Genomic DNA, 72089 nt, shown 5'->3' with positions numbered 1-72089 from the left:
CATGCCTTTTGATGTCAAACATTACCGAAACGGCGTCACCGAAGCGGAGATAGAAGCGAGGTTGATCCGGGGCGATTGTGGCGCTAAAATTCTTGAAGAAAACTCAACAAAGCTTGCTGGAAATTGTTAGAGAAGGGGGCGGCTGCTATGGGGACAAGAACCCTAAAATTTCTTCTCTCCAAAAATATAAAACTTGAATGGATTGTTTGTGTGTGTGTTGTGCGATTATAGTTGTGTGTAGAAGTGTGTAAAGCATGTAGTGTGTGTGTGTGGCGTGAGTTTAGTAATTAGGGAAATTGATTTTTTGCTTAATCAATCAATTTAGGATTAAAGAGTGGTTTAATTAAATTATTAGGTATAAGAATAATACTAATCCCCTTACTTTAACTCCAAATAATTTTCAATAAAATAATCATTTTAGAAACTTAAAATTCCTCACTACTTAAATTTAAAATAAACTCCTCAATTAAAGTAACACACCCAAAATGCTAATTTTAAAAGTTTTAAACTCTTAAAATTACTAACTAATTGATTTAGGCTTAAAACGCTGAAACTTAATAAATTATTTTAAAACGCCCCAAACTCAACTTAAAAATAAAATACCACATTTTAAATTGCCAAAATCGTCACCGGTCTTTTCGTCAATCCCGCCTCGAATGATCACCTGAAACATGAAACTCGAAAGACATTTTAACGTGCATCACAATAAACATGACTAATTTAAAATAATACATTTAAATAAATTATGCATGGCTAAGAAAATCATTTTAAATTAAATAACTGATTTAAAAAATAAAAAAAATGCATGGGTTTTACGTGTACGAATTTGGGCTCTACAGTTCCTCCCCCACTTATAAAAATTTCGTCCTCGAAATTAAGTCTTACCGAACAACTCCGGGTAGCGAAGTCTCATATCTGCCTCTGACTCCTAAGTGGCCTCTTCCACTGATTAGTTTAGCCACCGAACTTTGACTAGCTTAGTCACTTTGTTCCGGAGCCTACGCTCTTGTCTGTCTAGAATTTGGACTGGTTTTTCCTCATAAGACAAGTCTGGAGCCAGCTGCAACGGCTCATAACTCAGAATGTGCGTAGGATTAGCCAGATATTTCCTCAGCATCGAGACATGGAACACATTGTGTACCCCGGCCAGATTTGGCGGAAGGGCAACACGATAGGCTAGTGTCCCAGCTCTGTCCAGAATCTCGAACGGCCCAGTGAACCTCGGACTCAACTTGCCTCTTTTTCCGAATCTCATCACCCCCTTCATGGGTGCTATCTTGACAAAAACGTGATCACCAACGGCAAATTCGAGATCTCTCCTCCTCTTATCAGCATAACTCTTCTGACGACTCTGGGCTGTCTTCATTCTATCACGAATCTTGACCACCACGTCTGCAGTCTGCTGAACTATTTCTGGTCCAAGTTCCGCTCTTTCTCCGACCTCGTCCCAATGAACTGGTGATCTGCATTTTCTTCCATATAAGGCCTCGTAAGGAACCATACCTATTGATGATTGGAAGCTGTTGTTGTAAGTAAATTCCACTAGAGGTATCTTAGACTCCCAAGTTTCCTGAAAATCAATCATACACGCTCGCAACAAGTCATCTAAAATCTGAATCACTCGCTCAGAATGGCCATCTGTCTGCGGGTGAAAAACTGTATTGAAAAGCAACTTTGTCCCCATGGCTGCATGTAAGCTCTTCCAGAAGGACGATGTGAATCTCGGGTCCCTGTCGGACACAATTGAAACTGGGAATCCATGCAGACGGACTATCTCCCTGATATAAAGCTCCGCATACTGCGTCATGGAGAAAGTCATCTTCACTGGCAAGAAATGCGCTGACTTGGTGAGTCGGTCTACTATAACCCAAATAGCATTAAAACCTCTGAATGATCTAGGCAACCCAACCACAAAATCCATAGTAATATTCTCCCATTTCCACTCTGGGATCGAGAGTGGCTTAAGCATCCATGCTGGCCTCTGATGCTCTGCCTTCACCTGCTGACAAGTGAGGCATTCCGACACAAATCGACGGATGTCTCTCTTCATCCCTGGCCACCAATACAAAATCTGGAGATCCTTATACATCTCGGTACCTCTTGGATGGATAGAATACGGAGATGCGTGTGCCTCTGTCAAAATATCCTGTCTGATCGATTCACCACTAGGCACCCACATTCTACCTCTGTATCTCACAATCCCATCTGACACTGTATAAAGAACATTTCCCTTGGCCTCATCTTTCAGTCTCCATTTCTGTAGCTGCTCATCTGAAGACTGTCCTGCCCGGATACGGTCTAGCAAATCAGATTTGACTATCAGATTAGACAGCCTAGGAGCTCTGCCCTCACGATAAATCTCTAGACCAAACTTCTGAATCTCAGACTGAAGAGATCTCTGCACTGACAACTGCGCTACAACTGCCACCTTCCTGCTCAATGCGTCTGCGACAACATTAGCCTTTCCCGGATGGTAGCTAATTTCGCAGTCGTAATCCTTCACCAGCTCTAACCACCGTCTCTGTCTCATATTCAGCTCTTTCTGCGTGAAAAAATATTTGAGACTCTTATGATCGGTGAAAATCTGACATTTCTCGCCGTATAGGTAGTGTCTCCAAATTTTCAGTGCGAAGACAACGGCGGCTAACTCAAGATCATGCGTCGGGTAGTTCTTCTCGTGCACTTTCAACTGTCTGGAAGCATAAGCTATGACCCGACCCTGCTGATCAATACTGCGCCTAACCCGAGCTTAGATGCATCGGTATATAATACGAAATCTCCTTGCCCTGATGGCATGGCTAGCACCGGCGCAGAAATAAGAGCTTGCTTCAACGTATCGAAGCTCTTCTGACATTCATCACTCCACAGAAATTTGGCATTTTTCTTGGTTAGTGAAGTGAGTGGAACTGCTATGGACGAAAATCCCCGAATGAACTTACGGTAGTAACCGGCTAAACCCAAAAAGCTGCGGATTTCTGATGCATTCTTCGGTTCAACCCAATCCTTAACGGCTGCTACTTTTGCTGGATCCACTTCAATGCCACTGCTAGACACTATATGCCCCAAAAATGCTACTTTCTGCAACCAAAACTCGCACTTACTGAACTTCGCAAATAACTTGCGACTCTACAAAATCTGTAAAACTGTCCTCAAGTGCTGGCTGTGCTTCTCATGGCTCTTCGAGTATATAAGGATGTCGTCAATGAATACTATGACGAATTGATCGAGGAACGGCTGAAATACTCGGTTCATGAGATCCATGAAAATTGCTAGAGCATTTGTCAATCCAAATGGCATCACCAAGAACTCGTAATGCCCATATCTGGTCCTGAAAGCTGTCTTGTGGACATCTGCATCCTTCACTTTCAGCTGATGATACCCTGATCGAAGATCTATCTTGGAGAACACGGTAGCTCCCTGCAACTGATCAAACAAGTCTTCGATTCTAGGCAACGGGTACTTATTCTTGATCGTTACTTTGTTTAGCTCACGGTAATCGATGCACAGTCTCATGCTTCCGTCTTTCTTTTTCACAAAGAGCACTGTTGCGCCCCACGGTGAGAAACTAGGGCGGATAAACTCCTTGTCTAAGAGCTCCTGAATCTGCTGCTTAAGTTCTAACATCTCTGCTGGAGCTAATCTGTACGATGCCTTAGAGATTGGCACTGTGCCTGGCATGAGATCGATTGCAAACTCCACCTCTGTATCTAGTGGAAGGCCTGCGACGTCGTCTGGAAAGACGTCTGGGAAATCTCTGACTACTGGCACCCCTGATACAAAAGGAGTGGGCACGTCCGGTGCTGAGATAATGCTGGCCATGAAGGCCTGACACCCCTTCGAAATGAGTCTCCGTGCCTGCATGCAAGAGATCACGCGCGGGAAACTCCTCCATCTGGCTGGCTCAAAAAGAAACTGCTCTATGCCCAATGGTCTGACTAACACTGATCTCTTCTGAAAGTCGATAAGAACTCTGTTCTTAGTCAGCCAGTCCATTCCCAATATGATGTCGAATTCTGGCATCGGCAATAGGATTAAATCTGCATATACTAGGTGGCCATGCAGTTCTAGATCGATATCTCTGACCACACTGGTAGCTAACAGCTCTTCCCTTGATGGGACTGTCACTGAAAAGTTCACGTCTAGGCCAATGGACTTGAGGTCCAAATGATTAGAAAAAGTCTCCGATATGAAGGAGTGAGTGGCTCCTGAGTCTATCAGTGCAGTTGTGGATAATCTCTTAATAAAAATGTTTCCTGAGATGCGTTAGCACAGCACAAAACTTATATCCCCAACATAGAAACAGTAACCTAAAGCATAATAGAACTCAATATCCCAATTCACACAAAATATTACTAGCACACTAATAATCCCAAGCAAAATTTCCACATGCATGGCAAAATAATACTGAGTTTAGGTAGAAAAGTTTACCAGTCAGTAAAGTGGTGTCTAGATCCGCCTCCTGTGCGTGCATGGCGAATACCCTGCCCTGGGTTGGCTGCTTCCACTGCGGACACTCCTTCACAATGTGGTCACTGGATCCGCATTTGAAGCATTTGCCTGATCCGTACAAACACTGGCCCCTATGCTGACGATTGCACTTTGGGCACACGGGATATTCTGGCTTCTGAGGAACTCCCTGCTGCTGGATTGGACCCTTGCCCTGCGGCGGTCCATGATACTGCTTCTTCCCTGGCGGCCCCTGGGAGGAGGCCTCCTATGCTGGGGTCGCTGATGCTGCTGCTGCTGGTACTGCGGAGCCTGATAGGGCCTCTTGCCCTGCCTGTCAGCCTCAATATCTCGCTGGTCTTTCTCTGCCGCCAGCGCTCTAGATATGGCGACTGCATAAGTAGTAGGGCCAGCTACCCTCACATCACGGCGCAAGATCGGCCGCAGTCCATCCATGAAATGCCTCAGCTTTGCTTGGGCATCATTCGCAATGAGGGGTACGAAGTAACACCCCCTCTCAAACTTTCTGACAAAATCTGCCACGCTACTGTCTCCCTGTCTCAGTGTCATAAATTCTCTGGTCAGACGAGAGCGTACCTCTTCAGTGAAGTACTTGGCGTAGAACACCTCTTTGAATCCGTTCCACGACAGAGTCTGCAAGTTTACTGCCACTGATGCACTCTCCCACCATAATCTAGCATCCCCTGACAGCAAGAATATAGCACATCTGACCCTGTAAGCATCAGTCAGCTCCATAAAGTCAAATATTACCTCGATGGACTTGATCCATCCCTCAGCTACCATCGGGTCAGTAGTACCCAAAAACTCCTTCGGACTCATCCTCCTGAACCTCTCATACACCGCTTCTGGCCTAGGCCTCTCCCCCGTGCCAACTGCAGCCTGATTCCTCGCAAACTGTGCGAAGAACTGAGTCATTCCTGCCAGCATCTGCGCTTGCATATCTGGCGGTGGAGGTGGAGGATTGGCTCTCTCCTCATTTCGGGTCTCCCGATCCTCTACCCTTGCTTCTCGGTCAACCACACGTCTAGGAGGCATTCTGTCCCATCAATTACCCAACACGTAAACCCACTATGCATGAACATGATATCAATGACATAGGATGCACGAAGTCTAAACTCACAACATGGATATGCTGAATTCATGATTCAATGCTTACTACATACATAATGCAAAAATTAAAACTTACAGACTTGAGGTGTGACTTTGTGAGCTTCTTGCGGCTGGCGGTAGGCGTAACCCTTTACAAGAACACCGCTCTGATACCAACTGTAGCGTACCGTACTTTTATCGTTCAAAATTTGCGGAAAAATTTAAAATTTTCTTAAACATAACATAACATTCAAAGTTTGCCATAAAATATCTCAACCAAGTCCCCCATAAGACATGGTTGCTCAAAATAACTTCAATAAAATTTGCTCACAAAAGGTTTGCTCAAAGTGTTTCTCTCAAAACATGAAATCAGAGTAAATTAACATTTGCATAAAAACATAAACATTGCGGTCCTCGGGTTAGCCTCCCGCTCAGTCCAAGCCTGCCCCTTGGTCGCCACCTCCTGTCTCCTCACCAACATACTCACCTGCATCGATCAAGTCTAGTGAGTCTAAAGACTCAACACGTATAAACTGGGAAATAGCGAGTACTACATAATAAAACCGCATGCAACTTTAAAAATAGAACATACATACTTGAACTTGAATTTAACATGCTTGAAACTTGGACATCGTGAGCTTAACTTAGACGTGCCATCAACATGAGCTTTTCTTAAACATTCTAGTAACATAAACTTGAGCGTATAAAGCATAATTTTGCGTAGAGGCATGTTTCAAAGTAAGTGACCCATAACATAATAAGGCCTGATTAGACACACCACAATACTGGGCTGACAGGGACGTATCCGCTGCCCGATACATAAGATCCCCGTTCATAAGTTTAACGGGTGGATTGGTCCCTGTTCATAAGTTTAACGCTTTCCAATCCCGATCTGAACCCGTTCATAAGTTTAACGGGGCGGAGAGGTCCTCGGCCACGTTCACCGACTTCCGAACCCATGCATACATTTGGTCACAAAGCAATTAGCATACCTCAAAACTTTAAAATGTTTTCTTTTGCACGTCAACACACTTACTTGGCGTTGAGGGATTCGTTGGATCTCGTTTGGGGCCGTTGCTGCAACATGCTAACATGAGCTCAAAAGTTTAACTTGCGTGACTTAGACGTAATCATCATGCCTATACCTAAGCTCAATCGCTTACTCAGGACATGCTAAAATTCCCATGACTCGACCATGTAAATCAGTGCACTAAACCAAGACATCAAATCTCAAAGCATACATCAATATTTTTCCCAAAATAAGCAGTACACGGACCCCGTGCCTGTGTCCGTGTAGGTTCGGTAAAATGTGTGCGAAGGAAAAAGGGAAGGCACGGACCCCGTGCCTGGGTCCGTGTAAAGGTCCGTATACATATTGTAAAATGTGTCGTGAAGAAAAAAGAAGGGCACGGACCCCGGGTCCGGGTCCGGGTCCGTGTCAAGGTCCGTGTACTCTCGGTTTCTTGGCACTAAGGAGGAAACAAAGGCACGGACCCCGTGTCATGGTCCGTGTGCAGGTCCGTGTGTCCTCGATTTTTCTGCACCTGCGAGAAAACTTATGCAATGTCTATTCACCCAATTTGACACTTAAAGGATGTGATTCAACACGTTAAGACTCTTCCTAGGACACCATAACATTGCACCAAAACTCGTACAAACGCCTCAAAACACGACGTCCACTCTACTACCCAATGCAACACAAAATACGGCAATTGACATCAAATCGATTTCCTACGACTTCCCACTAGTTCAAGTGCCTAACGACATGAAACGTAACCTCAAAAATACTCCAAACATCATTACCAATATATCTATACGCAGCAACAATCACCCGTCGATCTCCAACGAAGCCTGCAACACAAAAACTTCAAGAACACATCAATATCATAAAATTTCTGAAAACGCAGTTTGAGCAGTCCCACGAAAAATGCCATAACTCACTCGATTTTCATCCAAAAATCTAGAATTTTATATCAAATCGAAGGCATCGAAAAGTTCTACATTTTTTGTGTTGAAAGTTTTCTCAAAATCTCGACTGAAAATTCGCAGTTTTTAACCAGAACAGTAAAAACGGGATTTAGATCTAAAAATTTTTCTTCAAAGTCGATCCAATCAATTAACCGCTCAAACTACGAACATCATACATGAATTTTTACGCATAAAAACAACGCAACGCATAATATGACATGATCGACGCAGCAAATGAGAGATTATACATGCCTTTTGATGTCAAACATTACCGAAACGGCGTCACCGAAGTGGAGATAGAAGCGAGGTTGATCCGGGGCGATTGTGGCGCTAAAATTCTTGAAGAAAACTCAACAAAACTTGCTGGAAATTGTTAGAGAAGGGGGCGGATGCTATGGGGAGAAGAACCCTAAAATTTCTTCTCTCAAAAAATATAAAATTTGAATGGATTGTTTGTGTGTGTGTTGTGCGATTATAGGTGTGTGTAGAAGTGTGTAAAGCATGTAGTGTGTGTGTGTGGCGTGAGTTTAGTACTTAGGGAAATAGATTTTTTGCTTAATCAATCAATTTAGGATTAAAGAGTGGTTTAATTAAATTATTAGGTATAAGAATAATACTAATCCCCTTACTTTAACTCAAAATAATTTTCAATAAAATAATCATTTTAGAAACTTAAAATTCCTCACTACTTAAACTTAAAATAAACTCCTCAATTAAAGTAACACACCCAAAATGCTAATTTTAAAAGTTTTAAACTCTTAAAATTACTAACTAATTGATTTAGGCTTAAAACGCTGAAACTTAATAAATTATTTTAAAACGTCCCAAACTCAACTTAAAAATAAAATACCACATTTTAAATTGCCAAAATCGTCGCCGGTCTTTTCGTCAATCCCGCCTCGAATGATCGCTTGAAACATGAAACTCGAAAGACATTTTAACGTGCATCACAATAAACATGACTAATTTAAAATAATACATTTAAATAAATTATGCATGGTTAAGAAAATCATTTTAAATTAAATAACTGATTTAACAAATAAAAAAAATGCATGGGTTTTACGTGTACGAATTTGGGCTCTACAACTAATGCTCGGGTTTATGCAATAACCCAAGAAGAAGCGGATAACACTAACGAAGTTGTGGCAGGTACCATTTTACTCAATAAATTGCCTGCATATGCTTTGTTTGATTGTGGTGCCACACATTCATTTGTGTCTAGAAGATTTGCTAAGAAGCTTAAACTTGAACATGATATTCTTAGTGAACCGTTAAGAGTAGCAACACCTGCCAGCAAAACAATTGAAACCCACAAAGTGTATCGAAACTGTAAAATTTGTATCAGCAAACAAACTTTTGAAGTGGAATTGATCCAACTCAATATGGTTGAGTTTGACGTCATTCTTGGAATGGACTGGTTAGCTAAAAACCATGCCATAGTAGACTGTCAAAAGAAAGATATTAGACTTCAGACCCCGACTAAAGAAGAAGTCATATATCACGGAAAATCCAAAGAAAGAAAAACTCTGTTATCTGCCTCACAAGTCTGGAAGGCCATAAAAGAAGGAGAAGAAATTTATCTGGCAGTAATCAATGAGGTCAAAAAGGAAGAAATCCCAAAGTTGGAAGATATTCCAATTGTTCAAGAATTTCCAGATGTTTTTCCTGAGGAATTACCAGGCGAGATACCTGATAGGGAAGTAGAATTTGAAATCAATTTGGTCCATGGTGCTGCACCCATATCAAAGGCACCATACCGAATGGCTCCAGCAGAATTGAAGGAGTTAAAGGAACAACTTCAAGAATTACTAGACAAGAAACAGGTCTGCCCTAGTGCATCCCCGTGGGGAGCCCCAGTGCTTTTTGTAAAGAAAAAGGACGGAAGCATGAGGCTATGTATTGACTACCGGGAATTGAACAAGATCACCATAAAGAATAAGTACCCACTCCCAAGAATAGATGATCTTTTCGATCAGTTAAAGGGAGCCAAGGTCTTCTCAAAACTAGATCTGAGATCTGGTTACCATCAGTTGAAGGTCAAACCTGAAGATATCCCTAAAACTGCGTTCAGGACGAGATAAGGACATTATGAATTCACAGTAATGCCTTTTGGCCTCACAAATGCTCCTGCAGCATTCCCCTAAAACTGCGTTCAGGACGAGATATGGACATTACGAATTCACAGTAATGCCTTTTGGCCTCACAAATGCTCCTGCAGCATTCATGGACATGATGAATCGGGTATTCAAACCATACCTCGACAAGTTTGTGGTTGTCTTCATAGATAATATCCTTGTGTACTCACCAAGTGAAGAAGAACACAGAGAACATCTGCGTCTCACTTTGCAGACACTACGGGAAAAGGAACTATATGCCAAATTCAAGAAGTGTGAATTTTGGTTGAAAAGTGTGGCGTTCCTAGGTCATATAATTTCTGAATATGGGGTGTCAGTAGACCCTAAGAAGGTGGAGGCAATCAAGGATTGGCCACAACCAAAGACAGTGACTGAAGTAAGGAGTTTTCTGGGTTTAGCTGGCTACAATAGAAAATTTGTGGAAGGATTTTCTTCGATAGCCATTCCACTCACCAAACTTACTCAGAAAAATTCGAAATTTATTTGGGATGAAGCGTGTGAAAGAAGTTTTGAAACTCTGAAGATGAAACTCGCATCCACACCAGTACTAGTTCTTCCCGAGGATGGTAAGAATTTCACTATATACAGCGACGCTTCAAAGGGAGGATTAGGGTGTGTGCTTATGCAAGAGGGTCAGGTAATCGCTTATGCCTCACGGCAACTAAAACCATATGAGCAGAATTACCCCACTCATGACTTGGAGTTAGCCGCAGTAGTATTTGCGCTTAAAATCTGGAGGCACTACCTTTATGGAGTAAAATGCGAAGTTTTTACTGATCACCAGAGCCTCAAGTACATTTTCACCCAAAAGAAATTAAACATGAGGCAAAGAAGGTGGATGGAACTTCTCAAGGACTATGATTTGTCAATCAATTACCATCCGGGTAAGGCAAATAAAGTGGCAGATGCGTCAAGCCGGAGGAACCCTGGGAAGGTTAACTTATCTTCACTATCAGTACAACCAGGTCTCCGAGAGACCATCAAATTGAAGCAGAGTCAAGACACCTCCATCCTTAAAATTAAGGAACAAATCCAAGAAGGAAAAGTTCCAGAATTTCAAATTGATGAAAATGGGATACTCTAGATGAAAGGACGATTGTTTTGCCAAACGTCGATGGAATTCGAGAAGAGGTAATGGCTGAGGCACATAAATCGAGATTTTCGATACATCCAGGAAGTAATAAAATGTACAGAGACTTAAAAAATAATTACTAGTGGAACGTAATGAAGAAAGACGTGGCTGTCTTTGTTTCCAAGTGCCTAACCTGTCAACAAGTCAAGGCAGAGCATCAACGGCCTGGAGGACTTTTACAGCCATTGGAAATACCAACATGGAAATGGGATAATATCTCCATGGACTTTGTAGTCGGGCTACCAAAATCAAGACAAGGTCATGATGAAATCTGGGTAATCGTTGACAGATTGACTAAGTCGGCACATTTCTTACCGGTGCGGACGACTTACAACCTGGATAAGCTCGTTACCCTGTATATGGACAACATAGTGAGGCTACACGGAGTCCCGACAAGTATACTGTCTGACAGAGATCCAAGATTTGTATCAAGATTTTGGAAAAGTTTCCAAAAGGCTATGGGGACTAAAGTTACTCTCAGCACGGCCTATCATCCTCAAACTGATGGCCAAACCGAAAGGACAATTCAAACCCTCGAGGATATGCTGAGGGCATGTGCACAGGATTTTTCTGGAAATTGGAGTGAACAGTTACCCCTGATAGAATTCGCCTATAACAACAACTATCACAGTAGCATCGAGATGACTCCGTATGAAGCTTTGTATGGTAGAAAGTGTAGGTCGCCTCTATATTGGGACGAAGTCGGAGAAAAAGCTGTTACCGGACCAGAACTTGTTCAAATAACCGTTGACAAATTAGCTGTAATCAAAGAAAGACTCAAGGCAGCCCAAGATAGACAAAAGAGCTGGGCAGATATGAGAAGAAGACCGTTAGAATTAGAGGTTGGTGAAAAAGCTTGCGTCAAAGTCTCTCCCATGAAAGGAGTGGTTCGGTTCAGTAAATCCGGAAATTTGAATCCGAGATATGTGGGACCGTTCGAGATACTGGAAAAGGTAGGAAACTTAGCCTACCGATTAGCGTTACCACCAGACATGGCCAGAATACATAACGTTTTCCACATCTCACAGCTGAGGAAGTATGTCCCAAAGCCGAGTCATGTACTCAAGGTTACACCACTGATGATTGAAGGAAAACTCAACGAAGAACTTAAATACGAAGAAGTCCCTACCCGAATAGTGGACTCAAAAGACCAAGTGTTGAGAAACCGGACAATACCTTATGTCAAGGTACAATGGTCAAATCACACTGAAAGGGAGGCAACTTGGGAACTCGAGGAGAAAATGCGATCACAATACCCTCGTCTATTCGAAAGATCAAGCTAATGCAAGTTTCGAGGACGAAACTTTCAATAAGGAGGGAGGGATGTGAGAACCCGAGATTTTACGATCCAAGGCGAATCAAGTAAGTAATACGAACTTGAAGTTTAACTCAAACTAAGCTCTAAAATTTTCGTTCCAACTAGAAAACTTGAATATTAACTTAGATTTCAGCTAACTTAACTCGAAGAAATAGCTTCAAAGCTCGGAGATTAACTCAACAGGAGGCCAAGCTACAAGTAATCGCATCCATCAAAGTATTGTCACGGGAGGAGTAAAACCCCAGCTCAAGGACTCGATCTTTCAGCTCAAAGAAGCTCAACCAAGCTTGTCCTAACAAGACTAAAAAGGAAGCTAAAAGATGAGCCAAGGAATTGGACAAACTTATTATGCAAGAACCAACATTTGAGAAAACCAAGGTAGAAGCTAAGGGATGAGCTAAGGGTTAGGACAAATTCATGGTGTAAGAAATAACCCTTAAAATGTTCAAGGTGACTCTTGAAGAATGCATGGGATTTTGGACTATAATTATGACTAGTCTTGGATTTGAGGAATGCATGGGATTGTGGGACTACAATTATGACTAACCTTGGACCCTAAGTTTCGGCCATGGGGTATTCAAAAGGCTGAAATTTCTCTATAAATAGCACTTAAGGGTTGAATGGAAAACACTTCAAAAACACCTCTCAAATTTCGGTTTTCCCTTCTCCTCACTCTCCCAAATTTTCGGCCAAGTAAGCAAGGAAGAAAGGAGGAAAATTCGTACGGCCCGGTGCTGAAACTTTGCGTCAAAATGCTGTCGGATCGAAGACCTCTTTTGTCAAAATTAAGTCGAGGTGCTGTCAAACTTTCGAGAGTCAAGTGCTTGCCAAAGTCTGAATTTTCGAATCTACTACAAAAATCTGTAAGTGGGCTTTTGTTAAATATTTGGTTGTATTTTTAAACTTTGATATAAATAACGCGACATACATGAAGGTGTGTCCCTTTTTCAAAATTATTGGTATGTTCTGTTTAAAATTTCGATCGATTATGTGTTTCTTCTATGCTTCGAAATCTTTGGTTCCGCTGTGTCTGTATGAAAACTCTGAAATCTGAAAAGTTCTTTCTGTTACTTCTGAATTCTGTTGCATTGTTACGATTCGATTTGAAATGGGACGAGAATTGTAGTTCTGTTCTGGCCCCCATTGGTGGGTATAAAACCATGTTCTGTTCTGGCCCCCATTGGTGGGTATAAAACCATGTTCTGTTCTGGCCCCCATTGGTGGGTATAAAACCATGTTCTGGCCTCACCCCTTAGAGGACTAACATATTGGGGACAATTTGACCATGGAAATGAGATGAGTAACAGTGTTGTGTCTGTTTGATTGATCTGTTTCTGAATTGCTCTGAATCATCTGATAAATTCTGTCATTTGTTCGATTCGCTTCTGTCATGATAAGTTAAGAACATTAAGTTTTGAAAGTCTGTTAAAAGGACGTTTTAAGAAAACTAAGTTCTATATGTATCTTTGGAATCGATCGACCCCCACTTGCTGAGTATTTCCCAAAACACTCACCCCTTACAAATTTCAGATAAAAACGAGGAGCAACTGAATGAGGAAGAGAAAGATGCTTTCTAGGGTTGGTGAATCGAAGATCAAGATCAAAACTCAAGAATTTTGCTTTCCTTTCGTTTCCGCTATTTGAAACTCTGATGTATTTTTAAATTCTATTGTCAATGTAAAGACAATGTTTAATTTATGAAAAAGACTGGTTTTTGGCATTTCGATACGAGGCTTAATTGTTAAACAATGCCGGATGTCACCGACGCTTCGGACTCGGGGCGTGACACGACACTTCCTTGATGGGTTGAGGCCCACGATCCGGCGTGATGTGATGCTCATTGATCCTGCTGATTATACTACTGCCGTTGCAAAAGCTTTTAGAGCCGAGCAGTCACTCAAGGATATTGATTGAGAGATGCTGCATAAAAGGAATCGTGCCCAGAAAACTAATCAGCAGTCGAGTCAGCAGAGTAAGAATACTTCCGTTACACTTAAAACATATCTATGATTAACAAAAGACATAACAAGACTCCATATGAGATATGAAAGGACATAAAACCAGACATTTCGTATTTCAAGATATTTGGCTGCAAATGTTTTATTCACAATAATGGTAAAAATTACTTAACGTCTCTCGATGCTAAAGCTAATGAAGGATTTATTATTAGTTACTCATCAGTCAATAACTCTTACATAGTATTTAACAACAAGTCTCTGATCGTTGAAGAAACCGTTCATATTGTCTTTGATGAATCTATTGTATGTGAAGCTCAGGAACAAGTAAACACTAATGAGATGTCAAATATTGGAGAACATCTATCTACTATATGAAAGTGACAGTTAGATCAAGCTGATGAGACACAATGAAGAAACTCCTAAAAATGGTCCTGTAATTGTTGAGGACAAAATCTACCGGATCAAATCAAGGGCTTGAGGAATCGATCATGGAGAATGATCAAACAAGAGAAGATGAAAATTTTATCATTGAAGAGGAAGATCAACTTCATTTGGGTCCACAACATCTCAGACCAAGCTTGTAAGGCTCGAGATTTATTAGTCTTCATTGATGTGATATTCGGAAGATATGAGTATGCATGATATGTAATGAGAAGCACTAAATGAGATTATGAAGTGGTGCATGAAATATAGACCGCACCCGCGGTAAGGAAAGGACCGCACCCGCGGTTGAGCTCATGAATTGTGGAAGAATTACAGTAGCATGAGCGCACCCGCGCTGCGAACAAGACCGCACCCGCGGTTGATGGACAGAGAGTTGGAGATTATTTACAGAAGTGACACCGCACCCGCGGTGAAGAAGTGCCGCACCCGCGGTGCATGGCCAGTAGGGTAGGAAATTTGGTCAGAAGCAAGACCGCACCCGCGGCCAAGGAGGGACCACACCCGTGGTCGTCGAATTTCAGAAAATGAAAGGCATGCCGTGGGCACAGCGCACCCGCGATGCTGCATGCGAGAAATCCACCTTTGTTCCTTGTTGTGACACATGGCATATATATATATATATATAGATATTGGACTGATTTAGTCTCTCATTTCAGAACATAGAATCGAGAGTTATTCCAAAGAGGTGAAAGGCTTCCTTCATTTTAGAATTGAGCTTGTACAAGATTTAGCCATCCAAACTTTAATCCAAGTTGAGATTCTTGTTCCTCTTGACAAGGGCTTCAAAAGGGTATACTTTCTATATCTTTTCAGCATGTTTTGAAGTTAACATGTGGAGGAAATTCAGATATGTTTGTGATTATATGTTCTTGAGATCATAGATGTCGTAGAATCGTAAACGGGTCGATTATCGGATGTCATATACAATTGTTATGAAATTCCAGCATATATGTGCATGTGATTATGCAGATTTTCAGAGTTTGAAATGTTTATGGTATTGACTATGAGTTGAGGATGTATATGTTGAGATTTGAATTGATCGGTATCGAGAAACTATGCCATTATACCGTTGAATTGTGTCAAGATTTGATATTGAACCGTACTAGTATTAGTTTGAGTTGTGATTTGATATTGTGCATCTCAACATTGTCATTATCAGATTTGGATATGGACAGATTGGAATACAAGACTTCGTCTTCATCAGACCAAGAAGAGAAAGGTATAAATGGATGTTAATTGGGAGATCGACTTGAGTTAGATTTAACTCGAGTTTTCCTAAACCACATACTTGTATGGTATTGTTTTTATACCTTTGTGTTTTAATGAGTATGTTTATTCGATTGAATTAGAAGTAGGAAGCAGAGAGCTATTAAGTAAGAGTCACTGACAGAGGGGTTAGATTTTGACAGACTTGTCACTGACCCATTGCACATTGTCAGAATAGGCTAGTTTTGGTAGATACGCCAAGGCACTGGACGTTTGGTGTATCGATGTGCTTAAGATACAGATATTGTTCTTATTGTAGATTATTTGATACAGCTAGACCAAAGTCCAGAAATAAGAACGTACCGCCACTGCGACTGGTAGTAGTAGGTGGGAGACTTGTTACGTTCTTATTCACCGGGATCCCTAGACTAGATTAGAATGTGAGATGAGTCGAGTCTTTGATATTGAGACTAGAATTTGATTTACAGATCCGTATTGATTTATGTTTCGTAGATTACGATCCATGTTTTAATTACAGACTGGTATTGATACATGTTGTTCGATTATGCTGCATGTGATAAGATATAATTCATGCTTTTGTGTTAATTCAGTTAACTGCATGTATACATTATTTATACTGGGATTATTTCTCACCGGAGTATCCGGCTGTTGTCTTGTTTGTATGTGTGCATGACAACAGGTGGGACAAGATCGGGGTCAAGAAGATGATGAGAGATCGAGATTAGAGTGGTGATTCCGGACTTGGATGTAGACTTGGTTTAATACTTGAAATTTAGTAGTTAAACCTTAGACTAGTTTGAACTAGAAGCATGTTGTACAAGATTTGTATTATTATACTGGTTTGTATAATAGATTGATTCCATTACCTTCCGCATTTTAAAGAAAAATTTTTAGACCCTGTTTATCTTAATTGATAATTAAATCCCAACGATGATTAAGAAGATGATTAGCGTCCGGTCCCCACAACAGGTGGTATCAGAGCGATAGATCCTTTAGACTGAGATAGAAGAGAATGAGTGGGGTAGAGTGAGTTTTCTTTCCTTGCATGTGATTGCTAGCATGAGATTTATTTTAATGTTGACTTACATTGTGTGTGCTAGCATGACATTATGTTTTACTGCTTTGAAATACATGTTTACCTGATTATCTGATTTGAGTTGGTATTATGTATTATTGTGTATGAATCAGATCTGATTCATGATCAGCAGTAAGATGATCATAGAAAGATTGGAACAAATTTGTAGTATTTGAGTACTAATGTTTTGATAAGCAGATATACCTCCACGGAGAATTCCAGAAAGGGGTAGTACTTCGACTGAACAGATAGATGTATCAGAAACTCAGATGGAAATACAGTTGGAAGAGTTTCAGTTATTTCAGCCGCCGATTCTGAGTGGTGTCGAGACATCTGAAGAGTGTGAGAACTGGTTTGATGACATAGAAATACTGTTTGATTTACTTGATTATTCAGATGAGCAGAGAATTAAACTGATATTCCACCAGTTACGAGAGACTGCCAGAAGTTGGTGGATTACAAGTAAAAGAATGCTAGAACAGAAAGGTACAGTGATTTCGTGGGAAATATTCAGAACTGAATTTTATCGAAGATTTTTCTCAGTTTCGTACCGGGAGGACAAGAAAGCAGAGTTTGAGAATTTAAGACAAGGTCAACTGGATATTGAAGAATATGTTGCTAAATTCTCTACTCTACTGCGTTTTGCTCCTCATGTAATTGGGAATGATGAAGCTGTAGCGGATCAGTTAATCAGAGGATTGAACTCGGAGATAGTTGCATTGATGAATATGCAGCGACCTTATCATTTTGCTGATGCCTTGAGTAAAGCGAAGAGAGCGGAGGCAAGTCTGATTAGACAACTAAAAAGGGTGTGTGCGATGCAACCCCAGACACAGCAATCCCTCTCCGATTTGATCGCGGCAGTACGAGTGGAAAGCAAGATTTGCTGAAAGCTCGAAAGAAGCCATTCAAGAAGTTAGGGAGCGGACTGAGTGGTTCGTCTAGCTCCAGTGGTTCCAGCCCAAGTTATACTGGAGTGTATTGCAGAACTTGCGGAGGGAGACATTCCACATAGCAATGCCAGGGAGTGACTGGTAGTTGCCATATTTGTAGACAGTCGGGACACTTTGCTAGAGTTTGTCCTCAGAGAAATTCCTGAAGATTTTAGGGAGCAGAAGGCCGAGGAACAGACATAGGACACACCTGATGATATAGTGGCAGGTACTGTTCTTTTATGATTATATTGCATAGGTATCGATATATACTAATGCATTCCCTACGATTATCTTTGACTGAGTTGCATTGAGATATGTTGTATCTGTTGAGTCTGATTGTACTGTAGTATTGATTCCCTTACTTGTTGGGAAAGAAAGATTGATATCAGAGATTTCTGTGAAATATTGTATACTACAGTAAGATGAGAATGAGGTCGAGTTAGATTATGATGTACTTGTATTTCTGATTTGACCGCATTATTGATATTAGTATGCTGAACAAGTACAGAACTATTGTAGATTCCTGCCAGAAAAATATAAGATTCAGACCAGATAGGAATGATGAGAAGGAATTCCTCGGTAAGGATTCTAGATCTAGAATTCCTTTGATATCTGTATTGTTTATGACTCGATTAATACAGAAAGGAGCAGATGGTATACTTATGTATTCAGTAGACGTACTGAAATCGAGCCTAACATTGGCAGATTTGCCAGTGATGTACGAGTTGGCTGATAATTGCCAGATAAGATTTCAGATTTGCTTTATATCAGAAAGATAGATTCCAGAATTGAATTAAGATCAGGTACTGTTTGTGCTTTAGAATTTAGTAAAGAATGATATTAAATGTACAGAATGACACTGAATGAATTGAAAGAATTGAAAGATCAATAGAAGAGTACCGACCAGGAGTTACATCTGATTTAGTGTTTCTCTTTGGCATATTTCAGTATGTTCAGAGATATTCTGATGAATTCATGCTTGTTTTATCTATGACATTTTGATATATTTTTAGCATCTGATTGACTGAATCGAATATCTGAAGATTGTATTGAATACTCTGAGAACTGTGAATATTGTATACAGATATTATTCAGATATGAATTCTGCTTGAAACAGATTGTATTCAGAATGTGCGATATCTGAAGTTAGTATACCGATTGATTTTGACACAGTTGAGATTATGATCAGTAGATAAGAATAATACCGATATCAGAAATTTCAGAAATGTCAGAATTGTCAGAAATTTATTTTGGTTAGAATTGACAGATGTTCGTATACGATTGTTGTTTTGCGTCTGCCTGAGTATGGTTACATTTCTATAGCCGTATTTGATACAGATCAATGTAAACCGTTGAGATTATATACAGTTCAATCCGAATCAGAGTTGAATTCGAGAATTTCAGTAGATCAGAAATATAATCAGAATGTTCAGAGCTTAATTTCAATAATCAGAACAGAGCATCGATCAGAGTGACAGATAAGTGAATTTACGGTATGAGAATGATTATCTTGTGATGTCAAATGTTTCAGAATTGTACAACAAAATTTGATATCGACAATCAGAACCGAATACCAGGTAGGTATTTTTTTTCTTTAATTTATATTATTAACTGATTGTTTATACCAAATAGTTCGAATTGAAAATGACAGATAGGGTCAGAAGCGCGCAGAAATGGATTCAGTAGTCGTTCAGGTAACAGAAAGTATATGATAATTCGAACAGATAGTTTTGATATAGACAGATTAAATCAGTTATGACAGAATTTATGCTGAAATGTTGGCAAAATTGTACTGAAATATCTGAACCGCCAATAAATGAAGATAGAAAGATAGAGATTGGAAGATTTATTACAGAATTTGTATATTCTTGACTAGACATGGGGGAGTATATTTCGATGAATTTCGTAATAAGACCACTATAATACCTTCCAGATTGTGTTATGATATGATTGTGATTGACAGATTGTTCAATCTATATCTATTAGTTTGTACAAGATGACGTACAAACATGACCAAATGACACAGATCGATGTCAAAGAAATGGTCAGATTGATCAGAATGTAGAACTAGACTATATCAGATTGTGATTTTGATTGAGTTTGTAATTGTGACAGAACGTACCATGAACTCATTCATATATTATTCACCGACTGACAGATAGCCAGAGCGTACTATCCGGATATTGAGAGATATCCAGAGAACTTCAGTGCTGGATGCTAGCACCAGTTGAGATGACATATTGTCGCGGTGTGAATTATTGTACGATAATAGTTAGCAGATAACTAGTTGGATAACCAGTTGGATACGGTCAGAGATATAACAAAGGAAATGTAGCTAATTCAGAAGAGAATGAAGATAGCTCAGACCAGACAGCTTTAATACGCCAACGTCGGATGATGACGATTGGTATTTGGGGCCGAAAATTTAATATATCCTTGACTGGGATAAACAGATTTGATATCAGCGAATGATATTGATTTGGTATGAGCTGTTGATTGGTATATACAGATGTTGTATAGCCAGTATTGTGAGATTGATTCGGTCAGAGTTATTTCGAAGGGTATTATGATATTATGCTCTTGAATTATTATTCCAATTTAGAAGCACAGACCCGTACAAGAAAGATATTTTCATAATGAAGACTATTCTATTATTGAAAATACAGTAAGTTGACAGGGCCTCAAAGATACTATCTGAAAGACAGAATTGTCATGAGATTAAGATTTCAGAATGGATTCATTGAGATGAGTTTTGATTTAAACTCTGTATACATTCCTTCTGATATGTCTGAATTGATTACTTGCGAGTTCGAGGACGAACTCAGATCTAAGAGGGGGAGAAATGTAAGGCTCGAGTTTTATTAGTCTTCATTGATGTGATATTCGGAAGATATGAGTATGCATGATATGTAATGAGAAGCACTAAATGAGATTATGAAGTGGTGCATGAAATATAGACCACACCCGCGGTAAGGAAAGGACCGCACCCGCGGTTGAGCTCATGAATTGTGGAAGAATTACAGTAGCATGAGCGCACCCGCGCTGCGAACAAGACCGCACCCGCGGTTGATGGACAGAGAGTTGGAGATTATTTACAGAAGTGACACCGCACCCGCGGTGAAGAAGTACCGCACCCGCGGTGCATGGCCAGTAGGGTAGGAAATTTGGTAAGAAGCAAGACCGCACCCGCGGCCAAGGAGGGACCACACCCGCGGTCGTCGAATTTCAGAAAATGAAAGGCATGCCGTGGGCACAGCGCACCCGCGGTGAAGAGTGACCTCACCCCCGGTGCTGCATGCGAGAAATCCACCTTTGTTCCTTGTTGTGACACATGGCATATATATATATATATAGATATTGGACTGATTTAGTCTCTCATTTCAGAACTTAGAATCGAGAGTTATTCCAAAGAGGTGAAAGGCTTCCTTCATTTTAGAATTGAGCTTGTACAAGATTTAGCCATCCAAACTTTAATCCAAGTTGAGATTCTTGTTCCTCTTGACAAGGGCTTCAAAAGGGTATACTTTCTATATCTTTTCAGCATGTTTTGAAGTTAACATGTGGAGGAAATTCAGATATGTTTGTGATTATATGTTCTTGAGATCATAGATGTCGTAGAATCGTAAACGGGTCGATTATCGGATGTCATATACAATTGTTATGAAATTCCAGCATATATGTGCATGAGATTATGCAGATTTTCAGAGTTTGAAATGTTTATGGTATTGACTATGAGTTGAGGATGTATATGTTGAGATTTGAATTGATCGGTATATGCAGATTATGCAGGTTACAAGACTGATCGGAAAAGTACTAGTGAATCGTGTCAATTTCTTGGAAAGACGTTGATCTCTTTGTTCAGCAAGAAGCAGACATCCATAACCATTTCAATCGCTGAAGCAGAATATCTAACAGCTAGAATCTGTTGTGCAAAAATCATATGGATTCAACAACAGCTCAGAGAGTATGGATTGCAGTCGAATGAAGCTCTTATCTTCAGTGATTCATTATATAACAAAGCATATTGATATCATACATTACTTCATAAGGGATTATATCATGAAAATGATAGGAGATCGTTTACGGGTGCCCGGAATGCGCAACAGAAGTTTTAAAACTAATTTATAAGAGCAAAACCCAAGCACCCCTCATTAGTGTGTAGCAAATATGAAAAACACAAAACATACATAGGGTGTTTAAGTGTTTTTACCTATCAATCTCAAAGATTGATGATGACCCCAACTAAGATGATAAACAACTTAGCTCTTCAATGGTAGACAAGTCTACAAGCTTCCCTTGAGCAATCCTTGCTCAAAAATCAAGCCCACCACCAACAAGCTAGAACCACCTTACACTTGCACTAGAAAATGTAAGACATTTTTCTTTGAGAAGTTTGCTATCAATTTATCAAATGAAGAAGCAAATTTTTTAAGAAAAATGGAGAGCAAAATTCGGCCAAGAGGAGAGAGGGAAAGTGGGAGCCTTTTCTTGGTTGTATAAAAAGTGTTGTGCATTCCAAATGCATGCTAGCCTTTAATTTGAAAAATTTGACTCTCAACCTTTACATTTGGTTTTGTAACATTTACAAAGCCTATGGACTATTATTTTAATATCTCAAACACATTTGAGATCAATTAAGTCTTACTTGAATTTATTAAAGCCCACTAGTTAAATAATTATTTCATTTAGGCTTACAAGATCCAATGTTATTTAATTAATTCAACACTTAAATTAATTTAACTATTTGGACTTTACTAGGTCCACTAGTGTCTAATTAATTCAACACTTGAATTAATTTAATTAAGTCCATAATAATGTTTATGAAAATCACAATTTTCAAATACATTATTTATTTGGCCAACTTTTAATTTAGGAACACTTCCACAAATTAAAAGTTACATTCCCTTTATAGAAGTCATACTTCTAATTTTTCTTTGTGCTTATAAACTCCTTTATAAGCCGTTCAACACATGGAACTACTTTCTTTCTCAACGGGATCTAGAAAGCTAGTACTTGTGTGGCCCTCAATGATTCATTGATACAACTAGCAGTGGGTTCACATCTAAATGTGATTCAGGACTAAACATGTCCTTATATGAGCATACCCCAGTTGCTTCATTCTTACATATCAACTCCTTGATAATAAGAACGTTAGAACTCAAGTCTGATAGTACCCAACCAATCATGTTAAACATCTAACAGCATTGCTTACATGATTCCCTAAGTATCAAATGATAGTGCCTGGAATAACCATTCCATTATAGTTATCGTATAGTACGGTCCCTTCATCTCATATATCCCGACCGATTCGACAACGATTGGTATATCGAGAGCTGTCGAAGAATCGATACTATATGTCATGTCGTAGTTGCATCGATGGTGTAATCTAAGAAACCCCTTTCTTAATTACCACTAACACTGTGATCAGAGATTTCAAACTACATACACATGAGATCACATAGGATATCCATATCCGAAGGTAAGCGGTGAATCCCCGACTACAATGCATAGACTCCTATATGTTTTGATAGAACACTCAACATTGCCATCTGATGACTCCATATGAGTCGGTAAACAAGTCAAAGTGCAATGCTAGCATATAAAGTCACAATGTTGTCTCGGGTCATAAGGACTAATGGTGTACAACCATAAACTAGGACGTTTCAACTCGATAAGCGAGAACCACTTGGAAAGTCCTTTATAGAGGGTTGTTCAGTGCACTCTACAAGAAGCACCTATCTGCATGCTCGGACATCACAAAGTCCCCTACCAATGAAACATGGTACTCACATCGCAAATACTAGTCTCAAACTCGAGCGACCTTTATCCTTCTTAGCGGCGACTGAATCGACTAGGAACTGTTTAGAATATACAGTATTCCAAATATGAATTTCAGGATACTCATACAGATAAAGATGTGCCAAAACAATAATTTCAAATATAATTAAAATAAAGATTGTTTATACATATAGTTTTAATGTGAACACTCGACCAACACTTGGCTCAATGGGCACCTACTCTAACAGAAAATGATATTTGACTAGAATACATCTCAACTGATCTACTTACAATAAACATTCTTACCAAACCTACCAGACACTAAGTTTTCTTATTTTAGGAACATTCTTGTCTTAGTTGATTTATCTTAATACACATATTTAGGGAAAATAACTAATTTCTTTTCATTACACGATAATGAAGCAAAACGTTGTCAAGCTTGATAAAACAATTATCCAATCGATACAAAAGTTGCCAATCAAACTGTTGATTAATCTTAGGAAAATTGTGATATATCCAACTACTGACATTTAATGAATTCATTACTATATTTAATCTGGTAATTTTTTTAATATTGACTGACATTGATATTTTTTTCATTAAACATGAAGTCATAAATGTGCAGAGTTTTGCCAAAATTTTGGCATCTTCAAATTCTTTTCAAAATTTCAAATTCTAATCAACTACATAACTGACACGTGTTCTGTTGTGGGCGTCCCACTAAATCATATAAATAAATAATAATGAAGAGGATTTCGACATGTCAGCCACTAAGATGACACCGGATTTTCCAGAAACGAAGATAAAATTGAGGCTGATGCTCATTTTGCACAAGTCTTATCACATATTCAGAAGGCCTAGAATCTTATGGTGGATTTGATGCTCGTCTGCTTGCTTCTAATAATGGAATGTCCAGTATCTGCCAATCCATCAATCAAAATATGCGATCTTTAGAGGGATATTCACTTAAAAATGATTGAGTTTCAATCTTCCAAAAGATCCTGCAATGAAGCATTAGTCACTTTATCTGGTCAAACTACACAAAGCGAACATAGGATTAATGCTCGCATTGACGGTCTTCTAGCTATCCTCGGCACCCAAATCTAAGAAATACTTGATTTTGTGCAAATGAGTGATGCTAAAAAAAGGAAAGATTAGTTAAGAATAGAGGCAGAGGCATTGGAAAAGGCTAGGAAAATGACATCAGAAGAAGACAAGAAAAATAAGAAAGCTTTTCTGAGAAAAGGTGGAGGGTCAGGTCATGGTAGTTCTTGGTTCATAAGGGAGCACATGATTTAAATTTATGCTCTTAGCTTTATTAGGATTTTATTTGTAATAATGAAATTAATTATTTCAATGAAATCCATTTATGGCATAACAATATTTCTAGAACTCAGGTTTTGTCATAACTGAAAAGGGAGTATCTTTTGCATGCAGCTTTGGTGGAACAATTATGTTAGGGTATCTTCAATGGCCGGTCTTGAAAACCCAACTTTTTGGATTTCAAAACCTACCACCGTTGGGCTTTGGAAAAGTCGTGTGTCAAAATTCGACATTCAGTTTTTAATGCTAGCTTTATGGATTAAAAAAAAATAAGTAAAGACTTTACCGGACAATGTGTTTGTGATGCACACCCTTTTGTCTGGGCAAGTGTCATACACCCGCGAGTGGGGAGCGAGCCCTACGTTCAGTGGCTATCGGCCACTTTAACCTTTTTTTGGGTTAAAAATTGTGCAAATGACTATTTTAGTTGTTATTGTACAAACGACTAAATTTTACACAGATTTCATTAACAACAATATTTTTATTTAATTTATCCATCTTAAAGACTAATTTGGTTTATATTTTATTTTAATTTTTTTATAATGACTGTTTTTGTCCAATAAATATGGTATACATTTTTCATTCCTCCCACTCACTATAAAAAAATTTCTCCACCATTTTTCAACACAATATTCATATCTTCTTATTATAAATGGCTGAAAAATTTAGTGATTCGTTCAATGATTTTTCGGGTTCTCCAAATACCAATAGAAATCTAAGATCTCAAATTTCTCAATTTTGTTCTCGTCTCAATTATCACCTTTTTCAATTGCTTATGCAAGTCAATTTTCACAAAATATTCCTGCTAGTTTGAAATTTTACCTGACGCTCCGTTTTTTATGTTGTTGCCCGAATATTATGCTAATGGATAGCCATTTTATGATGCCACCTCTGTCTCAAGTATTATATACTCCACCACCGAGCATGCCGTCAAGAGAAACTGGGCATGAGAGGATTTGAATCCGATAGAGTTCCCACAACACCAATTTCAATGCTAGGATCCCAATTTCTAACACGTTCGATGACACTTAAAATAGAAAAATATTAACATCGAGGATTATGAAGATGATGACAAAGAAAAGATTGTCCTTCATAATAGAGTTAAGTTGATGTAGTCAACCGAGGAGTATAAATGTCTTGCAAGAGCTTGAGATACTACTACAATGACCCTATAATTGATAATGCACAAAAGAATAAGCATTTTTAGCAAATTACAACCACATACTGTAATGACAATCAGCATGCAGGTACGCTTGCGAGACAGTTGACGATGGTAAAGGCACATTACTATCGAGTTTTTCCGGATGTTGGTAAGTTCTCAGGATGATACAACAATTTTTTGAATAATCGGGCTAGTGGTCAAAGTGACATTTATGAACACGTGTGGAATATTACAACATAGTGCGAGAAATGGAACATCGATCACTTGGTCATCATGCTGACAAGAAGTCGAGGACTTCCGAGTTTGGGCCTCATACTTCTTCAACCAATCTGGATACTGATGATGACTTTGAAATTGGCTGACGTACAATATGGCAATAAAGGACCAAAAGAAAGAACAAAGCCAAAGTTTCAAATACCCGAGAACTCAACGTGAAATGAGAACAAATGCATAAATATCAAAAGGAAAAATTGGCGATTAAGGAAATTGAGATGAAGAGTAAGAGAGCTGAGATGAAGTAGAAGGAAGCTGAGATGACATAGAAACAAATAAAACTAGAGAAAAAAATATTATTTTATACTTACGACAAATACTAGTGGAATGATGGAGGCACAATTTTATTGACACAAGAAAATAGTTGAAACAATTGAAAAAACGTGACCTATAGTAGGTGGATCGTTTGTGTATGTTTATGTTTTTAAAATTTATGTTAGTTTTTGTTGGATGTGGATGTTTATAAGCTTGAAATTTATGTTAGTTTTTGTCCATTGTGTACTTTTATGCTTTTAAAATTTAGGTTAGTTTTTGAGGTTTTTCTATTGTTTTTTCTTAATTCATCTACAAGCATGCCAATCTGGTTTATATATAAAATATTCGTTTTAAAATAATTATAAAATAGCATTTATAATTTGGTCCATATAATAGAAAAATTATTGTTCTCTTTTTCATTATATTTCTAAAGATGTAATTTTAGGTCATTGCACCTCGATTTGTTTTTTAGAATGAAAGAAAATGTAATTTAAGGATATTTTTTAAATTCGATTGCAAAATATAACCAACGTTGTATTCATTTCTAAGTAAAACACTAATATAACTACTGCAATCATATTATAAATGTCATAGGGCATCCACAGTTGTGGATATAATCCAATTCACGTCATCCAAATATCATCTCCATCTAAATATTCACCACTGCACACCATTGATTTGTGTGCCACAACAATATCTGGTTACAAATTTGTAACCGGGTATTGCTATTTTTTTTAAAAAATTTCTTGAAGCCAGCGTGATTGAGACGCGCTTATTTTTTAGGTCGAGGTGGGTCGAGAGTTTTTTTTTGGGTCGAGCTCGACCCAAGCACAAGCGTCAAACTCTTCACTAAAATAGTGGAGAGCTTGGGTCGAGCAGGGGTTTTTTTTATTTTTTTTTTCACTTTTTTTTAATATTTATTTAATTATATATAATTATTATGTGAAATATAAATGGATGATTGAATGAAATCTGAACAACGTTTTTAATGTTATAAATATTGTTTTGTGGTAAATTAGTTTTGTATAGTTCGTTATAAATTTTTAAATTTTATTAATTTTTATTTTTTTACGAATTAGTTATTTAAAAATAATCGTTATAAACTTTTTAATTTTATATTTCAATAAAAATATAATATTAAATAATAGATAAAAATAATTAAAGTGGTAAAATGATTTTATTTAAATGAAAATAAAATATTAATTAAAGTGATAACATGATCTATAAATATTTGGTTGGTGTGAGATATTTAATTGTGAAATATGAAATATTTGAGTAGAGAAATATTTGATTGATAACGTGAATTAAGGGATCCACAAATATTTGTACAAAATATCTTTATTATTATGGGCGACCTAATAAACCAGCCGTCGTACTACAGAAAATTTGCAGAAAGCTTCGCAAGTCATTCATTACTCGTTAATGGATGCTCGATGAGTTTTACTCATGTTGGTTGCCTTCGGCATCCTCTTCCGCCGCTACATGCCCCCGCCTTCACGTTTAAAAAATCTACTAGATCACATTAGTAGTGTACCTCAAAGTTTCCGGAGGTTTTTCTTCTTGAGCCCGGAGGCTAAGAGGGCCTCGGACGGAGATCCATCGGGGCCTAACTCTTCATCTGCTGTAGAAATTAAATCAGAATATACTTAATTGTAAGGTTTTTGTTTTTGTTTAATTTTTTGTTTTCGTTTTTGTGGGTTCCCTAGCTTTGTGTCATTTCATAAGTAGTAATTGGGTTCTGGATAATACATGAGTATTTTTTATTTAAATTTTCTTGGTGATGATAATGTTTTAATAGATAAGAATTAATTCCTTTGGTTAAACGTTGAATTTCTTCAATGCGTGAATGAGCATAAAACAAGTAAAATTATTAAATTCATGCTGTATTTGAAACTTGTCTATTGGAAAGTTTGCTGGTGAAAGTAGATGGATTTTTAATTCTTAAGGTTTTTTTTAATCCGTGCTTCTTTTGTGGTCTCTGTAGGCATATTTCTTATTTTCAAATTTTTTTCCTTTGTATACTAACAATGCTGTTTGCATTTGTATATTCCAGTATAATTTCGGGGCCAGCTCCCTTGAAAACTGCGTCAAGCACTTTGTTTCTCTATCAAATGAGGGACAGTATCCGATTCGAACCTTATTGCATAAATTTGTGAAACATGAAGAAGCTCCCCCAATTTCTTCATTTTGTCACACCCTTTCAAGTTTTAGTGATAATTTATGTGCTAACCATATCATTTTTGATGTATTGATGTCATCTTATGTGAACAACACGAAGCTTGATTTGGCCTTGGAGTCTTTTAAAAGGACTGGTGATTATGGGTTTAAGTTTTCGGTGCTTTCGTGTAATTCATTGCTAGGTATGTTGGTCAAGGAACGTCGAATATGGAGCTTGGATTTGTGTACAAGAAGATGATCAGGAGAAGGATTGAGTTGAATCTGATCACATTTAACATAGTGATCAATGGGTTATGCAAGGCGAATAAGTTGTTCAAAGCGCGAGACATGGTGGAGGATATGAAGGTTCGGCGGTTAATACCAAATATGGTTACTTATAATACTCTGATCGATGGGTATTGTAAGATCGATGGGTATTGTAAAGCCTATATGCTGTTTAAGGAGATGATGGAGAGTAACGTCCTCCCCAACGTGGTCACTTATAACATTCTCATTGACGGGTTTTGCAAGGATGGTAATGTGTTTTCGGGTATTAAAGTGTTTAAGGAACTGAAAGTACAAGGTTTGAAGCCAAGTGCTATAACATATAATACACTGATTAATGGATTATGCATCGGTGGAAAAATTGATGAGGCAATGGCGTTAAAAGAAGACATGGTAAAATCAGGTTTGGAGCCAAATATTGCAACTTATAATGCAATAATTAATGGGTTTGCTAAAAAACAAATGTTGAAGGAAACTAGAGAATTCTTTGATGAGATTGTGAAGAAAGGGATTGTAGTCAATGTACTGACATGTAATCCTCTGATTGATGCCTACTGCAAAGCTGTAAAGTGGAAGAAACATCATCTATATTAGATATAATGTTAGAGAGAATGTTATCTCCTAATGTTTCAACCTATAATAGCTTAATTGGTGGTTATTTTCATGGAGGAAATATTGAAGAAGCAAATAAGCATCTGTACGAAATGGAGAAAAATGACTTGAAAGCTGATATAGTCACCTACAAAATAAGAATAAATGCAATGTGCAAGACAGGACAAACCTAGAATGGAGTTAGGCTTCTCGATGAGATGTCTCAAAAAGGGTTGAACCCCACTCATGTAACATACAATGCTTTGGTGGCTGGTTATTGTTGCCAAGGAAACCGTAGTGCAGCGTTAATTATGATGAAAAGAATGGTAAAAGAAGGAAAGCGGCCAAATGTTGTGACATATAATGTGTTGATCAAGGATTACTTTCGGAATGGCAAGCTGGAATAAGCAAATATATTTCTTAATGAGATGTTGGAGAAAGGATTGGTTCCTAATCGGACAACCTATGATATTATAGAGGAAATGGTAGAAAAAGGATTCATTTCGGACATAGATGGGCACTCTTATAATGACTTGGTTTGATCTTAATCTTGGTTAAATAATTGGGAGTTCCCCAAGAAAAGGCTTGCAACAATGAGGTTTGCTAGAAGCAGACTAGCACAAGGAGTTACCCTATCTTTCCTCATAGTAGCTCTTAGGATCAGTCAAGTTTTTGGCCATCACTGTCCGTCACGTTTCTTTTTATCATCTGAAGTACTTCATTAACATGACATGTGGACATTGAGCTGACATCTGGACATTGAACTCCACCTTCCGTCATTCTGGTACATTCTACTTTAGTTTTCTTTCTTCTATCTATCCACTTTCTAGTTTACACTTGGACCCAATTAAATAGGTCGAATAAGTGTTTACTGGTTTATTCATTTAACTTGCAGCCAGAGAAGCGAACATAACAATTACATCAATGAGCTTCGTGTGCATACATACTGATCCTCACTAGAAATATGGGGTTCGATTCCGGTAGATGACATTAGTCTGAATTCGGATATCAGACTTACTCTGTGCCTGAAATCACAAAGGAGACCGCTAGAAAAGGGTCGGGACGGTGTCTCTGCGTAGCCCCTCCGACGCTCAAGTCAGGTACTATGATAAAAGTGAGAGAGCGACTAAAGATGCTCCTGAAAGTCAATATAGTGAATGATTAAATTATGCTTTCAAACCTGATAGTTATAGGAGAGCACATAAGGTCCATCGTAAGCCACCTACCTTGGTTAAAAATGGGCCGGGGGTCCAAAGTCTGGTTTGGGCATGATCACATGATGGGCCCATTCATGGGGTATCATCAGTCTCCCCCTCCCAAGTCGAACTGAATCTCAGGTTCAAAGTTCGATTAATTGCGTTCCATATCTCTAGACATGCCATCCATCAATCAACATTCATTTTTTTTGGGTTCCCCAATAAATAGTTATCCCTTCCTCACTTTATCCTCCTCTCCCCACGCAATATTTTATCCCCCCTTCATCCACTAGCTCTTCTATTCCGCATCCCCTTTGCCTCTCCCCCTAGCTCGCTTGCCTCACCCCTCTCTCCCTCGCATCTCCAGCCCCTCGCCTCTCCCCTCGCCTCGCCTCGCGCGTGATACTCAGTAGAAATATAGGGTTCGATTTCGGTAGATGATACTAGCCCGAATTCAGACCTACTCTGGCCTGAAATCACAAAAGAGAACTTTAGAAGGGGGCCGATAGGGAGTCTCGGCCTAGCCCCTCCGACGCTCAGGTCAGGTATTGAGAATAAAAATGATATAGCAACTAAAGATGCTGTTAAAAGTCAATATAGTGAATGAATAAATTAAGCTTTTAAACCTGATACTTATAGGAGAGCACATGAGGTCTATCGTGGGTCACCTACCTTGGTTAGAAATAGGCCGGGGGTCCAAATTCTGGTTTGGGCCTGATCACTTGATGGGCCCATTCATGGGGTATCACCAGTCTCGCCCTCCCAAGTCGAACTGAATCATAGGTTCAAAGTTTGATTAATTGCGCTGACCCTACCCATATCCCTAGACATGCCATCCATCAATCACCCTTTATTTTTTTTTGGGTTCCCCTATAAATAGTTATCTCCTCCTCACTTTATCCTCTTCTCCCCCACACAATATTTTATTTTCCCTTCATCCACTAGCTCTCCTCGCCCCTTCCCCTGGCTCGCTCTCCTCGCCCCTCTCCCTCGCCTCGCCGCCATTCTCGCCTCGCCCTCTCCCCTTGTTGTTCGCCCTTTCTATTCACCTCGCCCAGCGCCTTACCTCACCAGCCCCCCCCTCGCCCTTCACCTCACTCCTTCCCGCCCTCGCCTAGCCTCGCTGGTCCGACAGGCTGCCAATGCTGACGATACGAGTCGCTCTCTTCCCGGGCCAACCTTCTGTCTGGCTTCAACGGTTCATTCGCTCGTTCCCCTAGTATTTTACCTCAGGAGTGGTGGTGAGGCGAGGCAAGGCGAGGGAGAGAGGGGCGAGGCGAGTGAGCCAGGGGGATGGCGAATGGGAGACGGAAGGGAGAGCTAGTGGATGAAGATATGATAAAATATTGTGTGGGAAAGGAGGATAAAGTGAGGAGGAGATAAGTATTTATTGGGAAACCCAAAAAAAAAATGAAAGGTGATTGATGGATGACATGTCTAGGGATATGGGAGGGTAAACACAATTAATCGGACTTTGAACTTGTGATTTAGTTCGACTTGGGAGAGGGAGACGGGTGATACCCCATGAATGGGCCTATCAAGTGATCATGCCCAAACCAGACTTTGGACCCCCGACCCATTTCTGACCAAGGTAGGTGGCCCACGATGGATCTTCTGTGCTCTCGTATAAGTACCAGGTTTGAGAGCATAATTTATTCATTCATTATATTAACTTTCAACATCTTTAGCTGCTCTCTCATTTTTATCATCAGTACCTGATTTGAACGTCGGAGGGGCTACGCGGGACACCCTCCTGGCCCAGTACTAACGGTCTCCTTTGTAATTTCAGGCCTAGAGTAGGTCCGAGGTCTGAATTCGGGCTAGTGTTATTTACCGAAATCGAACATTTTGTTTCTAGTGAGTATCACATACGATGAAAACGTAAATAATATTTCATTTGTGTGCTTATGATGGATACTTTTTCTTTTTCAGTTCTTTTTTAAATCTTTCTTGCTATTAGTCACCTTTTGATGTTTATGTTTTTTTCTTCTATAACAGTGGATGTTTAAGAAAGGTCTTTCATGTTCTCATCTCCTTTTATGATCATGATAACAACTTGAATGTAAAAAAAAATTGGTTTGTCTGTCCCAAAAATTTATTCGAAGAACATTCATGCAGTCTTATATTCTGAACCGTTTGCTGCTACTGAGTACGAATTCTTGGTATGATCAATGATTCAGTTCAACGTTACCATTCTCACTAAATTGATAAAATAGTCTTAAAAGATATTCCATGTTGCCGATAGTAAGAGTTTCTTTTGACTTTACATCAACTCCGTTACAGTTATGGTGACTTTCTCAAAGGTCCCAAATTCGTGGATGTAAAAAATGGTGTTGACCTCATATGAAAGTGTGGTAGAGTGGCTTTGTTGGGTACATACTAATTCTTGATGTTTTAAGGGTTATTCCATTTAAATTATCGTTTTATGCTCTTATTATTATCAATTTTATGATTAGATGAATCTTGTGTTTTGAATAATTCATAGTTGTCAATAGCGCGTAGCGCAAAGGTTGACCGTGACTATAGTGCATAGTGAATCGCGTAGCGATGGCTATTTGAAAGTAAAGTGCCACAACATATAAATATATAATATATAGCATATACTAACATCAATTCAACCGTTTATTCTTAAATAACAAATATATAAGTTCAAAGCATATAAAACCTCAATTCTAAAACTAGAAAAACATAATGTAAAATTTATCTTCATCTTTTTCATCAAGATCGAGACCATCTTCTTCATTTGAAATTGCATAACGTTCGGCGTCATTCTTTTCTTCACCTTCTTCATCAAAGTCAAAGTCATCATCGTCTACAAAATTAAGTGTAGTAGATGTTCCTATTGGCCTTTTCCCTCTAGACTTAGATGTGGCCGCCTTCGAGCTTCCTGTAGGTGTAGATGTGGTCGCCTTCGAGGCCTGCTTAGATGTTGGGGTCACCTTCGAAACTTCTTTGGATTTCCTCAATGTATAAGGAGTTTCGTCTACTCCAACAACATCTGCAACATCTTGCCAAGTCAAATCATCACCATCATGAACAAAGTCAGGGTCTTCGTCCTCCGGTCTCCCTATCAGCCATTCATTGCCATCATCCACTTCACCTAATATGATAGGATTGATGGTATTATGACTTTCGTATCTACGTCTCAGAGCTCTGTTGTACTTGATGAACACCAAATCATTCAAGCATTTTTGCTCCAATTTATTTCTTTTCTTGGAATGAAGTTGCATTTATTTATATATGTTTATCAAGGCACGTGACACGAGAACGAATTCTTAAAACTTAACATTAATAGACAATAAAAATTGTAATATTATAAAAAGCTTACATGTTTAAACACTCTCCAATTGCGCTCTCAACTTGAGGAGCTACAAGTGAGACTGAGTATCTTTTGGGCTAGTCTTTGCAACTTTGGTGTCGAAGCTCCATATGAGTTCTACCATGCAGCTAGTTAATAACAATAGTTATATTAATATTTCTCATAGAATTTATTTCAAAAAATAAGGAAAAAACTTGTCCTTGAAACATATTTTCATACCTGGTGATGCAACCTTTCTCATTTCGATTGCAACTTCCTTCCCAAAAAGATCTTAGGCTTATTTGTATTTTAACAACTCTGTATGTATTTTTCTCTCCGTCTCAGGATCAAAAGTCAACCTAGTGATTGCACTTTACAACCTCGTAACTACTTCCTCATGTTGTTCTATCCATATTTGTCAATAGCGCTTGTAGCGCTCGCTATAGCGTGTAGCGACGCGTAGCGATGACCCGTCGCTACAGGGGGCTACGCGCAAGACACTTTCATATAGCGAGCGCTATCGTCGCTTTCGGCGCTATTTCGTTATGGCTATAGCGAGGCAATGACGCCCTACGTTGAAGAAATGCCCAAGGCAGTTTTTCCAAATATTGCCCAATTTTCGGCCCATTTTATACTGCCCAATTTTAGGTACATTTTGCTCAAATATTTAGGCCCATTCTGCACAGCCCTAGAATTATTTTTTGCAGCGCAACTTCTCCAAGCTTACGTAAAGATCAACAACACGCGCACAGCATTTTGCCTTGCACCGCCGACCGCCGGACTTCTGGCCGCCGCTTTGCATCGCCGCACTTCGGTGATATTCTGCTCTATTTCTTATTGTCTTCTCTTTTTTTTTCCTAAATTTTTTTATTTTTTTTGGCCACCTTGTTGAGAAGAACAATCTCTATGACATATTAATTCTATTTGCTTATAGGTTGATTATATAATATTAGTTACTGCCATTTGCTTATTGGAATATTAGTTACTGACTTACTGCCATTTGCTTAGGAAATCAATTTTTCGAATATAACAGATTGATTATATTTCTGGAATATTAGTTACTTCCATTTGCTTATTGGATCAATGTATAATCAATTTTTTTTCTTAATTTCAGAGTTTATAAGATGGAAAACCTACAAGAAGATATAAGAAAAAAAATATTGGATGGAACTATGGGAGAATGGTTAATCCAGACAAGATTTCTGATGGAATATTATGCAACTTTTGCCAAAAAGTTACAAAGGGTGGGATAACAAGGCTCAAACAACATCTTGCTGGAGGATTTAAAAATACAAAACCTTGTCCAAAAGCCCCCGCATGTGTTAAGCAAGAAATGAAAGATCACTTTGAAGAAAAGTTAGCCCAAAAAACTGTCATGGGTTCCATACCTCACTTTGATGATGTTTTTGACATAGAAGAACAAGGAGATGATATTGATCCACACGGGGATCCATCCTCTCGTGGAAAGCGGTCGACATCTATTTCTTCATCGGTCAACTTGTCAATATTAATTCCCAAAAAACCACGGTCATTGGGTCCTATAAATGCTTTCTTTAAGCTAGACGCAAAGAATCAAAGTGGTAAAACACCTCAATTTAATGAAATTCAGAAAAGTTGAGCTCTGATACAGTTCAAAAATTTTCAAGGTGGATGTATGATGCAGGATCGCATTCAATGCGGTCAAATACGACAGCTTGAAGCCAATGATCGAAGCAATTGGATAATATGATCCTGGGATGAAACCACCTAGTTAACATGAGGTGAGAGAACCACTTTTAAAAGAGGAGATCAACCATACAAAGCTAATTTTGAAAAATGAAGAGGAGATGGCGAAGAATGATTGTACTTTGATGGCTGATGGGTGGAAAGATAGAAAGGGGAGATCACTTATCAATTTCTTGTTGAATACCCCAAAAGGCAACATGTTTATTGAATCAGTTGATGCATCTAGCTACTCTCACACTGGTGAGAAGATGTTTGAGTTGCTTGACAAGTTTGTGCAAAAAGTTGGGGTGAATAATATTGTTCAAGTGGTCACCGACAGTGCATCAAATAATGTTTATGCGGGTTAGAAAATCTAATATACTAAGTTACAACGTCTTTTAACTTTCGTTGATTAGTTTCATTAACTATCCTTTTATTATCTTGTTCTCTTGATTAGTTTGAACATGTAAGCTTTTTTAATATTACAATTTTTATTTTCTATTATTGTGAAGTTTTAAGAATTTGTTCTCGTGCCATGTGCCTTGATAAACCTATTTAAATAAATGCAGCTTCATTCCAAGAAAAGGAATAGATTGGAGAATAAACGTTTGAATGATTTGGTGTTCATCAAATACAACAGAGCTCTGAGGCGTAGATACGATAGTCGTGATACCATCGATCCTATCATATTGACTGACGTGGATGATGGCAATGAATGACTGCTAGGGAGACTGGAGGATGAAGAGCCTGACTTTGTTCATGATGGTGATGATTTGACTTGGCAAGTTGTTGTAGATGATGTTGGAGTAGATGAAGCTCCTTATACACTAAGGAAATCCAAAGGGGCCTCAAAGGCGACCCCTACATCTACGCAGGCCTCAAAGGCGCCCACATCTACACCTATAGGAAGCTCGAAGGCGGTCACATCTAAGTCTAGAGGGAAAAGACCAATAGAAACATATACTACAATTAATTTTATAGATGATGATGAATTTGAATTTGATGAAAAAAGTGAAGAAGAGAATGACGCCGAACGTTATGCAATTTCTAATGAAGAAGATGGTCTCGATCTTGATGAAAAAAATGAAGATTAATTTTAAATTATGTTTTTCTAGTTTTAGAATTGAGGTTTTATATGCTTTGACTTATATATTTGTTATTTAAGAATGAACGATTGAATTGATGTTAGTATATGCTATATTTTATATATTTATATGCTTGTGGCGCTTTACTTTCAAATAGCCCTCGCTACGCGATTCGCTATGCGCTATAGCCACGGAAAACCTCTGCGCTACGGGGCTCTACGCGCGATTGACAACTATGGTTCTATCTCGGAATTTGAGTAAAAGAACCGAGGGATCAAGAAATTACCCGCTGGATGCAAATCTTGATGGAGTTGCAAATGCCACCTATTGTCAGTTATCTCAAAAACATCTTTGTACCTATCCTCATTATTACCAAAGGCTTTTGCTATTTTTTCCTTAGCCATATCCATTGCCTCGTATATATAACTCATGACAGGCTTCTTCTTTATTGTCAGTTATCTCAAAGACATCTTTCAACCTATCCTCATTATTACCAAAGGCTTTTGCTATTTTCTTCTTAGCCATATCCATTGCCTTGCATATATAACCCATGGCAGATTTCTATTCTTATAATGTGCCACAAACTTTCATAGCATAAATGATATAATTCCAAAACGAAGGCATCAATATAATTGTCTGTGCTTGCTTACCAGTCTGTTCCTTTGCAAATTTCCTTTTACTCCAATTTTCTGAAGTAAACATCTTTATCAAATTTTGCTTATGCCGCTAAAAGCTTCTCATAGTCAAGAAAGCGGTGGCAAAACGAGTTTTAGCTGGCCTGATAAGGTCTCTTTGGCCGGGGAACTCTCTCATCATGTTCAACAACATAGTTCGGTTGTAAATATATCCCGTAACAGTAGTTGTTCGCTCAAGTGCCCTATTCAAATCTGGCATTTTGTATTGTCCTCAAACATCAAATCCAAACAATGTGCTGCACACGGGGCCCAATACAAGTTTGGATATTTATCCATCAACTTCTTTCCTGTAAATAACAAGAGAATAATGGATAGTTAAATCAAACTAAACGAAAGTTAAAAGATGTTGTAACTTAGTATGTTGGATTTTCTCACCGGCATAAACATTATTTGATGCACTGTCGGTGACCACTTGAACAATATTATTCACCCCAAATTTTTGCACAAACTTGTTAAGCAACTCAAACATTTTCTCCCCAGTGTGAGAGTAGCTAGATGCATCAACTGATTTAATAAACATGTTGCTTTTTGGGGTATTCACCAAGAAATTGATAAGTGATCTCCCATTTCTATCTCTCCACCCATCAAACATTAAAGTACAACCATTCTTTTCCAGCTCCTCTTCATTTTGTTTCAAAATCAGCTTTGTATGGTTGATCTCCTCCTTTAAAAGAGGTTCTCTCACCTCATGGTAACTAGTGGTTTCATCTCAGGACCATATTGTCCAATTGCCTCGATCATTGGCTTCAAGCTGTCGTATTTGACCGCATTGAATGCGATCCTGCATCATACATCCACCTTGAAAATTTTTGAACTGTATCAGAGCTCAACTTTTCTGAATTTCATTAAATTGAGGTGCTTTACCACTTTGATTCTTTGCGTCTAGCTTAAAGAAAGCATTTATAGGACCCAATGACCGTGGTTTTTTGGGAATTAATATTGACAAGTTGACCGATGAAGAAATAGATGTCGACCGTTTTCCACGAGAGGATGGATCCCCGTGTGGATCAATATCATCTCCTTGTTCTTCTATGTCAAAAACATCATCAAAGTGAGGTATGGAACCCATGACAGTTTTTTGGGCTAACTTTTCTTCAAAGTGATCTTTCATTTCTTGCTTAACACATGCGGGGGCTTTTGGACAAGGTTTTGTATTTTTAAATCCTCCAGCAAGATGTTGTTTGAGCCTTGTTATCCCACCCTTTGTAACTTTTTGGCAAAAGTTGCATATAATAATCCATCAGAAATCTTGTCTAGGTTAACCATCCTCCCATAGTTCGATTCAATATCTTTTTTTCTTATACTTGTAGGTTTTCCATCTTTGAAACACGGAAAGTAAAAACAAAATTGAGCAACCCATGAAGCACATTGAAACAAATCCATCAGCAACATAATAGTTGTTTCAGCAACCAAAATTATTCAAGATTGATAAAAACTGAATACCACAATCATGGTTTGTTTATATGCACACAACAACAAAGCCCATTGAAACAAATCCAGCAGCAACATAATAGTTGTTTCAGCAACCAAAAATATTCAAGATTAATAAAAAATGAAAGAAATCCAGCAGCAACATAATAGTCTTCTAGAAACTAACAGCATCACTCCACATTCAAATAAAAACTTCCATGCCAAAAATTAAAAATCGGAAGAAAAAAAAATGACACAGAGCATAATATTACTGAGGCGACGCGAGGTATGTCCAGCGGTTGGCGACCCGATGTCCGGCGGTGCACAACACGATGTCCTGCGAGAGAAACGGTTGAGAATGGTAGGGTTTACCCAAGGCTTGGAGAAGTGGAGATGATTGAGTTAGAACTTAGAAGACGATACCCAGCAGCATGATTTCATAGGGCTAAAGATTGTGCAAGATATGCCTAAAAAATTGGGCATTATTTTAAAAAATTGTCCTGCGCTTTTCTTTCATATAGCGCTGTTATCGCGTCAACTAAATAGCGTTGATAGCGATCGCTATGTGGAAGTGTCGTGCGCGTAGCGCCCTGTAGCCACGGGGCTGCGCTTCGCCTCGCTACGCGCTATAGCGAACGCTACACTCGCTATTGACAACTATCGTTTTGATTGTGATATTTATGTTTATCTTTGTACTCTATACTTTAATGTTTACACTGCATAGATTGATAGAGATATTTGTTTAGAGAGGAAGACATTCTTCCTTCTCTATTCACCACATTTTGATTGTACTTGAATTTGGTAGGAATCTGCAAAAAATAAAATTGTTTGGGTAGGGTATGGTGAAGAAATGAGCATCATGTTTTTCCCCATAAAAGCACACAAGAATGGGTTAGCTTTCAGCCATTCACGTCATACTCATGAGTCATGTTGTCTTGGTGACTTTGTGCTCTTCTTACTGCTCTACCGATGCGAATGTGATAATGAAGCACTTAAGAAAGCGTGAGATCTGTTAGAGTTGCTGGAAGGACCAATCAAGAGAGGAAGAAGCTAGAAATTTAAAAAATCACTTCATGGACTCATGGTGAGCAACCAAGAAGTGCCTACAAGCATGATTTCAAGGCTCAAAGGGTTCCGCACGCATGACAAGCAGTTTTGAGACCACCTCAACATCATTCAAGTGTAAATTGACCAAGAAGACAACGACACCCACCCACACACATTTTCGAGCCGCACCTGCTCAGCTTTGCATCACACGAATTGCCAGTATCAAGGACTTGGTCATATTAAACTCCTACTGATAGCACTAGAGATATTAAATGCTTCAGGTGTCAAGGACTTAGTCATATTGCTAGCCAATGTCCAAACAAGAGGGTTATGACTATGAATGCTCATGGGGAGTTCGAGTCTGAGAGTGAGAAGGACATCAAAGATGGTGATGATGTCATGCCCAAGTTGGAGGTTCTAGTGAATGACATGAGGCTGTTGTAGGTAAAGCGCTTGTAACTAGGCATATCATTAGTATACAATTTGAAGAGGATGAGACTAACTAGAGCGATAACTTGTTCCATATTAGATGTTTTGAGAATGAGAAGGTTTGCAGTCTCATTATAGATGGAGAGAATTGTATCAATGTGGCGAGTTTAAGCTTGTTGAGAAGTTGGGTTTGCGTACATTGAAGCATTCTAAACCATATAGGCTATAGTGGTTAAATAATTATGCGGACGTTATAGTGAATAAACAAGTGATGGTTTCTTTTTCGATTGGAAGTATGAGGATGAAGTGTTGTGTGATGTGGTACCAATACATGCTTATCACATTCTATTGGGAAGGCCTTGAGAATACAATAGAAAGGTGGTACATATGACTTTAAAAATAGTTACTCTTTTGTTCTAAAAAAAGAACCTATAGTACTTATTCTATTTTCCTCAAAGCAAGTGTTGGAGGACCAATTGAAGTAAAAGAAAAGAGAAGTGACTGAACAAAAAAGAGATTAAAAAAGTGAGTTGGCCATAGAGAGGAAAAAAGAGGGGAGAGAAAAAGATGGGAAAAAGGCCAAAAAAAATAAATATATGACCCAAAAGAGTAATTTGAAAAGGATCTTGCACACACGTGATCCACTTGTGCTAATTATTTATAAGGAGGTTCTCCTAAACACAATTGATATCGCCGGATCACTTCCGAGCATTGTTTTGTCTCTTTTGTAGGATTTTGATGACGTGTTTCCGGAAGAGCTATTGCAAGGAATACCACCAACGAGAGGAATCGAACACCAAATTGATTTGGTGCCTGGAAATGCTTTGCCAAATCGACCACATACAGAAGCAACCTGGAAGAGTCTTAAGGAACTTCAACGACATGTAAGTGAACTTTTACTTGGATGATTTGTTCTTGAATTCCATTGGGACAAGGAGCAAGAGAACTCATTTAATATCATTAAGCAGATTAATGCTCATTTACTTATTATTCCTGATTTTTCTTAACACCTTTGAAATTAAATGTGATGCATCGGGTTTAGGTATTGGAGGAGTCTTGATGCAAGGAGGACGACTAGTTGCATATTTCAGTGAGAAACTTAATGGAACAACGTTGAATTACCAAACCTACGGCAAGGAGTTGTACGCATGAGGTTTCTTGAGACTTGGCAACACTGCCTTAGGCCCAAAGAGTTTGTAATCCATACGGATCATGAGTCTCTAAAGCATTTCAAGGGGCAGCAGAAGCTTAATAAGAGGCATGCGAAGTGGGTCACGTTCATTGAGACGTTCCCTTACGTGATCAAGTACAAATAAACACAAGGAAAATGTGGTAGCCGATGCCCTATCACGGAGGTAAGAATTATTTTCCACTTTGGATTCGAGATGTCTAGGATTTAAGCATGTTAAGGACTTGTATGTGATAGATTATAATTTTAAAGAAGTCTTTGAGTTGTGCATGCGTGGATCACTCGAGAAATTTTACTTTAAGGATGGTTTATTGTTTAAAGAGCATAGATTGTGCATTTCTCAATCATCCATTCGAGAGTTGCTTGTCATGGAAACACATGAGGGAGGTTTAACGGGGCATTTTGGTGTTGCTAAAACATTGAATGCGTTGCTTGAACACTTTTATTGGCTTTTTATGAAACGTGATGTTGAACGTATTTGTGAGAAATGCATAACATGTAAACAAGTAAAATCTAAGGCGCAACCACATGGTTTGTATACTCCACTTCCTATTCTTAATGATCGTTGGGTTGGTATTTCATCAATTTTGTTTGGGGTTACCTAGGGTTAAGAAGGGGAGAGATTTTATCTTTGGGTTAGTTGATCGTTTTTCAAAGATGACTCATTTCATTGCATGTCATAAAACGAATGATGCTTCTAATGTGGTTGATTTGATTGTTAGACTGTATGGAATGCCTAAAAGTATTTTCTCTGATAGGGACATATGTTTCTTGAGCTATTTTTGGAAAAATTGTGGTGCCAATTTGGTACTAAATTAATATTTTCTACTGCTTTTATCTCCAAACGGATGGTTAAATTGAGGTTGTTAATAAGACTTAAGGCTCTTTGTTGCATTACCATAATGAAGAACTTGAAGAGTTGGGATGAATGTTTATCTTTTGTTGAGTTTGCCTATCAACGACAATGCTTACAGATGGGACTTACCAGGTGACTACAAAGTAAGTTCTACTTTTAATGTTAGTGATCTCTCTTTGTTTAATGTAGGTGATGATCAAGATTTGAGAACAAATCTTTTTCAAGAAGGAAATGATGATGCGATCATGGATAATCAAGCACCAATGAAGGCATGAGATCTGTTAGAGTTGCCAAAAGACCAATCACGAGAGGAAGAAACAAAAAATTTAAGTACTTCAAGGGCTCATTGTGAGCAACCAAGAAGTGCCTACAAGCATGATTTCAAGACTCGAAGGGTTCGGCATGCATGACAATCAATTTGGAGACCACCTCAACATTATTCAAGTGCAAATTGACCAAGAAGACAACCGCCCCAGTGCATTTTCAAGCCGCCTCCACGCAGCTTTGCAGCACACGAACTGCCGAGGCAGCAAGGCACGGCTGGATCGCGCTACGGCGTGAGCCAATTTGAAACAACGTGCGCACAAGACAGCTGCAGCCGAGTGCCCGCGCGTTTTGAGCACGCCCGCGCGTTTCGCGACGTAGAATTAAATCTGAACCCTAGTTCTTCGAGTGTCTTTGTTTTGGAACTTTGTTTTTACGTATAAACAAGTTTTTTGGACGAAAATACATGTTTATATTGAAGTTTTGGCTCTGTTCCACACTTTTGTGTGTTCCTCAAATTAAACTTATCAAAGTTTAATTACTTTGTGGCGTTTGTCGATTGTTCTTCACGAGAGATGTCAAAGATGAGTTTTTTTAAGGTTCCCTTGAGATCGACTGTTTTTATATGTATTATTTGTTACCAAACATCATAGTTTAGAGGTGAATTACACGCTACTTGTTTCAAGATTGTGATTAATTTCTACAAGAATCCTTTTGTTCATTGAATTGAGGGCACGACTATATCCAAGTTCGTGTTTGTTTTTCATACATAAGAAGTTTCATATCATCCACTTTGTGCTCTTGTTCTAAGTTCGATTTGTTTTTGTTGTTTATTTTGGGGTATCCTATTAATAATTAACCAGAATTTGGCACTAATGCAGGTTAGATTCAGAGATGATAATGCCAAAAACATGAAGGACTGAATGTGTTTTTGAAGAGCAAGCATTCGGTCTTCTCTCAATTGAATGACCTCCCAAGACCATCTCAAACGAAGGTATATCCTTTTTATGCTTTATTTACATAAAAGGAGAGGGGTAGTGCAACTAGCTGATATACAATGGGCACACATATTTATAGGTTTTTGAGATAATATTCATGGGCTGGTATACAATGTCCTTACACAGCCGCCTTCCCCATGGACATTTTGTTTAAAAGTCTTGTTGTATGAACTGGTTGCAAAACTTTCTTTTATTAGGTTAGTTTCAATGGTTACTTTGGGATGTTTAGGTAAATAGAATTGAAAACTATTATTCTGTGTTTTGAATGGTAAATGTGTGATGGTGACTTTTGACTTGTGTTTGGATTTATTTATTTGTCATACTTGGGTGAGTATTATTATTATATTTCGTTCAATGGGGTGTCAGATTTATCTAAACCTAATCTAACTTGGGTGACTGTTATTGAGAATGTTGATTTGGTAAATGTGTAATGTTGTTGATTTTTGGGTGACTTGAAAAAAGTGCAAGGCGAAATGTGTTGAAAGTTGCGACATAAATTGTTAATTTTGCGATGGAAATATCAGATGCCGTCATAAACAAGTGAGGAGGCGTTAGTGATGGAAGACAGATATGTAAAATCTGCGACCTAGTGTAATTGCCTGTTGTTATGTTGATTCTAGTTGAACTTGCTGTCGCTACCTATTGCGACAGAATTTCCATTGCTATTCAATGATGGACTCAATAATATCCATCATAAATGTTTTAGCAACCAAAAATTTCATGACCAGTCAAACTCTGTGGTAATACTGTTGCCAAGCCAAGTTATAGATGGGATGGGCCGTTGTTAACTGCGTTTTTCCTCAGTACTACTAACCCGTAGCTTGTTTGTGAAAATCTACACTACAGACCATCTTTTGCTGCCTAGATCGATTTCTCAGCGCATAAAATTTTGTGGATATAAGAGTTCAGCATGACATATCTACTTGTGTAAGCATATGATGCCGAATTGCTTATTAAGTCAAACTGCACACTGTTAGAATATAAATGACTGACACTTCAAAATTGATTTGATATGACATTGCTCAAATATCGAATATAACAAATAGTTATTGAAAAGACTTCATAAAAAGTTCAGAACGTAAACAATTAGAATCCTCAGTTTATCCCCATGCAATAGTAACAGCTTTACATTTGCATTAACAGAGGCGAGCTCATTTTATCTTAAAATAAACAACAAAACAAAAACCCGACTGGGAAAGGGTTAGTGATGCATAATATATATTCACAATTGGTCTATTAATATCCTATTCTCGTCCTAACATGAATCCTAACTTGATCAGAATGCAGAATCCAGAAAATCTCCATTAGCTGAGCTGAATGGATTCAGTCTGTAGTAATTCTCCATTGTAGCTACCATATTTTTCTGGTTGGAATCTTGTTGAGGCACGCACTCGATCATGTTATTTAGGCGAACATTGCCCGAAATGGCACCATTTCCATGTGCATTCTGCATAATGTGATCATTATCATTGATTTGGTATTTCATTTCCGTGTCCATCCAATTGCTGTTGTTGAAATTTGCATCTAACAAACTATAAGAAGTATGCAATGACGGTTCCAAATGATAATTTTGAGGATCCCATAGCAAAGAGTTATCGATATTAATTAACTCCCTCGTGTTTGAGTGATGATTTTGAGAAGTAAAAGCCTCGTTGCCTTGAGCGACTAAATTCATATCTGACTGCCCTTGAATTATACCATTTACCACATAAATTTCTGGCCCTTGATTCCAACTTGTTGGATTATGAGTAACGGGTAGATAAAGCTGATAAGTATCTGTAACCAAACATTTGATGTGTTAAGAGAAAAGTTCGGATATCAGAAGTTTAAAAGTTACTGATATGATAGATACCTGATACAGTTGAACTTTGATTTGATGTGATAAAAACTTCTTCTGTTGTTGCAGGATGGTTTCCATGGGGGTGACATTGAGATTCATAACCACTGCAGTCCAAAGAAAAACCCGAGTTCTCATGTGTAGGTGGGTCGAAGAAAGGACTTCTTGAACTTGGGAATGGTTTCAGACTCAAAGCATAGAGTGATGGACTGTATCGCAAAAGATTCTCGTAATGTTTCTCGAAAATTCCGGGTGGGAATATTACCAAATGCCTCCTGCAGAGGAACAAACACATACCATAAGTCACATTGGGTGTGCTTTTGAATTCTTTGTTTAGTTAAATTATGAGATTAAATAAAGAAGTAATGGTGGGATACCTGCAATTGGAAGCTTGGTGGCCTCCTGTGAAATCAGATATCTGGTGCCAAAGTGTGTGCTTTTTTGGCTGAGGACTACTTTCTCGATAAAACGAAGGTGGAATACTCAACTACACACAATATTAGTCACATTAAGAGATTTATTTTATGATCATAAATGATATTATGAATGAACCATGCTCTCTTACAATAAAAAATATATTATCTAGATCAATATTACAAAACATTATTGCAAGTTCATGTAATAAAAAATAATGAAAAACATTTACATTAAAACGTGTTTTTTTTTTTTTTTGTTATATGCGAAAACGAGTTGATTTTTACCTCAATCTCCAAAATCCCGTAACTGTCATCGGGCATAGAGGCCCTGATGGCTGTAATCTGAGACCATTCGACTTCCATCTTGCTCTTCAATCCTCCTTCTAAAACCTCCCAAACAAGTTTACGTTTGGCATAGTAAATTTTGGCGGTCAAGTCTCCTGCACGCCTGCTAAGCTTCTGTTCACATGCATTTCATGCATCTTAGATTTAGGAATGAACATATAACAATTGCCAATTCATGTATAAATAATAAGAAGAAATTAGTTAATTTCATAAAGTAGAGGGATAATGGTACCTTCCAAGATCCAATCGTTATTAGAGCTGCCTGAAAATTTGAAGCCTTCCTGTATCCCAAATCACTAGTTTGATCTATTTTAGGCTTGTTACGGTTCGAGTTCTGATGATTGGTCAACTCTTCTTGCTTCTTCCCATACATGTCATGCAGTAAATCCAGAAAAGATTTTGATTTCTTTAGTTTCAACCCAAGAGGACTCAACTGTGGACTACTCTTACACCATTCTTTCTGTATCAACAAAAAACAGAAAAAAAGTGCAGAACTTTTATGAGACTTTGTAAAGATAACATGCAGATATTACTACGACGTACAAAGTTTGCATTTCTATCAGTTCGAATCCCGAAACTCGATTTAATGTCAAATGAAAAAACTGTAAGAAGAAATTCAAAATTATCAAACTTTGATCTTTAATTGAAGCATAAAAAATCATCAAATATAAAACCTTGGTGCCATGCACAAAGGCCAAAAATCCCACGTAAAGAGATCTCCATTCTAATGCAAACAGGTTTGTTTTCAAGATTCGTTTAATTATATGCGCACATTAAAGAAAACAATGAAAATTAAAAGAACCTGTAGATTCATGAACTCTGGTGGTGAATAATGATTGCTCCGAAGATTTCCTCCACACCATTCTTCTTTGTTATTTCCAAATATTATTCCATTGCTCTCACCCATTTTTATATGAATAACACCTTCTTTTTTTTCCTTGTTTTTCTGAACTGAATTAAGTTGGTTAAGCTTAAGCCTTTTTTCAGTACTGTCGAGAAGCACCTGTGTGTTATTGTATTTATAGGGTGGGATGAGGTTGGCGGCGTTCTTAAAAAAGTTGGAAAAATAAATTAATGAAAGGTGACAGAAGGCGATACTTATTTTTCACAAATAAAATATATACACAATCAATCATATAGTGGTTGTTCCAATATATATATATGATTTCTTCGCTGGTCGACATATATTATATTTAATCAACTGTTCATAACTTTCAAGAAATAATATTTTAATCAAATATATTATATTTAAAATATTCCCCTCTTAATCATCATTTATATGAATATCAATTCAAATATAAATTACTAATATTAGCCAAATAAGTTTTACATGATTTGATATTCACAGTAAAAAATTATTTACATATATACATTAAAAAGTATAAGACTAAACATATTTTGCAAACCTAAAGTATTTTTCACTTAAATTTTAGAGAGATATAAAAGATTATTAAAAGTGAAGGGCATTTATATCATGTTATATGAATGATTTGGACTTAAACTCGTTAATTTTGATTGCCCGCTTGTAACTAATCATAAATAGAAAATCAAAACTACGTTGCATTTGGATGAAATGATTTGAATTTGAAGAAATATTTGAATAGATGATTTGAAATAAATCCATGTTGAAATGAATTTGAAATCCATCACAATGACACAAAAATAAATATTCGAGATTTGAAATCATTTGTCAAGTGTATTTATCCATACAAATCAATGAATTTGTTATTATGGAAATTCATAAATTCAAATGCAACCTTATATTTGAACGTATTTTTATCATTATGGATCTATATTCAAGTCTGAACCTCATATTTAGATCAGTATTCCAATTATATGGACAATTATTCCTCTCCAACAAATCATACAAATTTAACATCAAGTACACGCCAATTATTAACATGTACATATACTCACATTACCACAATAACATACTAATAAACCACAAACTCAATTGTTATAACGATCATCGAAATCAGCATATTATATGATCTTTTGTTAATATAATTCTAAATAGAGAACTAAATATTTGTATGGAATATGAAAGAACTTTTCTTTGCCCACTATAGCTAGAGATATGTACAAATTAAATCCAACACGCTGAAACAATGTTCTACAATATATAATGCCAATTGCCCATAATTTGTGGTTCATGACATATTACTCGTGTATAAAATAATTGGCCACTCATTTTGATTAATTAAATGAATCTTATACTTCACTAGTGACATGTAAAACTCAAAAGTTTTACTTCAACTTGATTCTTGACATCAGCCAACCAAGTCGGATTCATCTCATATATATCCCACATTCATGAACAATGAAATTAATGACGTAATTATTTACCTATCTTACATCATATGAACCTAAAAGCCAAAAAGATTTTTTTTACAAAAAAACAAACACGTGAGGTTTTAGTCAACTTTTTATATATTTGAGGGTGGAGCCTTAAAGCTGCATGCGCACAAGGGGATGGTGGGGGGGGGGGGGGGGGGGGGTTGTGTGGGGTAGGGGGTATGTCTATATATAATTTGATCCAATAAAAAATATGGGGTCGTCACATATTTGACGATATTATAATTGTGAATAATCATTGCTTTTGCTTTCATGATGATTGCTCATCTTACATGATATACATGAGAGGGACTGTGTCTTTCATTCTTGGATTCGTCGCACTTTCGTGAGGAAATATGAGAAAAACTTGTGCTAATAGTAATACGCTCACTTTTTCTATGGTGGCAGCGTGACAAGAATTTGGTCCCATGCGTTTACAACTTAGTTATCACCCAAAAATTAATAATCCAAGAAGATAAGATTTTGAATGTCCACAAGCTTAAATTTGGTAATTTTATGGTTAAAATACTTTTTATTTCAATCCCAAGTTGTCACATTACTAGAAATTAAAGTTCATCAAAAAATAGAAATTATATTTTTTCCTCTACATATTAAAGGCTCACAATCTATCAGATGTATTAAAGCTCATTAAGCAAAATCTTAACCGAGTTCCTGTCGTTCTTGGAACATAATACCGCTAATTTATTGTCACAATGTAATCATGATGGTTTTTCAATACCATCATACTGTCTTGGCATCCAATAAAATCGAAGCAAGTATACAAAATGACCTCAAGTTGATCCAACCTCAGATATATGGGCATGTAATATTTTGTTCTCCGTAGGTACCATAAAACTCTTTTGGCTGTTTTCCAATGTTTCACCCTTGGATTTTTTAATATATGGCCAACATTTCTTTCACAAACGCAATATCTTGACATGTACAAACTTGGACATACATTAGACTCTCCACTACATGTGCATAGGGAATCTTTTGCAATTTTTTTTCATAAAAATCATTCTCGTTGAATTGTTTGAGACTAAATTTGTCTCCTTTAGCCACATGAGCATCTGTTGTTTTGCAGTTTTGCATCCCATATCGCTTGATAACTTTCTCGATATAGCCTTTATGTGATAATCCAAGAATATCTCGAGAGCGATCATGATATGTCTGTATATCCAATATAAAATATGCATTATCGAGAACTTTCATCACAACATTCTTAGTATCTTGGTGTCATGAAATAGCTCTATAGTGTTGTTAGAGAGCAGGATGCCAACTGTCACAGGGGTTAAGCAACGCAGCAGATTTTTGCTAACTTTTTTTTTTCTCAACCCTTGTGCAGGTAGACTTCCACACTCAAATCTATCCCCATCTGACATTTTATCACCCTTGTGTTTGATTATATTTTCTGAATATAACTCACATAAGCCAATTAAGTAAGAAGAATAACAATGACAAACGAGATTACCAAGCAATCTGCCAAACCTTGCAATAACACAACAGTTCACAATACATAAAAAAATAATCTGGCAATGGCTTGCACACATAAAGACTCAACACTTGGGTAACATGCCCTTGTGCAACTCATGCCAATGCATATAAACTAAATACAATGCAATAATTCGAAAACCAACTGCTTGGGGCACCTGTCTTGTTTGACTGGTGACAGTTGTAATTGCCATGCTAAATGCATGTCTGCATGATTAGTGTTTCTGCTTCTTGCATGCACACTGTCCATCTGCCACATATTATTGAATGCTGCCAAATGTCAAAACTCGAATTTCAACCATTCCAAACCTTCTGAACAAGATCCCCACATGTTCAACAACTAGTCTATATGAATTGAATTGACTTGCAGAACCAAGCTCAATATGCCAACATTATATTTCTTCAAACACATCCACCCAATGTGTTGACTTATTTATACATTTAGCCAACTCAAATATGCCTAATTTATGTAGAAAATAACTAAGTGTTAGGCATCAAAACTTTACTTCATGGCACTCCACATTCATGCCATGAACTTAGCAATTTCATCTTCCAACTGCCACAGATTCATGTTTTTGATCCAAGTAGCATCTACCTCATAATTTCCCACACACTGGACTAAGTAATCAACTCTCCGTTGAGCTTATGATACACAATCATCAACCAAATTAATCTAAAAAATAAACGAGATGATCACTTGATGAAATTTGAAATACCATTGTCGAGATATCTGCTTGAGTTCATAGATGAATTTTTTGAGTTTGCAAACCATATTATTTGAGTCATTGGACACAAAATTTTCTGGCTGCACCATATAAATCGTTTCATCAATGTCAACATTGAGAAATGTATTCTTTACATCTATCGGATGAAGCTCAAGATTGAAATGTGCCACTAAAGCCAAATCAGAGAGAAAGTCTCTTTATAATCAATGTCTTTTTATGTGTAAGTCCTTTAGCGATGAGATGAGTTTTATATCTTTTCAGATTACCTTTCGAATCTCTCTTGATTTTAAACACTCATTTACAACCAATGAGATTCACACATTTAGGAAATGAGACAAGATCCAATACGTCATAATTGTCCTTTATGGATTTTATCCACTCATTCATGACATCATTCCACTTTTGAGAGTTAGAACTTTCCATGGCTTGACGGGAGTTGATAGGATCATCTTTCATCATTCCAATATTTGCCTCATGTTTTTGAAGAAATAAAATGTAATAATCAATTCTCCTATCTCTAATGGATCTTCTTATAGGCATAAGCTATGGAGGTGCTTGAGTTTGTTCATATAGAATAATTGGAGGATCTTCAATATTGTCTTTCTGAATTGTCTTGGTCAAGGTGATGAATATGATCCTGATAAATACACAAGACACCTGTGAGAATATTTATATTTTGATATTCAAAAATAATATCCCTAAGTGTATCTCTCCCCACAAGCTTAGCATCCTCAAAGAACGAGGCATTTCCTGACTCAAAAATCGATTTATTTATGGGATCATATAACTTATACCCCCTCGATCTTTCAGAGTATCCAATAAAATAACAACTAACCATCCTTGAGTCCTGTTTCTTTTCATTAAACTTAAAAGGCCTTGCCTCTGATGGACAATCCCAAATGTGCAAATGCTCAAGACTATGATTTTTTCTTGTTCAAAGTTCATAAAGGGTTTTGATTGCTACTTTAGTTGGATTGCTGTTTTAGTTGGAACCCTGCGAAGGATATATGTTGCAATCTTTAGTAGCTCTCCCAAGGTGATTCTGACAATGTAGAATGACTAATCATATTCCTAACCATGTCTTTAAGTGTTCTGTTTCATCTTTCAGCAATACCATTCACAGTGGATGAAACCGGCATAGTGTACTATGAGTCGATACAACATTCATCTAGGAATCTAGCAAAAGGTCATGGATATTGTTCACCTGAACCATCATATTTACCATAGCATTCACCACTACGATCTGATCTAACATTTTTAATCTTGAAGCCAAGTTGATTTTCAACTTCAGCTTTATAACTTTTGAACACATCAAATGACTTTGCATTTTCATGAATGAGATAAATGAAGTCATATCATGAAAAGTTGTCTGTGAAATTTATAAAATATTGTTGATAATTCATTAAGCCAAAGGAAATGGTCCAAAAATATCAATATATATAATTTCTAAAACGCCTGAATTTCTGTTGCCTTCAAATCTCCTTTTGTTGGTTTGTTTTCTTTTTATACAATTAATACATTTATTAAAATTTGTGTAATATAAAGGCTCAATAATTTCATTGACAAGAATATCCTTATTTTCTTTTCAGATATGACCCAATCTCATGTGCCATAATGCAGCTGAATTCTCACTGACTAATTTTCTTTTAGTTTCTCTAATTGTTTTGAAGATATTCGTTAAATGAAGCAATAATATCCATATAATAAAGATTATCGTATCTTGATAAAGACCCATAAATAACCAATTTTGAATCATGAAACAAATTGAATATTCCATTTCAAAAATAACAAGAAAAATTGGATTTGTCTAATGTAGAAATGGAAATCAAATTCTGTCGAAAAGACGGTACAACAAATGTTTCAAAGGGATCGAAATAAATTCCACTATTTAAAAATAATATAAATTTCCTATTACCTCAACTTCAACTTTGCTACCATTGCCAACATAGATGAACCTTTCAGCATCATTTGGTTTTCGGCAATCCAGGTAACTCTGCATAGACACAGTGATACGAGTTGTTGCACTAGAATCTACCCACCGAATGTATCTAGGCACTGAAGTTAAACTAATTTCAGAACAAACAATATTCAAAAGTATACAGTTCTTAGCACGCCAAGCGTGGTAATTAGTGCATAGCTTCTTCATATGCCCATAAATACTATAGAAAAACAACCCAAGCTTTGAGAATCACCAAGATTATTCTGTTGTTTTTTCAAAGTTGTGTATCTGCAGCTTCCTTTATCATTCTTTTTCTTTCATTTACCTTTAGAGGTAGAGGCATAATGAACACTTTCAGTTTTATCTCACTTCAACATTTCATATTCCTGAACACAGTGTGAGATGAGCTTATTCAGAGACCAAGTATCTTTCTAACAGTTATAGCTCACTTTAAATGATTTAACTGTGGAGGAAGAGATATCAAAACAAGATACACCACAAGTAATCAGAGAGGTCAAATTTCAGTTCTTTCAGCCTTAAGCAAGATAAGATATCTCCATGATGTACTCCCTTATGTTGCTTTTGTTTCTGTACCTCATTGAAATGAGGCTATCCAAGAGTGTACCAAGTTCAGAATTTTCACTATAAGCAAACCACTTTTCAAGGCCCTTAAGGAATTCCTTAGCCATAAAAATGTCGCTAGACATTGTACCCTTGAATGTTTCTGGAATGACTATCTTCATGATCATCATATCCATGCAATTCGACCTCTTCACCTTTCAAACTCACTCTTTTCATCAGATGTACTTTTATCTGTAATGGCGGGATACGAGTCAACCATTATCGTAAGGTGTAAATCTATGACTCTGAGAACTATCAGTAAATGTTCTTGCCACGATTTGAAATTAGATCCATTTCACATAAGTATAGAATTAATGTTGGAAAAAATACAAGCAAAAGTCAAATCATAACATAGAACAAAAAACCGCAATATATATGTTCAACACATTTCATATAAAATAATCAATCACTACAAGAAAAATGCCATACGACAACAGTTAAAAACCGTTGTCGTAGCCCTTTTAAAACTGTTGTTAAAACCACTGTTGTTAAATGGTTCGCTCAAAGACAACGATTTTTCATCGTTGTCGTAGCTACAATTTGCGACGGTTGTTCAAAACCGTCGCAAATATCATTTGCGACGGAATGCATATATAAACCGTCGCTAATTAGCGACTGTTTGTTACACCGTCGCTAAACTGCTAACGGTTTAATAATAACCTTCGCTACATGTAGCGACGGCATTCATGTACAAAACCGTCGCTACTTAGCGACTGCTTATACATGAATTCCGTCGCTAATATTTTAGGTAAAAAAAATTAATAATTTAAAAAATCCGTGTTGTGAATTGGTACAATCGTGTAAGAGATAAAAAAATTTAAGTGTCGTGAAGTGATAAAATCGTGTAAGAGATAAAAAATTTAATTGTTTTGAAGTGGTAAAATCGTGTAAGAGATAAAAATTTTAAGTGTTGTAAAGTGGTAAAATCGTGTAAGAGATAAAAATTTTAAGTGTTGTGAAGTTGTAAAATCGTGTAAGTAAGAAAAATTTTTAAGTGTTGTGAAGTGAAGTGGAAGAAAATGGAGCAAATTCGCAGATATTTATAAAGAGTGGTGGAAGAAAATGGAGGGAATTTTAGGCGATATCGAATTTTTGAAATTAGCGACGATTCTCCTACAACCGTCGCTAATGTTAGCGACGGTTATGGTTAAATCGTCGCTAAATTCAAATTAGCGACGGTTTTACTTGATTCTGTTGCTAACGTTAGCTACGGTTGAAATTAAACCGTCGCTAATTTGAAATTAGCGACGATTTAGCTATAATTGTCGCTAACATTAGCGACGGTTGTAGGAAAATCGTCGCTAAATACCGTTGTGTTTTATTCTAAACTCACGCTAATCGACAACGGTTTTCTAAAATCGTTGTCGATTGTCCAAAAAAACATGCTAATAGACAACGGTTCATGAAACCGTTGTCATAAACGTTCAAAGACAACGGTTTTACAGAACCGTTGTCATTGACCCTAAAAACCGATGTCTTTGACCCCCAAAAGACAACGGTTTTATAAAAACCGTTGTCTTTTGCTTAAAAAAAGATCTATGACAACGATTTTAACTAAAACCGTTGTTAAAAGTTTTTTAACAACGGTTTTAGTTAAAACCGTTGTCATATGTGTGTTGTTGATTCTGAAATTTCTTGTAGTGAATAAATTCAAATAACATATACCCTAGATGAAATATTAACTTGTAAGTGACATCCTGACACAGCAATCAAACACTTATAGTGATTATCATGTAAAATAACAACTTTTCTTCGGGCTGCTATGTTATTCACATGAAATACTAAATAAATATCACATGTTTACCACTACGAGTACATGTGTAATTATATTAAACATGACTTTTCTCTATGCTAATCAATATTCATACAGATTACACATGCAAAATCTTTTGTATTTCAAAACGAATTAGCTTCCCCAAAAGAGGTCACTTTGGCGATATTTTGTTTCAACCTATCAATTTCAAAATATATGTAACCTTAAAATTTTTTAAAAAATCAAAAATTTAAATTAAACATATTTTTTTAAAAAAATAATCCAAATTTCGCGTGTGGAGGAGCCCTTAATCCACACCTCTGCGCGCCTCGCCCTACTGGGGTTGCGCTGTACGCGCGAGTGTTCCTTGTTCTGACGGGCTGTTTTGTGGCATTTCTCCCTTTTCCTGAGTGCGCCTTGAGCAAATATGAAGCCAGAAGAAGATTTTGGCGAAATTTTTACCTATTTTTAAAAATTTTATTTTATTTTAATAAAAATATGGATGAAAATCTTGAAAATACCATACAAAAAAAGTAAAAATTTCAAACAAAAATATCTTTTCCGAATCCTTAAAATTTCTTTTCGACCAAAATATTTTCAAAATTTGAAGCCATAGAAAAAGAACTTTCAAATAAATATTTTTTTTCCAAATCTTGAACAAAATAATATCTATAAACTTTTAAAATTTTTATCCCATTGATTCAACATGAGTGACTCTAATACTAGTTGTTAGGAAAAATCCATATAACCACATAATCCATCATGTTAAATCATAAAGAATAATACCGTAAACTTTAGCGGAAGCGTACCTGAAGTCATAATTCTTGTTCCTTAAGAAAGAGTTATTGATTTTTCAGATCTACACATTTTTTTTTTTGAGACAATCCTTTAATTTTCCATTCATGTATATTTTCTATAATGAAGACAATAAAGATAGATAATAGAGAACATGATAACGAACCATTTGGGAACCTGACCAATATATATGTAATGTCTATCATTATCTTTTATTTTTCTGTTTTAGCTCATTATAAAAAAAATATTATAATTTTGCCTCTACAAATTAAAGACTCACATACCTATCAGATACATTAAAGCATATTAACCAAAACTTTAACCGATAACTTTAAGTTTTGGACTTTACCTTAATAGACAAACCACAATGCATAATAATTCACGTAAAAGCTGTTGGGTTAAGCGTACATGAGATAGAGTAGTACTGGGATGGGTGACCTCCTGGAAAGTTATCATGTGTCAAGCTGCTGACGTTGCGACGCTTGATCTGGTTGGCTAAGTGGGATGTAAAAAAGTGACACCAGATCTTAATAGGTAACACTGTCTCTGATGAGGACAGGACCGACGGTAGGGAAAGGGCAAGACTGACTCTAAGGGATATGAGACAACACCAACAGATAGATACGTACCTCCACGAAGTCATGGGCCTATCAGCCCGACCCATTGGCACCAAATTAGGTGCACTCTGCGCTGTCACAAGTATAAAAAAATAAAGTTGCGCCTTGGCTAACAACTATGACTTTTGGCCTAGTGGTAAGCATTTGATCCTAACAATTGGTATCAGAGCGAGGCCATGTGTTCAAGTCTTCCAAGAAGCATATTTATATATTTCTTGTGGAATGGAATATTGGGTTAAGCATGCATGAGTGAGAGTAGCACTGAGATAGATGACTTCTTGGGAAGTTCTCATGCATCAAACTGCTGACATTGCATCCTTTGATCAGGTTGGCTAAGTGGGCGTAAAAGAGTGACACCAAATCTTAATGGGTAATACCGTCTCGGCTGGGGACAGGGCCGACGGTAGAGAAAGTGTAAACTGATTTCTAAAGGATATAAGACAACACTAACAGATAGACATGTACCTCCCCGGACTCATGAGTCTAGCAGCCCGACCCATTAACACTAAATTAGGTGCACTCTGCATTGCCACAAATATAAGAAAATAAAGTTGTGCTTTTCTAACAGGTTATATCTTTTGGCCTAGTGTAAGCGATTGATCATAACATAAGCTCATATAATAATTTGACTCATCAATCTTCCACTTAGGCTATATGTCAAACTTTATAATTATATTTTATGAAAATAACTTTATAGGCTAAAAATGTTGTCATTTCGAAATGTATCAATAATGCAGACTATCAATCACATCAATATAGAATCAAAGAAGTATTCGCTAAGCGTAAGGTAACTCGATTCATCAATGGTCACATCTTCATACATAAGTGAATGACATGGATTATAAAGTGGATTTGTATCATGGAATTTTCATGCAATGTCATCATAACATGCCTATTTTCAATTGGTCCTCCTTAAACTTTATTGAGATCAAACCTTAATTATAACCAGAGAGTGAAAAAATTGAAATATATTTATGAAGAAAATAACTTTAAATAAATGTAACTGAAAATATCTATATTTGGAAAACATTTAAAATGACAAACTCTCATTAAAACCGAATATGCTCAATTGACATAATGATTACACGAGCAGTGTGCCCATGAAGCATTTTGGGTGGTAGTCCCTTAGTTATCGGATCCACAATCACGGAGTTGTATTTACATGCTCAATAGATAAATGACAACTTTGAATTCTTTTTTTAACAACCAAGAACTTGATGTCAATATATTCTAACATCGTCGAGTTCCAAATGTTATTGGAATATAATACCACTGATTTATTGTCATTATTTAATCTTAGTAGTATTTCAATACCATCAACAATGTGCAGTCTCGTTACAAAACTTCACAGTCATATTTCACTATTGGATGTCTAATAACATAGTACAAAATTAGTTGTCATGATGAAAGAGTCTATCATAGACTCTTTAATACTTTCCATGAAATGACACCAACAACGAGGAGATAAATGTAGACTTAGATTTCATACTATTTTTTTTTACAGTCTTACATCTCATATCGCTCGAAAACTATCTCGATATAGCCTTTTTGTGATAATCCAAGAATACCTCGAATGCGATCACGATGTATCTGGATATCCAATACAAAAGATGCATCCTCGAGATCTTTCATCTCAAAATTATTAGTTAGAAATATCTTGATGTCATGCAACAGCTCTATATCGTTGCTAGCGAGTAAGATTTCATCAACATGTAAAACCATAAAATATGCTTACTCCCACTAAACTTATGGTACGCACAATCATCGACCAAATTCATCTCAAAATCAAATGAGATGATCACTTGATGAAATTTGAAATACCATTGTTGAAATCTTGCTTGAGTTCATAGATGGATTTCTTGAGTTCGCAAACCAAATTATTTGAGTTTTTGGACAAAAAATTTTCTTGCTGCATCATATAAATCGTTTCATCAATGTCATCATTCAGAAATGTAGTCTTTACATCCTCGAGATCGAATTGTCCCACCAAAGCCATTGTAAACCTAAAAAGTCTTTCGAAGAAATCAAGAGAAATTCTATTTATAATCGATGTATTTTTTTGAGTAAATCTTTTAGCGACAAGACAAGATTTATATTTTTCCAAATTACCTTTCGAATCCCTCTTGGTTTTAAATATTCAATTGCAACCAATGGGATTCGGACATTTAGGCAATGATACAAGTTTCCGTACGTCATAATTGTATATTGGAACATTTCATGTAAACAATCTTAATTTTGATGTTAACAAAACTTGTTATTTTGTTTCCAATAAATTTACCTAAGTGTGTAGAAAGCTATCAAGCTTAAACTGAATCTATCGAGACGCAAACTGAAAGCGCCAACTGATTGCCCGAACTGAACCAGTTCAACTGATATATTAAAGACCGGTTCAACTGATTGTCCAGTTGATAAGTAGTTAAGCAGAAGACCTTCAGAAGCCCGATCAGCTGATGAAGAGCTCAACTGATGAAGAGCCCAACTGACCAATTCAAATGAAGCAGTGAAATCAGTTCAGCTGACGAGCCAACTGATTTCACCAAACCAGTTCTAGACCAGTTCAACATACCAGTTTAGAACATCAGTTAGGAGCCGATCCATTTTCAGAACACGACAAGTTTATCTAAATGGAATCCAGCTGTGCGCATTAAGGAAAGAAATTGCCCAGTCAAATGACAATAATAAACGTTGCAGCAGAGCTTAAAGTCAAGACGTTCCAGAATGGCTGTCAGAAAGAACAAGACACAAATATCGAGGAACATATTCAAACTACAATGGACATATTTGATGAGTCTTGAAGAACGGTCACGAAGTCTCTATAAATACAAGATCAAGACCATCAACAAATAGTACGTGAAAATCATGAGAAAAGAAGAAGGCCACGCTCATTGTATACCAGCTTACAAGTAGCAATCCGTCCAGATTTGAGGAAATAATTCAAAGTGTTATCATCTTAGATTAGAAGCACAATTCTCTCAGTGTGTGAGAATACTTTCGTGTTGTATTAATAGATCAGTTCTCATACACAATCACTCACATATACATAGAGTTAAGCTTATTGAATAGCTAAATGAGTCCTGCACAAAGAAAATAAACTTGTGAATGTAGTCTTTAACAAAAAGACGTTAAACAAGTGTTGGATGGAAGGTGATGCCTTCAGTCTAGGCTAGGAGTTCAGTTAGGCAGTAGCGTAAGTCCTATGCTGAGTGGGTTTGTACAAGGTGTTGTGTAAATCAAAGTTTTCTAGTGGAACCTACCCGAGGTGGTAGAAGATGTAACGTACCGTACTTTTTACTACTTAAAATCTGCGGAAAAATAAAAATTTTCTTGATTATAAAATAACTCTCAATTTCGATTTAAAATAAACTATACGTCTCCAAAAGTAGTTGCAACAAAAGATCTAAAAATAAAGTTCACCCAAAACATCTGATTAAAATCTCATAACCAGTAACATAAATCAGAGTATTTTGATCATTTCAAAAAGCTTAAAACATGGCGGTCATCGGGTTTAGCCTCCCGCTCAGTCCAAACCAGCTCCTTGGTCCCCACCCCTAGTCTCCTCCAATTCATCCTCACCTGCATCGATCAAGTCTAGTGAGTCTAAAGACTCAACACGTATAAACTGGAAGTAACGAGTAATACGTAATAAACCACATGCAATTTTAAAATAGAGCGTACATGCATGAACTTGAACTTGCATACGTACATACATAGACGTGCCATAATCATAAAACTTTTCTTAAACGTGCTTGCGTACTTGTACAAACATGAACATACATAAACTTCATCATTTTGCGTGGAGGCATGTTTCAAAGCAAGTGACCCATACATAAATACGCCTGATCAGACTAAACCACAGCACTGGGCTGACAGGGAATATCCTCTGCCACATACATGAGATCCTCGTTGTGGGGACCCGGACGCTAATTAAAGTTTTTAATCGTTATTAGAACTAATCAATCAATTATAATAAACAGAGTCTAAATTTTTTTTAAAAAAATACAAAGCGGAAACGTTATGTAAATCAATATGAATTACATATTAAATATAAACATACAAGTCCTGTATTGTCTACAATAATCCAACTAGGTTCAACTACATATCAGTGCTGACTCCTAATTTATTTCTGAGCCCGGATCTCCACGCTATCTAGTCCAGCCTCGTTCTCTTCTTGACCCTGATCCTGTCCCACCTGTTGTCATGCACACATACAAACAAGACAACAGCCGGATAACTCCGGTGAGAATTACATTCCCAGTATAAATCACGTATACATACAATCATATAAACAATATAAAAGCATATAACAGATATTCATAACATGTATCAAAATCAGAACATGAATCAAATATTCGTAGCATGTATCATAATCCGAAACATGAATTAATATCAACAATAACCCTTACTCTAAACATGTACCATAATCAGGAACATAAATCAACATCAATCAATGAATCAATATCCGTAACTCTTAAACTCAGACTAGACTCAATCCTAGTCTAGGGATCCCGATTTCCAGACGTTGGCATTCCATATCAATCACCAGTAATAGAAGAAACTCCAATTCTATCCACATCGATTGCCAATCGTCCAGTGACCTATACGTGATAGACATTGGCACTTTCGCCAATTTACTATCTTGTGACATCGTGCAATGTGCCCGTGGCGATCCCGCCACTATCAGGTACTTCTATCACTCGACTAATACCTGCTTTCTATACATTCATAGAACAAGCATATCCAGTCAAATTAATGAACATAATAATAAGAAGCATGTGATTTAGGGAAACTCAAGTATATCATACTATACTCGAGTCAATCTCCCGATACCACATTAATTTATACCTTTCTCTTCTCGGTCTGACGAAGACGAAGTCTCAAACTCAACTCTGTCCATCTTCAGTCTGACTCTGTCGAAGCTTTGGGCTCACTGTCTGTCGATATCAATCTGGCAATAACAATATCGAATATACTGTATCAATGTATCACTCAATTCAATACCTAATCTGATCGATATCACGACACCATAATACAATCTCAATCAATACTGAATCTGATCAATATCAATTCACTGATGTTTCGACGGCATGATAATACAACCTCGATAACCCCGTCAATTTCAACATCACTGATATAATAATACGGCTCATAATCAATATCAGATAAAATCATAACCTAATCGAATTCGGTTTCAACGGCATAACGGTACCATATAAATATACCACGCAATATAAATCAACATATATCAATTCCTGTAACTCATACTTGATAATAATACATATCTGATATCAAATCTCAATCAAATCGACTCCGAAAATCATAACAAATACATACACAGTCTGTTCTTCGATCTGACTTCAAATATACGATGTCCACTGTATCAGAAACATCATATATGATTCATATTAAATTCTGAAAAATCATAATTTCAAATAATATCTAAACGTAACAACACTTACGTCCAGTTGTAGCTGTCGTCGCCAGGAACCCAGTACTGAAGTAGGATTCAAAATCTGACGGACGGATTGAAATAAAAAGGCGTAAGGATTTCAGAAGCTTTCCCAATTTCCTTTTCTTCGTTTCTTCTGAATTCTGAAACGAATTCATGATATATACATATATATACATCTTCGCGCATTCCAAGACCAAGTGGCTTATTTTCCTTCTGCATGTCGCAGCGCATATGCGCGCCTAAGCCCCGCGCATATGCGCCGGAAGCTCTATCCGGAAATCAGTTACTGGACTGCTCGCGCATATGCGCGCACATAAGTCGCGCATATGCGCGAGACCTACTGTGGTCGTGCATTCTACCACTCGCGCATATGCGCGCCTTCCGCCAGCGCAGATGCGCGAGGTCCTCTGGACAATCACTTTGGTTACTGGACACCTCGCGCATATGCGCGCCTTCCGCCACGCATATGCGCGGGGTCTTCTGCCCGAATCGCGCATGTGTGCGCACTAGGTCGCGCATATGCGCGAATAGCACCTCCCTCGCACATATTTTCGCGTCTTTCCCGACCTAATCCATTCCATCTATATTTACCTTAATTAATCCATGAATCATTTCAGATTAATCTCAGATTACAGTAAATATAATCCCGGGCATTACACCCATTCATGCTTTAACGGGTGGATTGGTCCCCGTTCATGATTTAACGCTTTCCAATCCTGATCTAAACCCGTTCATGATTTAACGGGGTGGATTGGTCTCTGGTCATGCTTTACCGCTTTCCAATCCCATACATAATTGGTCACAAGACATTTAGCATATCTCAAAAACTTGAAAGTATTTTTTTTGCACGTCAAACATACTTACTTGGCGTTGAGGGATTCGTTGGGTCTCGCTTGGGGCCGCTGCTGCAACATACTAACAAGAGTTCAAGCACTTAATTTTCATACTTAAACATAATGATCGTGCTCACCACCCAAAATGACAATTTTCTTATGACGTTCTAAATCGCTCGGGACTTGACCTCCTTTAATCATTGTACTAAGCCATGGCATCAACTCCCGGAACAAATCCTATCATGATGTGTGAACATTTCCCAAAACATAGAAGACATGAGCCTAAAATAGTGTTTTAAAAAGTCATGGACTAGCGCCTAGGCGCTAGCAATGCCGCAGGCCAAGTGCTGCGGCGCTGCAGCACCTAGCTTGCGCAGAACGGGCGCTGCGGCGCTCCCTGGCGAGCGCTGCGGTGCTAATCCTGCGTACAAACAACCCAAAATAACACATTTTGATGCAATTTTAAAAGTCACGCTTAAACGACTCGAATCGATGCAATGAGACTCATCTTAGGACGCTATGACAAGGATTCAACTCAAACAAATGTCCTTAAAACAACGACGCACAACAACTACGCAACATAATCCGTAAACATGAATTTTGACACCAAAATACTTTCTACGACTTCTAATGCAACCAAGTGCCTATCGACCCGAGACGAGCACCAAACATCAACCCCACATCATACTCACAATACTTAAACGTAGTAGCAGTCATCCAACGTTCCCAACAAAGCCTGCAACAAATAAACTTCAAGAATACATCAATAACATAATTTTCCAAAAAGATGCAATTTGAGCAGTCCCACGAAAAACATCATAACTCACTCAATATTTATCCAAATATTTCGAATTTTATATCAAATCGAAGATATCCAAAAGTTCTACTATTTTTAAGTTGAAAGTTTTCCCAAAATCACGACCGAAAAATCGTAGTAATAAAAATGCATTAAAATTTATATTACGACAAGATCGACGCAGGAACAACAGACTATACCTGCCTTTTGATATTTAAAACTCACGATACGGCGATACCGAAGCAGAGACGGCGCAAGGCTTTGATCCGGAACGATTAGTGGCTTGTTTTCCTTGGAAGAAAACTCACGAAAATTGCTAGAGAGGATGAAGAGAAGGGGCAGCTCTTTTTCTCTCAAGAACCCTAGGTTTTTGTCTCTCAAAAATCTGAAAATAAAATGTATATGTGTGTTGTATGTTTTGGTGTGTGTTAAAACGTGTAAGTGTGTGTGAGTGTGTAAAACATGTGTGTGTGTTTTAATTAGGAGAAATTAGTGCTAATTAAACTAATAAAAATATTAATAAAAAGGTTAACCCACACTAATGTAACCAAACTCCCCAATTAAAATAACTACACATTAATTTTATGAAATTTACCTTTCTAACAAAATAAATTGCACAAAGCCAACTTTAAAAGTTTTAAAATTCTAAAGTCTCTAAATAAATCAATTAGACTCGAAAAATGCTAAAAACATAATAATTTATTTAAAATGCCCCAAACTCAACTTAAAATGAAATATCACATTTTAAAATTGCCAAAATCGTCACCGGTATCTATTCCTCGGTCCCGCATCGAATAATCGCCTGAAACATGAAACTCGAGAAAACATTTTAACGTGCATCACATAAACCTAAATAATTTAAAATAATGCAATTTAAATAGGTCATGCATCGCTATAAATCATTTAAAACTTAAATAAATAATTTAACTATTAAATAAATGCATGTGTTATACGTGTACTGATTTTGGGCTCTACAGAAGAGGTGGCGTAGGAGCAGTTGAAGTTTCCGAACATCCATAAACATATCTTGTGTATTTAACTGTCTAACTATTGTTTTCAAATTGATTTGATCAGTTCGAGCTGATATCAGTTCAGTTCTCACCATAACTAAACTGATACAAGCAAAAACTGATCCCCCTCATTTAAGTTATTCAGTTCACACAAGTTAAAAAGCTTTCAAATTAATCAGCTTTCTTAACGAAGGATTATTTCGAGTATTTTCCACTTAGTTTAAAACCAAACTCGATCTAATTCATCGGTGTTTACATTCTTAGAACACGAGCTATTGTAGCTCATTGAGAATATTGTGTTGAAAGCACCCTCGCAGGTGTTAGAACATATCCATCATTTTCCTTCCTGGACTTTATCTCTTCATCCATGATATCATTCCTCTTTTGAGAGGTAGAACTTTTCGTGCCTTGACAAGAGATTATAGGATCATCTTATATCATTCCAATGTCTCTGTCTCATGTCATGAAGAAATAAAATGTAATAATCTGGCACTACTTTTTTCCTATCTCTAGTGGATTTTCTGGATGACATAGGTCATGTAGATGCTTGAGTTTGTTCATATGGAAAATGGGAGGATTTTCAATATTGTCTTCTTGCATTGTGTCTTGGTCAAGGTGAAGAATATGGTCCTCATCAATACCTAAGAAACCTGTTGGAATATTTATATATTCATCTTACAAGACGATATTCCCAACTCTCTCTCTCTGAAAACCTAGCATCCTCAAAGAACAGAGCATTTTCTGACTCAAAAATCGAATTATTTATGGGATCATAAAACTTGTACCCCTTGGATCTTACAGAGTACCCAATAAAATAGTAACTGGTCATCTTTGAGTCTAGTTTCTTTTCATTAGGCTTATAAGGTCTTACCTCAACCGAACAACTTCAAACGTGCAAATGCTTAAGACTAGGATGTTTTCCTGTTCAAAGTTCATACGAAGTTTTGGTCGTTGCTTTAGTTGAAAAATCTGCTAAAGATATATTTTATGGTATTTAGTGGCTCTCCCCAGAGTGATTCTGGGAAGGTAGAATGACTAATCATACTCCTCACCATGTCCTTAAGTGTTATATTTCAACTTTCAGCAACACTAATCATAGTGGGCAAACCCGATATAGTATACTGTGGGTTGATACCACATTTTTCTTGGAATCTAGCAAAAGGTTCTGGATGTTGTTCACCTGAATCATCATATCTATCATAATATTCAGAACTACGATAATATCTAATGTTCTTATTTTTGAAGTCAAGTTTATTTTTAACTTCAGCTTTATAAATTTTGAATACATTGAATGATTGTACATTTTTTTGAATGAGATAAATGATGTTATATCTTCAAAAATCGTATGAGAACATTATAAAATATTGTTGATCATACCATTAAGCCGAGGGAAATGGTCAACAAATATTAATATGTATAAATTCTAAGATGCCTAAACTATAGTTGACTTCAAATCTCCCTTTGTTAGACTGTTTTTTTTTTTTAAATTAATACAATTATTAAAATTTGTGTAATCTAAAGGCTCGAAATATACGACCCAAATTTATATGTCATAACGCTTTATATGACCAAATTTACCTGTTTTTCGATATTTTTTTCATAAAAATATGGATGAAAAGCTTGAAAATACCATACAAAAAACCGAAAAAAATTCAATCAAAATTCTCTTTTCCAAATATTTAAATTTTTTTAAAACCAAATATTTTCAAGATTTGAAGCCATATAAAAAGAACTTACAAATATTTTTTCCTAGATCCAGAACAAAATAATACCCTTAAACTTTAAACATTTATCTCAAAGATTCAACATGAGTGACTTTGATATCATTTGGTGGGAAAAATTTATGTAACCACAAAATCTATCATGTTAAATCATAAAGAATAATATCATAAACTTTCGCGGAAGCGTACCTGAAACCATAATCTTTATTCCTCGAGAACGAGTTATCGATCTTCCAAATCTACGTGTTTTTTCTTTGAGAATCTTTTAGTTTTCTCTTCAGTTCAATTTTCTATAATGAATGTAGAGAAAGAAAACATAATAACGCGTCATCCGATGACCATGACCAACATATAGATAATATATATCATTATCTTCTAATATTTCTGTTTTTGCCCGTCACAAAAGCATAAATTATATTTTTGTATCTACACATTAAAGACACATATGCTATCGGCTATACAGAAGTCCATCAACCAAAATCTTAAACGATCACTTTAAGTTTTGGATTTCACCTTAATAGATAACTCGTAACTGATAATAATTGACATATAAGCTCACAATATAAATTGAACCAATAGGAATTTGGATACATATTAATAACATATTTGAATGTTAATTCTTTAACAAGTCGGCTCCTTCACTCGTGAAAAGAAAGCACAATCTTATATGAAGCAGCCAGCAAAGTTCACTAACTTTAATTTGTAGGGTCCGGAGAGCCTCATAACTTTGGTCATATCTCAAAATTTATCCATTATTTCGTGTCATTCATATTACCAAATAATAATATTAAATAATAATTCCAATCTAGTCAATTAAAAAATTTGTATCACGTTTACCCTTTTCCCCATAATTTCACTTCACTTTTTAATCATCATACCTCCACCCAAAAAATTAATTTACATAATATATAATATATTATTCGAATTATTCACGAAGTTTCTCTATCCATTCTATAGAATGTATGGTCAGTGTCTCTTGAATTTGAAGGCTGATAATCTAGAAATTTATATTGATAAATTATTATATATAATAATAAAATCTATCTTTAGTTATTGGGAAATTTCTTAAGACAATCTTTTAATTTTCTTTTCAGTTATATTTTCTATAATGAAGAAAGAGAATAGTGAACATAATAACGTGTCATTTGGGACCTTGACCAATATATAGGAAATGTCTATCATTATGTTCTGTTTTTTCTGTTTTAACTCATCATAAAAAACAAAAATTATAATATTGCCTCTACAAATTAAGGACCCACAACTTATCAGATACATTAAAGCTCATTATTCAAAACCTTAACTGATAACTTTAAATTTTGGACTTCATATTAACAGAAAAATCAAAACGCATAATAATTCACATATAAGCTCATATAATAAATTGATTGATCAATCTTCCACTTAGGCTATATCTTTAACTTTATAATTATGTTTTATGAAAATAATTTTATAAGCTAAAAATTGTTGTCATTTCGAATTATATCAATAATGCAGCCCATCAATCACATCAACATAGAATCAAAGAAATATTCGCTAAATGTAAGGTAACTCGACTCATCAATGGTCACATCTTCATACACAAGTGAATGACATGGATTATAAATTGGATTTGTATCATGAAAATTTCATGTAATGTGATCATAACATGGCTATTTTCAACTGGTCCTCCTTACACCTTATTGAGATCAAACTTTAACTATAATCAGACTGTGAATAAATTGAAATTTATTTCTAAAGAAAATAACTTTAAATAACTATAACTGAAAATATATATAACTGAAAACATTTAAAATAACAACTTCCTCTAAAACTGAATATGCTCAATTGACATAACACTCATACGAGTAGTGGGCTCATTAAACGTCTTGGGTGGTAGTCCCTTAGTTATCGAATCCGTAACCATGAGTCTGTACTAATGTGCTCAATAGACAACTGGCAACTCAGAATTCTTTTTTTAACAACCAAAAACTTGATGTCAATACATTCTGACTTCGTCGAGTTCCTGATGTTAAGGAATATAATACCACTGATTTATTGTAATTATATAATCTTAGTGGTCTTTAAATATCATCAACAATGTGCAGTCCCGTGACAAAACTTCACAACCATATGCCATGATGACAGAGTTTATCTGAGACCATTTAACACTTTTCCAAGAAATGACACCTCCAACGAGGAGAGAGATGTAGACGTAGATTTCATACTATTTTGTTTTATAGTCTTACATCCTATATCGCTTGAGAACTTTCTCGATATAGCTTTTATGTTATAATCCAAGAATACCTCGGGGTGATCACGATGTATCTGGATATCCAATACAAAATATGCATTCCCAAGATCTTTCATCTCAAAATTCTTAGTTAGAAATATCTTGATGTCATGCAACAACTCTATATCGTTGCTTGAGTAGGATGTCATCAACATGTAAAACCAGAAAATATGTTTACTCCACTAACTTATGATACACACAATCATCGACCAAATTCATCTCAAAACCAAAAGATATGATCACTTGATCAAATTTGAAATACCACTATCGAGATTCCTGCTTGAGTTCATATATGGACTTATTTAGTTTGCAAACCATATTATTTGAGTCTTTGAAGACAAATTTTTTGGCTGCACTATATAAATCGTTTTATCAATATCAACATTGAGAAATGTAGTCTTTACATCCATCGGATGAATCTCGAGATCGAAATGGGCCACTAAAGCCATTGTAATCCTTAAAGAGTCTTTCAAAGAAACCGGAGAGAATGCCTCTTTATAATCAATGTCTTTTTCTGTATAAATCCTTTAGCAATGAGACAAGCTTTATATCTTTCCAAATTACCTTTCAAACCCCTCTTGGTTTTAAATATCCAATTGCAATCAATGGGATTCGGACATTTAGGCAATGAGACAAGCTTACATCCTTCATAATTTTCCTTCATGGACTTTATCTCTTCATCCATGATATCATTTCTCTTTTGAGAGTCAAAACTTTCCATGTCTTGACGGGAGTTGATATGATCATCTTCTATTATTCTGAAGGATCGGTTGGGGGCACCTTTGAAGGTGCTTCAAACACAATAAATCAATGAGCTGCAATAGCTCGTGTCCTAAGAATGTAAAGACCGATGAATTAGATCAGGTTTGTTTTAAAACCAAGCGAAAAATACCCGAATAATCCTTCTTTAAGAAAACTAATCGATTTTATAGCTTGTACACCTGAATAACTGAAAATTATGGGATTAGTTCTGACTTATATCAGTTCAGTTATGGACAGAACTGAACTGATATCAGCTGAACTGATCAAATCATTTAAAAACAAAAACAAGCAGTTAAACAGAAATAACACAATATATGTTTATAGATGTTCGAAGACTTCAACTGCTCCTACGTCACCCCTTCCACCTCCTCGGGTAGGATACACTAGAAAACTTTGATTTATACAACACTTTGTATAAACCCACTCAACTTAGGACTTACCTTACTGCCTAACTGAACTCCTAGTCTAGACTGAATCAGCACCTTCCAGCCAACACTTGTTTAACGTCTATGTGTCAAAAACTATATACACAAGTTTTATGTCTTCGTGCAAGACTCACTCAGCTAGTCAATAAGCTCAACTCTCTGTATATGTGAGTGATTGTGTGTGTGCGAGATCTAAACAATGAATACACCGGGAAGGTGTTCTCACACACTGAGGAAAAATGACTTCTATACTAAGCTGATAACATGTTGAAGTATTCCCTCTCAACTGGACTGATTACTTCTAGTAAGTTGATAAGGCTTTTTGCCTGCCCTTCTTCTTCACACACTCTTGTTGTTCTATTGCTTGTCTATTTCTTCACTGATTTTCATCTTCTATTTATAAGCGCGAAGATTGATCATATAGTGAGACTCAATTATTGTATCCGTTTCATTTTGAATATGTTCCTCGAAATATGTCTGTACTTTCCGACAGCCATTGTGGAATGTTTTGGCTTTAAACATTGATGCAACGTCTATTATTGTCCTTTGACTGGACAATTGCTTTTGTACCTTTGTGCACAGCTGGATTCCATTGAATAAGCTTGTCGTGTTTTGCAATTGATTGGTTCTAACTGATGCTCTGAACTAGTCATCTGAACTAATCTTCAGTTGGGCTGGTGAAATTAGTTGACTCGTCAGTTGAACTGATTTCATTCTTTCAGTTGAACAGGTTAGCTGGGCTCTTCATCAGTTGAACTCTTCGTCAGCTGGCCAGGCTTTTGACGGTCTTTTCTGAACCACCTATCACCTGGACAATCAGTTGAACTTGTTCAGTTTGGGCGATAAGTTGGTACTTTAAGTTTGCATTCTTCGATAGCTTCGGTTACGTTCAATTAATTGCACACTTAGGTAAGTTCATTTGTAACAAAAAAAAACAAGTTTTGTTAACATCAAAATCAAGCAAGATTGAGAACATGAAATGTTCTAACACATTATATTGTCTGCCTCATGTCTTGAAGAAATAAAATGTAATAATCTGCCACTGCATCTTCTGAATGACATAGGTTATGGATGTGCTTGAGTTTGTTCATCTGTAATAATGGGAGAATCACCAATATTATCTTCTTGCATTGTGTCTTGGTGAAGGTGAGGAATATGAGCCAAGAGATCACCTTTGGGAATATTTATATATTCATCTTAAAAGACAATATTCCTAACTGTCTCTCTCACCGCAAACTTAGCATCCTCAATGAACAGGGCATTTCCTGACTCAAAAATCGTCTAATTTATGGGATCATAAAACTTATACCCCTTGGATCTTTCAGAGTACCCAATAAGATAATAACTTGCCATCTTTTAGTCTAGTTTTTTTCATTAGGCTTATAAGACCTTGCCTCAACTGGACAACCCCAAACATTCAAATGATATATTTTGCGATATTTATTGTCTCTCCGTAGAGTGATTCTGGTAGGGTAGTGGCTAATCATACTCTTCACCATGTCCTTAAGCATTCTGTTTCATCTTTCAGCAGCACCATTCATAGTGGGCAAACCTGAAATAGTGTATCGTGGGTTGATGCCACATTCTTCTAGGAATCTAGCAAAAGGTTATTGATGTTGTTCACCTGAACCATCAAATCTACCATAATATTCTCCACTTCGATCATATCTAATGTTCTAATTCTTGAAGTCAAGTTGATTTTCAACTTCGGCTTTATAAATTTTGAATACATCGAATGACTGTACATTTTCATGAATGAGATAAATGAAGTCATATCTTGAAAAATCGTATTTGAACGTTATAAAATATTGTTGATCATACAATTAAGCCGAGGGAAATGATCGACAAATATCAGTATATATAAGTCCTGAGACGCCTGAACTCCAGTTGACTTCAAATCTCTTTTTATTAGATTTTTTCCTTCTAAACAATTAATACAAGTATTTAAATTTGTGTAATCTAAAGGCTCAAGAATTTCGTCTTACAAGAATATCTGTTGGAACATTTCAGTTTCCAATTTTAATTTTGATGTTAACAAAACTTGTTATTGTGTTTCTAACATATTTACTCAAGTGAGAAGTTATTAACACAAGAAGCAAACTGAAACTGAATTCTGCACAAACTGAATTTCTAGCGAGTTTCGGTGTTTTAATGATATCTCTTAGCTGGATGATTCAAATGACAATCCGCCAACTAGACTGATCAGAA

General features: G+C 36.9%; 1 protein-coding gene and 1 pseudogene across 1 annotated transcript; one reads left to right on the top strand and one right to left on the bottom strand.

The window, feature by feature from the left end:
- The first annotated feature begins 28385 nt into the window (after nucleotides 1-28385).
- Nucleotides 28386-46131, top strand: LOC142527008 (uncharacterized; annotated as a pseudogene).
- Nucleotides 43747-47336, bottom strand: LOC142528076 (uncharacterized). Its single transcript, XM_075633133.1, has 6 exons — nucleotides 47144-47336; nucleotides 46574-46801; nucleotides 46282-46455; nucleotides 45958-46067; nucleotides 45596-45855; nucleotides 43747-45519 (listed from the first exon to the last, which is right to left on the bottom strand). Exons 1-6 carry the CDS (start codon nucleotides 47246-47248, stop codon nucleotides 45020-45022), a joined length of 1377 nt encoding a protein of 458 aa, XP_075489248.1. The 5' UTR covers nucleotides 47249-47336; the 3' UTR covers nucleotides 43747-45019.
- Nucleotides 47337-72089: the final 24753 nt, after the last annotated feature.

The sequence above is a fragment of the Primulina tabacum genome, chromosome 15 (assembly GCF_025594145.1).
Source record: "Primulina tabacum isolate GXHZ01 chromosome 15, ASM2559414v2, whole genome shotgun sequence".
Lineage (NCBI taxonomy): Eukaryota > Viridiplantae > Streptophyta > Magnoliopsida > Lamiales > Gesneriaceae > Primulina > Primulina tabacum.
The sequence above is the reverse complement of the archived record's forward strand: the minus strand, read 5'-3'. Positions and strand labels throughout refer to the sequence as shown.

What these genes read in the sequence shown, in the direction of transcription:
- LOC142528076 (XM_075633133.1), bottom strand. Translation starts at nt 47,248, where the DNA reads ATGGGTGAGAGCAATGGAATAATATTTGGAAATAACAAAGAAGAATGG. An exon ending in ACGGGATTTTGGAGATTGAG is followed by an intron (nt 46,068 to 46,281) that starts GTAAAAATCAAC and finishes TATTGTGTGTAG; the next exon opens with TTGAGTATTCCACCTTCGTT. An exon ending in CACCAAGCTTCCAATTGCAG is followed by an intron (nt 45,856 to 45,957) that starts GTATCCCACCAT and finishes GTTCCTCTGCAG; the next exon opens with GAGGCATTTGGTAATATTCC.